This window comes from Magnolia sinica, chromosome 6, assembly GCF_029962835.1.
Source record: "Magnolia sinica isolate HGM2019 chromosome 6, MsV1, whole genome shotgun sequence".
NCBI lineage: Eukaryota > Viridiplantae > Streptophyta > Magnoliopsida > Magnoliales > Magnoliaceae > Magnolia > Magnolia sinica.
The window spans coordinates 77,649,152-77,721,240 of NC_080578.1; the positions used below are offsets into that span (position 1 = coordinate 77,649,152).

General features: G+C 40.9%; 2 protein-coding genes across 3 annotated transcripts; one reads left to right on the plus strand and one right to left on the minus strand.

The window, feature by feature from the left end:
• The first annotated feature begins 6,942 nt into the window (after window positions 1–6,942).
• Window positions 6,943–21,996, plus strand: LOC131248897 (stem-specific protein TSJT1-like). Its single transcript, XM_058249403.1, has 4 exons — window positions 6,943–7,219; window positions 15,085–15,325; window positions 21,041–21,161; window positions 21,541–21,996. Exons 1-4 carry the CDS (start codon window positions 7,023–7,025, stop codon window positions 21,726–21,728), a joined length of 747 nt encoding a protein of 248 aa, XP_058105386.1. The 5' UTR covers window positions 6,943–7,022; the 3' UTR covers window positions 21,729–21,996.
• Window positions 21,997–24,854: 2,858 nt separating this feature from the next.
• LOC131248898 (meiotic recombination protein DMC1 homolog) lies at window positions 24,855–30,531 on the minus strand. 2 transcript variants are annotated; one of them, XM_058249404.1, is made up of 14 exons: window positions 30,439–30,529; window positions 30,264–30,346; window positions 29,890–29,981; window positions 29,736–29,807; window positions 29,590–29,628; window positions 29,312–29,369; window positions 29,182–29,227; window positions 28,638–28,683; window positions 28,232–28,293; window positions 26,838–26,904; window positions 26,059–26,151; window positions 25,903–25,971; window positions 25,681–25,759; window positions 24,857–25,526 (listed from the first exon to the last, which is right to left on the minus strand). In XM_058249404.1, the coding sequence occupies exons 1-14, from the start codon at window positions 30,450–30,452 to the stop codon at window positions 25,345–25,347; spliced, it is 1,002 nt and encodes a 333-aa protein (XP_058105387.1). In that variant the 5' UTR covers window positions 30,453–30,529; the 3' UTR covers window positions 24,857–25,344. The 2 variants fall into 2 exon arrangements, with proteins under 2 accessions (XP_058105388.1, XP_058105387.1); XM_058249405.1 differs by lacking the exons at window positions 26,838–26,904; window positions 28,232–28,293 and having other exon boundaries at window positions 24,855–25,526; window positions 30,439–30,531.
• Between the last annotated feature and the right edge of the window lie 41,558 nt (window positions 30,532–72,089).

Consider the following 72,089-nt stretch of genomic DNA (forward strand, 5'->3'; position numbering starts at 1 on the left):
TTTGAAATCTAGGTGATGATGGTGTTGTCAGTGGATTGTCTTGAGATCCATGAGATTGCTATATCCTTGGATTGCTACATCCGGTCTGTTTGGCAGGCTCGGCCAACCCTAGGATTAAACCTTCCCATCCCTTCCAATCCCTCGGACCAAACACATCTCGGGCAAATTTGAACGGATTAGGATGGATTAGATGGGATTTAAAGGTAATGATGGTGTTGTCAGTGGATTGTCTTAAGACCCATGGGATTGGGATCAGATAACCAACTCTGTTTGGTCTGGGATCAGATAACCAACTCTGTTTGGCACGCCCGGCCAATACTTGGATTTAACTTCCAATCCCTTCCAATCCGACCGGCCAAACGAACCTTGAGAATAACACATGTATTATATCTAAATCGTTCATTTGTTTTGTAACCTTACTTTATGGCATGAGCTTAAAAATGAGATCGATCCAAAACTTATGTGGCCTCGAAGAAGTTTCAACGGTAAGTATTCAATCCCCGTTGCTATCTATGGTGGGGTCCACTTGAGCATTAGATTTACTTGATTTTTTGGCCCATGCTTTAAAATAATCTCAATGAATGGGTGGACGGAGTGGATATAGCTCACACATCATGGTGGACCTACAACAACGTGCTAATATTGAGTGAAATTGGCAAAGGGGCCAATGCAATTCTCAGCTTTTCTATTCTTTCCAAACATGGAGTGGGACAAGATGAATCCCATCCTACCAAATCCCTTCTAATCCCACCGCCCAAACATACCATGGTGACCGCCTCTCATTCAATCAATTTCTATCTTTTCACTCTTCCGCCGTATTCTATCTATAGAAATGTTACAGTAACATGTTATTTCAAGAATCACTCAGTTTAAATATTCTCAAATATGTGCGTTGTATATCACTCTAATACCGACATGTGACCTATTTTTAATTTGCGCTATCAAGAGCAGTAAAAATATAGGTACCGCAACATCTACAGTTGAATCATGTAAATAACGGCTAACATAGCTACATTAACGAGATTCATGGTTTGGATTCCACATTAACATAAAATTGGGCCCCCTAAAACTCGAGCGCACCATACCTTAATGGGCATCCGAGGCGCATGTGAACAAAACTGGAAATTTCCACCGTCACCGTCACATGCCCGTCACCGTCTTGTATGGATAAGTACTAACTTTTCCAGTCAACTTTGCCCAATTCTTAAACCTGAAATTACTAAACTAGCCCGGCATTTATTCAGTTAAAATGTGATCATTGATCTCATGCATACAGTTGCATCACAGCTTGTGATGTCGTATTACCTTTTCCACAAACATACCACTTTCGTAGAACATCAGTACAGTTAAAAAGGTACGGGACACGTTTAAGATCAAACTTCTCGAAAATAATTCTAATTCGACCATTAGTAGGCTATATCTCTATGTTAAGCAGACCGTTGGTTGTTCATCGTGTGGTCCACTCGGTATGTATAACAACCTAATTTTTGTACCGTATGATATTTGTGTTGTTTAAAATCGTTTTGATGGTATTGATATCCTAAAAATGGTATATTAGTTGGAAAAATGGTGCAGTAGCATACGATGTTCACTGCTCTTAATACGGATAGAAAGAAACATTCGCTTTAGTTGAGCTTTTTCCGACTGTATTTCTCACTTTTAAGTCACTCACTTTTTTTATCAAATCCAAATTTATTTTACTAAACTAAGCCTCTACTACACATGCGCACTTTTCAGGACAAAAAAATCTTTACTTGAGGTGGCACCGGCCAAGATATGGCTACGGATTATAACCGTAGCGATTGGAAAACATCAATGCATAACCTTAAGTTACATGGTTCCACTTCAACTAGATCATTCTATTTACCTAATCTGTATCATTAAAATGACCAATAAAAAAAAAGAATAATAAAAGTAAGATATGAAATAAAATAAAATTTATAGAGAGTAAAATGGAGGTGATTATATATATGGGAAATGGTACTATGAGGTCTACCCCATGGGAACTTCCCATGAGGTCGAGCTGTGTGGACCCCACCGTTATGTGTGTCAAATATCAACACCATGAATTTGATGGGTCCCTTTTAGGTTATGGGATATCCTAAAAATCAGCACTATAAGAAACTTAGGTGGGCCATACCATCTAAAACCATATAAAGGCATTCCTAAAACATATATAAATGAAGGAAATTCACAGCGAAGTGAAAGAAATTGACCGTGAAGTGAAGGAAATTGACTGCGAAGTAGATAAATTGAATGGAATTCACTACGAAATGAGTGAAATTCATCGCGAAGTAAAAGAAATTCACCGCGAAGTAGATGAAATTGACCGCGAAGTGAATGATATTCACCGTGAAGTGAAGGAAATTGATCGCGAAGTAAAGGAAGTTCACCGCAAAATGAGAAAATTGTCGAGAATAACGATCTCTCGGTCATGAGGGTGGATGACCATAAGGTACCAATGATTATTTGCGTGCTTCACTGGTACGAATGCCTGTCCATATTTGACAAGATAAGATATCATTAGAGAAATGATAGAAATGGGTACACGTCCATGAACAGGGTGTGCCCATTTCTATAATTTCTCTAATAATATTTTATCTTATCAAACATCGACAGGCATACGTACCAATCAACCATGCCAGCAGTCATTGGTACCTCATGGTCATCCACCCTTATGCCCGAGAAATTGTTATTCTCGACAATTTATATTCGAGGGTAGTTAATCGATACAGGGAACATATCGAACTGATGAAGGAGGGCTTGCTTATAATATTCCATGTCATAGGAGATATGTCTACGTTAGACGGGAAGGCTTGGACGGTCAGAGAAGATACTTCTATACCAAAGCAAACGAACGGATATGATTGCGATATATTTGTCATGAAATATATTGACATTTTGTACAGTGATCGAATTTTGTGAGGGACAGACTTGTAGAAATTCACTCCTATCTTTAGGAACTCAATAGCCTATGATTGCCTGAGTATCCACAAAAGATGATATATTTGTCTTAGGCATGAGAGGAATGGAAAAATTTTGTGAAATGTTATAATTTGTTGTAAATGATGTCTTGTAAAACATTCAGGGTGAAATGATGTAATTTGTTATAAATGATGTCTTGTATATTACGTTGTAAATTTATAGAAAATGATATCTTGTTGATAGTATTATGAATGGTGATTTGTTCGTGTATTAATTAATTTCATCTACTTCGCAGTGAATTTCCATCACTTCGCAGTCAATGTCCTTCACTTCGCGGTGAATTTCGCTCATTTTTCAGTGAATTTCATTCACTTCGTGGTCAATTTCCTTCACTTCATGGTGAATTCCCTTTACTTCACGATCAATTCCATTCACTTCATGGTCAATCTCATTCACTTCACGATCAATTTCCTTCACTTCGCAGTGAATTCCATTTATTTCACGGTCAATTCCATCCACTTCATTCACTCCGCAGTCAATTCCATTCACTTCATGGTGAATTTCCTTCACTTCGCGGTGAATTCCATTCACTTCATTCACTTTGCGGTCAATTTCCTTCACTTCGTGGTTAATTCCATTCACTTCGTGGTCAATTTCCTTCACTTCGCGGTCAATTCCATTCACTTTATTCACTTTGTGGTCAATTTCCTTCATTCGTAGTGAATTCCATTCACTTCGCGATGAATTCCCTTCACTTTGCGGTGAATTTCATTCACTTTATGGTGAATTTTCTTCACTTCGCAGTGAATTCCATTCATTTCACGGTCAATTCCATCCAATTCAATCACTTTGCGGTGAATTCTCTTCACTTTACGGTCAATTCCATTCACTTTATTCACTTCGCGGTCAACCTTCACATCGTGGTTAATTTCCTTCACTTCAAGGTGAATTCCATTCATTTCGCAATCAATTTCATCCACTTCATTTACTTCACGATGAATTCTATTCACTTCATGGTGAATCCCTACACTTCGCGGTGAATTCCCTTCACTTCGCGGTCAATTTTCTTAACTTCGTGGTGAATTCCATTCATTTTGCAATCAATTTCCTTCACTTCGCAGTGAATTCCATTCATTTCGCAGTCAATTTCATCCACTTCATTCACTTCACGGTGAATTTCATTCACTTCGCAGTCAATTCCCTTCACTTCACGCTCAATTCTATTCACTTCGCGGTGAATTCCCTTCACTTCGCGGTCAATTCCATTCACTTCATGGTCAATTCCATGCACTTCATTCACTTCGCGATCAATTTCCTTCACTTCGCGATGAATTCCATTCACTTCACTATTAGTTCCATTAACTTCATTCACTTCGCGGTCAATTCATTCGCTGTGAATTTCCTTCGCTTCACGGTGAATCAGGAGACCATTAAAGAAATCTATTAACAACTTTTTTCATAATGGTAAGTAACTCTCAACAACTTTATCTAATCCTAGGAGAGAGAGAGAGAGGCTTTGTTTTAATATGTGTGGGGCCCACCAAAACTTTCAATCAGTGTGAGGCCCAACAAACAATTCAATAGGTGTGGGGCCCACCAAAATTATTCCAATAGGTGCAGGGCCCACCCAGGCGGCACCGCCGCCAATCCGACGGTAGTGCCGTCAGACCGCGGTAGTGCCGCCACCCCTTTTTTTTAAAATTTTTGGTGGGTCCCATTATTCATTAAATTTACCACGAAACATTGTCAAATTGACCATGAACTTCTTAAAGTTGACGGTAAAATGTGTGAAATTGACTGAGTAGTGCATGAAATTGACCCATAATTTTAATAAATTGACCGGGAACTTCGTGAAATTTACCGCGAAACTTCGTCAAATTGACCGCGAACTTCTTAAAGTTCACGGATAACCGTGTGAAATTGACTTAGAAGTCCATGAAATTGACTGCGTGAAATTGACCGTGAACATCTAAGTAAATTCTTCATATTTTAAACATCCTTACCTCCCACAGCCATCGTATCAGTGAAATCTATATTCGAGGAGAAAAATAAGAGTGTGTTGATGTGAAACACGATCTTTAGAGAAAAGCTTTCAAGATTTTATGTTTATCAATGGATCCACGTCCTCTCAGAAAAAGAATGAAGATAGCCTTGAGTAGAATGGAAGATGGAAGATGTAATGTAATAGTAGGATGGAGATTCTATGGAGATTTAATGGAAAAAAAAAAGGTGAAAAGAAGGAATAGGAATGATAGAGATGAGTTAAGACGTGTGTTTAAGTGTTAGGGAGAAAATGGAGTGAAATTAATAAAGCAGGAGCATTTTGGACTCGTGAAAAGTCATCTGTACATAAGCAAATTATTCTTGGAAGGTAAGTATTGGAAAGGCTTCGTAAGGTGCATGGCTCAAAAGTGAAGAGTGCAGCAGGAAAAAACTCGTTTTAGTTGCACCGTGACGGAAACGGATTGGCTACCCCCCCTGCCACCAACCCCGTGGCTGATGGTCGGTGCTCCATGGGCTCCACCATGGTGTATATGTTTCATCCATTCCGTTCATCCATTTTTACATATCAGTTTAGGGCTTTAGCCTAAAAATGAGAGGGATATAAATCTCAGGTTGACCACACCACAGGAAAACAATATTGATTAGATATCCACCATTAAAATCCTCCTAAGGCCCACTATACTGTTTATTTGACATATAATCTGTTTATTAGGTCATACAGGCCTAGATGATGGGGAAAAACAAAAATCAACTTGATCCAAAACTTTTATTGCCCCCAAAAGGTTTTTAATGGTTGACGCTCATTCAACACTTTTTCCTTTAATGTGGTCCACTTGAGATTGGAATATACCTCATTTTTCGTCTCATATCATAAAATGATCCGGAAAATTAGATGGACGGCATGGATGAAACACATACGTCATATTGGGCCCACAGATTACAGACCATCAGCCATTGGCTGGTGGCGGGGCGAGTAGCCAATCCGTTTCCCACCGTGACATCTGCAGTATGTTCGGTCAATCCGGACTGTCCATTGGGTTCAGCACACCTGTTGAATACCAATAGAAAATTGCACCGACGTTGTTATCTGATTCCTCTGTAAGATATCCTTATTTAATATAGTCATCCATTTTCTAATCCATAGAATCTGAGCTGTCCATAAAAAGCGTCAACAAGTAGACGATTCAGATCTTGGGTTTGCCTATTGTCAAGTGATCTTTATCCTCTATTTTTTTTATGCATTTGATTAGAATACTCAGAATTGTCTGATTGGTGTGATTTAAAATGGTAGCCCATGAAGTGTATGCTGCATCAAATGAACGGTTCAGATTGATCAATCCAACTGCCCAAATGTACGGATTCAGTAAGAGCATCGTAACTTGCAGTGCTCCGAGACTCCACATGTTAACGGCTGTAATGTGGAGTCCAATAAAATTTCTGTGGGGCCCACTGTGATGTGTGTATGGCATCTACGCCGTCCATCGTTTATGCCATTCTGAGGATGCAGAACGGAAAAAAAAATATAACGATGTGAAACTCAAGTGGGCCACACTACAACGAAAAGTGAGGACGAACGCCTACCGTAGAAACCTCTTGGGCCCACCATAGTTTTGGAAAACACAAATATCAGCTTGATCCAAAACTTCTGTGGCCCCGACAAGTTTTTAAAGGTGGATTTCAATCTCCAACGTCTGCAAGTCACGGTCCCAAGATCAGATTGGTTGAACAGTCCTATCATCTGATTTGAGTATCCTTGTCTGTGTATTAGAACCGTTCAATAAAATGTCCACGAATATGACACTCATATAATCAAATAAGCTTGATTTTTCTGTTATATGCACTGAGTAATATAATTTGGACGGTTTGATTGTAGTAATTGCCTGCCAGATATGCAATTTCTAAGTGCGTTGTATCATCAATCATAATCTGCCAGAGTACGAAAGTTTTTATCCATTGCCCTTTCTCTCACTGCATTCCTTCATTACATAGATATATATTACATACACAAGTTACGGCAAATCCGTTGCTGAAAGAAAGTCTCAGGAAAAAAAACAAAAGCAGTTTTGGATTGAGAAAATCAGTAAGAGAGAAAAATGCTAGCATTGTTTGAGAAATCAGTGGCAAAGAGCCCAGAAGGGCTGAAGAGCCCACATGAAAATGGTGGAAAAGAAGGAAAGGGGGATCTGTTGGAGCATTTCTCATCTGTGAATTCTGCTGTCGTCTCTATAAACCTTGGCCCTCTTGCATCTATGGCTTACACCACTCAGAAACAGAATCCTCTCCTCCCAAGGTTGGTACACATTCATTCATACATACATTTCAAAAAAAAATAAAAAATTACCAAGATCTCTTCAGTTTGTTATATATATATATATATATATATATATATATATATATATATATATATATATATTTGTATTGGTGAATACGAGTTTTTTCTATAATTGAAAATAAAAATAAAATAATCCTTTATCTCTCATTTGTGTGTCTGTGTGTGTTTGCATTTGTTTCAGCTTGGAAACAGAATCCTCTCCTACCAAGGTTGTTAAACATAAATACACATTCTTTTCAACAAAAAAGAAAAACCCAGATCCAAAATCTCCTTAGTTTTGTATTTTTTATTTTATATTGGTGAATATGGGTATCGATGATTTTTGGGTTTTTTTTGTTAAATCATTCAAAATAAAATTAGAACAACCTTTCTTTTCTTTTTTCTTTTTTCTTTATTCTTTTTCTTCTTTTTTGTTTTTGTTTTCCCTTAATTAATTAATTCGTGGTATTTTTGTATTGATCTGCATCCACCCATTTTTCATTTTGGGTATTTAAATTTGTACTATCTTGATCCCCAAAATATAAAATTGGTGTTTGGAGATCAACCAGGGTGGGTGTACATGTCATTTTTCCGATTTGGTTTTTTCAAGTTATATTTATTGAATTTATTTTTTAGATGCCAATTCCAAATTAGGAATTCATTGTCCACAATCTCATTGTTTTGTATCTGTTTTTGAGAAAGCACATCTTAATTTTGTTTTTAATTTGGGAATGATCAAAGCAGTCATTTGAGGAATGATCCAGTACTCTGCAGGATCACCCGATACTGTAGTCCTTCCTTCTACTTAACATGTGGCCCACCTTGGAGATCGGATCGCTGCTGGTGATTCCTGTCATGGATGTCCCATGGTTCGAAAGATTTACCAGACAGATGATTGTTTTTAAGGACTTACCTAACAGATGTCCCACAGTGCAGATTGTGATGATTGATACACAGGCACTTAGACAGTGCTGTGTGGTGTACACTAACCCAAATGAAAATGTTCAAATTGTGGGACCCAGTGTAGGCATGCCGCAATCCGAAAATCAGATCGGTTGAACAATCCCAACCACTTATTCATGGACACTTGTTTGCTGAATTAGGACCATTTGTCTATTTTCATTTCAACCATCGAATAAATGTCTGCCAATTGGCTACTAGGTAAATCAATCAGGGTGAGTGATGTTGAATTGGGACTTGCCTAAATCAGGGCTCCCGATGTGGACGTCTAATTGAGTTATTTTGAGAGGAATGTATCCAATACAATATGTTTCTATCAAGTCGACACCAGAGTAATCGATGATACAAACTGATACAGACAATTCATTCTGATACACTGCCATATCATGATATGAAAGATTTTATCTTATCATTCAATGTATTTACTATGACAAATTCCTGATGTGATACAATACACTCGGATGTTTTGTTCCTTCCTCTACACTCTATAGCGTTAAAGCTTCTGATTTCAGAGCTTGGGTCTGTATGGCAATGGCTTGTGAAAACTGATGGTCCTGCTGATACTATCATTCTTTTTTGCCTTCAGTTTTACTTGTTTCCTTTGAATTCCTTCAGAGATAACAACTGTAATAGAAATTTCCTTTTCTTTTAGGGGGCGTTTGGATCGTTACTTAAGATAAGCTACTTATGCCTCAAGTAGCTTATCTCAGTTTCTACTTATTAAGCTGAAGTGATTAAGTAATTTTAAGTAAAAAGGTTACTTATAATTCATCTTAAACCAAACTTACTTATTTCAAATAAGTTACTTATCTACTGCTGTAAGTAGAAAAGGTAACTTATTTGGTGGTATCCAAACGGGCCCTTAATATCTTGAATTCTGCTGTAGAGGGCCCTGTTGTGGATTGAGTAAAGCCTGAAAATACATTGATCGTATAATCTTAACACTTACCGTTACATTTGGATTGCTAAGTATTATCTATTTATACTTCCAATGATGGTCGCCAATTGGGTTGTTAGGATTGTCTGGTCAATGTGGTTTTCAGGCCTCATTGCATCTACATGGGGCCCATGGTTTGGACGATCCGGATTAGCATGCATGTATGTATGACACATGTAAGCTAGAAGATGGGTTGCATGCAACTGAGTGAGGTTCAATTTACCCTTTATTAATATCTTATTACTACTACTACTGATGGTGGTTTTGTGGCCATGAAGGCATGTTACCTTGTGCCATGGTTGTAAGTTATAGAGGAGGTGTGATGCGGACACAGGTGCATTCAAGGTATACCAACGAAGAAAGCGCCAACCACAAGTGTCGTCCTTGTGGATAGGCGAATATTGAGGAGCTGAAGACCTTTCACATGTGATTGGACATATAGAAGACCCCACTTAGGGAAAACACATGTGAAGGAAGATTGGAGAAAGAAGACCGAGCGCCCAAACTTTTCCATACTTATGTTATTTGCGCGTTTTTTGACTTAGTTAGGGGTCTTTTAGTAATCTTATATCTTTATTTGCTTATCCGAGGGGTATTTTAGTAATTTTATGTCTTTATTTGCTTATTTAAGTGGGGTAAAGCCCTAAACACGAATTTCAACTATTGATTAATGAAAAACAAACCCTTTGGTGGCTTCCTTCCTCTCTTTTCTCTAATGGTGCTTCTTCTCTCCCCTTGATCTTCTTCTTCTAATTTCTTCTTGTGTCCCTCCAACTTCTTCAAGGTAATAATTTTCTTCCTTTTATTTTCCAATCTTGGCTAATCCTTCTTTGATCAAAATCTTGAGAACCGATCTAAACCCTAAATCACCAAATTCTCAAATCCCTAATCCGAGAAACTTCTTGGTTCTTCGGACTAGTCATCTTCATTGATCGATTGGGTGTGACCATGCAAGATCGGGAGGTCTCATCCCTCGCCGGATCCAACCTAAGTAGTAATTGAATTCCATAACCCATGGTTGTAGTGATGGCCCGATCCATTGCATGTTTCCTTTATGATTTTCTCAGTTATGATGATTACTGTTAGAATTTTAGATCATTTATTCCTTTTATTTCCACTATTTAATTATCTCCATGAGCATGCATCATAATTAGGGCTATCCTGCGTCAAGGTGACACTGGGAAACATATGAAATTTAAACATGCTTGAATCAGATTGCAAATAGCGACCACCAGTGACTCGAAAAAGAAAAAAGAAAAAAACGACTAGCAGTCTCACGATGCTAATCAGCTTCTCCAGGCTTCAAATCTGTCGAAGAAACAAGTGCAATCATCATCATTATTCTTTCTTCCCTGTCCACCTTCATCCAATGCAAAACACAAATGTAGAACTTTTGACTTCATATTGTTTCTGTTAGTTTATACCCCAATATATTGTGGGTTCTTTGATAATTTAGTGTTTGGAATGCTCAAGGTGCTTTCAACACAAATCAAACCTATAACTTATATTTTCATAAAAAAAAAAAAAAATCAAATTGCTAATGAACTTGTAATATCCCGCATCTAGCTTAGACTCATCTAGTCCAACCCAACAAGCCCCCAAATGCACATTTGTGAACCATGATTCAGTGCTTTTTGTCCTTCAACCTCCCCTAATGCTATCCTAATATTTTTCACCTTTTATGAGAATTCTCCCATTCATGTTTCTTCGGGTATTACATTTCATTTGTGGAAGTTTTGTGCACCCATTGCTGCTCCCAAGCTGGATAATGGAGGGTTGCATTAGTTTGGCAGCCGGCGTGAAACTTTGGCCATAACCTTCACCATGAATCCTGGGCAAAAAAGGATTCATGTGGCCAACCCTAGTTAGTTGGAATAAGGCTTTGACAATGATGAATTAAATGATATTTGGACCAAGATATGTTAGGCTTGAGTTATTACGGCGAGGGACCAGCGTTTGGTGTTGGGGAGTTGCTTATCTCATGGGCCACACCATCAATGGACTGCATCTTGAAAATCTACTTAATTGGAAGGTTGTAACAATTCAACGTTAGAATTTATGTTGAATGTGGTGGATGCAGCAACTTGAGAAGGGAATCAAACTAGAAGCAATGATTAAAGTATGTACCCACGTCCACAATTGGTTCCAACACCAGCTGCCAAAATAGATCTCTAATCAACTCTGAAATTAGTAGTAGTTGCTAAAAACAACAAATAAATGGATAAATATGCAAAATTACTCCATGCAAACCCAATGGCATCACACCATAGAGGTTTCTAGCTAGGGAAGGACACCACTAGTCACTAGAAATTGAATTCCATCGTAGGAAACAAAAGTACTAAAGCAAAGCTCCTTTCAATCGATAAGCAAAGTCCCAAAGCTTCAGATGGCTTTGCTCATGAGAGGTAGAGAACGTTCGAGAGTTGAAAGATCGAAGGGAAGATTCTTTCCCCCATCGCAGTAGATTGTGGATTCGCTTTAACGATCAAGACAATGGAGAACCCTCCTCCTTCAGTGATCATGAGGAAGTGCGCTATCAACAGTCTCTTAGTAAAACAGATTCGAAATTTGGGAGAAGGCAATTCGATGGCCCTTCCAACGGTAGCAAGGGAGGAAGGAGTCATTTGAAAGGCAAAGGGATCATCCATGTTAAATCGGAGGTGTTGTTGGAGCCCCCCCAGAATCCTAATGGTGGGCTTTGGATCCCTGCTGGGAAAGGTAGGAAGAGAGATAATAGGAAGCAACAGAAGAGACCCCTTGTCAACCTCACGGAGCTCCCCACACTTTATGTGGATCGCTTCCCAGAAGAATGGATGGAGGTCAATTTTGCCCATTTGTTTCATCGTTTTGGTCCAGGGAGGGAGGTTGTCATCCGAGGATCAAAGGTTCAACGATTATTAGGGTGTTTGCTTTCGTCGGGATGGAGAGTGAGGATGACCTTGCTAAAGCTATCGAAGATCTCAATGGTGTGAAGTTTAATAGGAAGGGCCTCGGAGTTCAGAACACTCATTATAGGCCGTCGGCAATGAACCAAGAGGTGAATGAAGGTGGGGAAAGAAGATCATAAGGAGGGCATAATGGAGGTGCCACTTCCAAACCCTCTCCTTCTATGCCGAAGGGGGCTACGAGAGAGGATCCTCAATGGGAATTTGGTATCTTTCAAAGAAGCCCTTTTTAAGTGACCATCTCCCTGTTGTTGTTCCAATTGAGGCCCATGCTCCTTCTCTAACAAGTCCCTCCTTGGAAGATGTTTTTGGCCCTGTGTTTGGTTCTAAATCGATGGTGGTCCTGGGGTCCAAGGTCAGGGTTCCTTTGTCAACAATTAGGTAGCTTGCTAAGTTCATAGTTGCGGTCTAGGTGAGGGGGACTTCCTTTTCCGTTCTTTACCGGATTATGAAGTATGGATCTCTCTTCGTCCCTCTGTGGACATAGATAAAGTGGTCTTCACCAATTAGATATATCAAGACAGCCCGATGTCCTCCCTCTCTAAGGGGGGTGATTTCTTGCTATTGGGTTGGGAGGAAGTTTGGTTACTCCAAGAGCTTTTCTTGGAATTTTGGTTCGAGGAGGCTCTAGTGGTGATTTGATCCTACTTTTGAAGGGTCACTGCTATTGACCAGGCCACGGTGAGGTTGGTAGATCTGCAGTTGGCCAGGATCTACATTCATCTGAAGAAATCAACAGAAGTCCTTCAGGTCATCCAGATCGTCGTCGAGGAAGAATCCCGCTCTTTTAAGGGGGTTTGTTGGTGTGTTCAAGGTCCTAGTGGTTTTCTTGCTTCTTGTCTTGTTAGTTTCCATGGCATAGGGCATTTAAATGGCAAACATGTTATTATAATGTATAGCAATCTATACTAAAAATAACGCGAGCAATGTTTAGCTAACATTACCCCCACAATTAGTTCGAATTGGGTGGAGAACCTTGAATATTTGGAGGACACGGAAAAGTCGGGGTGTTTTGGAAATTGAAAAATATAGTTAGTGTCCAACGTATGGTTTTTGGGATTTCAGCCACAAAAGGGATCCCAATCCTTTGAAAATTTTTGAAGTGTTCTACTAGCACGATAAGGGATCCCAATCCTTTTGTTGATCAAGTGCCACCTAGATTTGAACCGGGTAGAAAGAGGATATGCAGTCTTCTCGTCTTAAGACTCAACCATGCCTGATGAAAGGGTTAGGATTATACCATTCTATAGATGTTGGCCATGGTCCACCATAGGGGACCCATCATAATGCAGGGGCATTTTCACACCGGGCTCGAGTGGAGTTGCCTATGGGATGCAGGGGCACATTCGAGGTGGGCGGCCCGTGTGAGGTGGTACCCATGTGATTTGGGGCCCACGAGGGGGGTTCGACCAAGGTCCTAACCTACGCGATGTGGGGCTTGGGCTATGAGATAAATGGATTAATTTGCTATGCTCTAACAGTTCGAGCTTTTAGAGCAAGTGGTTAATTGTCTTGTATCAAATTGGCATCAAAGCAGGAGGTCTCGTGTTCAAGACTCCTCACCAGGGGTGATTAATGCAGGGGCATTTATCAAACTGTTTGGGCCTCTATGTAAGAAGTTGAGACCTAAGGATACTACACACGCAAACATACGCAGTTAGGCAAAAGATCATGTAATTCCTCAACATGTAACCCAAGACAGTATTTTTATGCATGCCTTTAACCTTATGCCCACATTTCCTTCTGCTTTTAATATTGTTCAAAAAGGAGTGGGATATCTAAAACACAATCTCAAATCCTAGCTTTCATGTTCCTTGTTTCATTCCTTTTAATCCTAATATGGACTTGCTTTTCTTTTCTTTTTTCTTCCTTTGCTTTTTTGAAGTCATTAAAGTTCTTCTCAAACAAATCCCAAATTCATAAACATACTTATTTTTCTTTTTTGGCTAGATTTCTCCCCAAATGTCTTTTGATCCCTTTCTTTCTTTTGTGCATCGAGAACCTGAATCCTTCTTCTTTTTTCTTTTTTCAGTTTTCTCTTAGTTACATGACCATCATCTAAGCCTTATCCCAATTAATTAAGGTTGGCTTTTTCTCATTAGTTACATTCAGTGTTCGAAATATCAGTATCGCGTTACGTATTGCATTCTTAGGATACGGATACGTATCGGTTATCGCATGGGATATATTGGTTGTATTGTGTAATGTATCGCTGTTGTTGGAAACATGGGGAAACATTGGGAAATTGGTTGAATTTTTCAATGAAACTTCGGTGATTGTTAAAAAAGACATCAATACACACTTATAAATAAGAACATTACAAAAAACAAGTATGCATAGTAGGTTTTCTTTGTATGAGGTCCTGATCTAAGCGTTGTCTAACTGAATTGATGCAAGTATATTAAATGTCTATTTATATAATTGATAAATGTAAGAAGACAAGTGGAAACACAAGGAATACATTGAAAAGCAAAAGAAGAATCACTAGATTATGTTACACGCATGTTTGATTTGATGTTAGACAAAGATTGCAAACGATTTGCTAGAAATTGAGAAATTTTGATTTATTTTTTTTCAATTTTCTGCAACTCAGCCCATTTCCTCCGAATCTCGAAATCGAAGCTCCCAATCTATGATTTTTTTATGCAAAACATGAAAAATCATGAATTTGTAACAATTTGACACTAATTTAACATGATTTATAGAAAATATAATGATCGAAATTCGAAAATGCTCACCAGATCGAACATGTGGGATATATCGCACTACTTGTGTGTTTTGTATCGCACTGGTGGGGATACAAGATATCGTGGGATATATCAGTCGATATTTAAAACACTGTTTACATTTCGAAAATAAACTTACATGGAAATATAGAAAAGATTCCATATATAGATTTTTTTTCTCCTCTTTAGTTACATGTCAAAAATAATCTAGATGGAGTCTTTTCTCTTGGACACAGTTGTGGTTTCAATCATGCCTTTCTCTGTTTCTTTTTGCAGGCTATTTGCCGTCGTGGACGATATATTTTGCTTGTTCCAGGGACACATTGAGAACATTGCCATTCTAAAACAACAGTATGGACTGAACAAGACGGCAAACGAAGTTATCATTGTAATCGAAGCTTACAGGACTCTAAGAGATAGAGGTCCTTATCCTGCAGACCAGGTTGTGAGGGATCTAAATGGGAAATTCGCATTCATTCTGTTTGATAGCTCTGCAAAAGCCACATTCATAGCTGCTGTGAGTAAATCCCTAATACTTCTTTGGTCTATGAATTTGATGTTTTCCTGATATGGGCTGTGCTTATAATCATGATGTATCAAGGTTTACTCATATCTTAGCTTCATTACGTATTTAAATTGATGGGTTACTCTTCTTATGTGGATGGTAATGACAGTTATAATAATTAAAAAAATAATAATAATAAATACAACAAAATAAGTAGGGGTGTCAATGGTCCGGGCTCTGGCCTGATGATCAGAATTTTGAATTGGCCCGACCTGACGGCCTGGCCCAAAACAGTTCAAATTCCGGGCTGAGACCTACCCCAGGCCCAGCCCATTGACAGCCCTAAAAACAAGTAGTACAGATCCGTTGATGAGGGACCATCAAGATCAAAACAACAACGAGTCCATTCAATTGCTTGAAAAAACATGAGATGACTCAGCGCATTCAATTACTTGTATTTTGTCTTTTTTAAGAAAAGCAAAACTCTACTAGGAAAATTGACCTCTTGATTCTTATCCGTTTACTTCTTTTTCTGATGCGAAGGGACCCCTCATATTTTTTGGGGATTTTCTAGTACATAATTCCTCCAGAATTGTGATTTTACCAGACGACGTGTTGACTAATTGAAATGCTCAAAAAAAGTATGTTTGGGAGGTGGAATGATTGAAATGGCCTCATCTTTTCTTCTTCTTCTTCTTCCTCTTCCTTTTTCCTTGAAGTTGAGCATTTGTACGACCCATGTGGCTTGTATATTACATCCAACCCTTCCAATAGATACACCTTATCATGATGATCAGTTAAACCAAAATTCAGGCCAATCTAATCGTCATGTGGACCACGGGTGAATTTGGAGGTCTTTAGGTAGTGTACATTTTTTTATGGCACGACCCATCTGATGATTGGATTGGACTGATTTTGAGATCATCTTGATGGGGTTCATCTATTCGATGAGTTGGATGTCATATACACACCAATGGGCCCCACAATGCTCACCTTCACTGCTTTTTAGAAAGCAAAAATAAAAAGGTGTTTTCCCCCAAATAGTTGGGATAAAGCTTAGATGATGACAACAATGATGATTAGGGTATTTAAGTCATTTTACCTCCCAAACAGCATTTTTTGGGCGTTCCAACAAGTTGAGGCATTGTTTTGGTAAAACCATATTTCTTGAAGGATTTTGCAGTGTAAAAAAAAAAAAAAAAAAAAAAAAAAAAAAAAACTATTTGTTTAGAAGTTTTTCTAGCCCCACCACCTACACCTTTAAACGCAACACGAGTACCAACTTGGCATGTGTGTGGGATATCCAAACCATGAATAAGTTGGACCCCACTATGCAAATGACATGCCATAAGAATCAGGCACTCTTTACACAGAACAATATTGTTTAATCATAGATTAAAAAGAGAAGAATTGATGCAGGCCCACAGCCCATCTAGGCCCACTATATGGCTCAACAAGATGAAGCCCCATAGCCCATTGTAGGCCTAACATGTGCTGATTTTTTTGCTAATTATTTACAGATTTTGGGGCCTAAAATCAAGGATTATAATTTACTATTTTTGAGAGATATGGGGGGCTGATTGAAAGATGTAATGAAGGTGTAATTGATATGATTGAAGATATAATGCAAGGGCATTTTCACATCGGGCTCGAGTGGGGTTGCCTGTGGGATGCAAGGGCACATTCGGGGTAGGCGGCCCGTGTGAGGGGGTGGTTCGGCCGAGGTCCTAACCCATGAGATGTGGGGCCTGGGCTATGAGATAAAGGGATTGATTCGCCATGCTCTATTAGTTCGAGCTTTTAGAGCAAGTGGTTAATTGTCCCGCATCAAAGTGATATCAGAGCGAGAGATCTTATGTTCAAGACTCCTATACAAGGGCATTTTCACACCGAGCTCGAGTGGGGTTGCCTATGGGATGCAGGGCACACTCGGGGTGGGCGGCCCGTGTGAGGCGGGTGGCTCATGTGAGAAAAGGTTGATATCAATAAAAGTTCTCTACCTATCTACTCCATTGTTCTTGTGAGTATTCTTCTTTTTTTTTCCTTTGCAATTTAGGTATCGAGATCTCATTGACTCAATGACCGGGTTGCACCAAGAATAGAAGAAAAGAAAAGAGGAGAAGAGAAAGTTGGGAGAAAAGAAGAAAAAGAGTAGCTAGACATCTCCACCCTTCCTCTTTATATTAATAATAAAAATAAAAAAGTTCAAAAATATCGTCACTAATAATGTTCATAGTATAAACAAGTCCTAATCAAATATAAATACTAAATAAAAAATGTGCAGCCCACATCCACAACCATTAAGTGGGACGTACATAATATGGCCCACATCCTCATGCGTTAACACTCCCTCTTAAGCTAGAGCATAAATGTTGTCGATGCCAAGCTTGGAGCGTATGCGTGTAGAGTGATTACGACTAAACCTCACGTATAAAATGACATCCAACTTCATATGTTTAGTTCTCTCATGGTAGACCGAATTGTTTGCAACGTGGGATGTTGCCTTATTATTACAAAAAGAAAGAAAAAAATTGCATAGGTAGATTCATCGCAAATCCCATTTCCTGCAACAGTTTCTTGATCCACATTAACTCATAAGCAGTATGAGCCATTGCTTTATATTCTGCTTAAGCACTTGATCGAGCCTCAACACTTTGCTTCTTACTCTTCCACGTGACTAGATTGACTCCCACAATCGTGTAATACCCAGTAGTAAGCCACTTATCTGTTAAAGAACTTGCCCAATATGCATTAGAGTGTCCTATATGATCATGATTGTTCTGTCTGTATATAATTCCTTGTTCTAGCTCTCCTTTAGGATACTGCAAAATTCGAACAATTGCATCCATGCAAGTTACCCTTGGAGAACTCATAAACTGGCTCATCACACTCACTTCGTAAAATATGTATAGCAGAGTGTAGTTAAATAAATAAATTTACCAACCAATCTTTTATACCTCCCTGGGTCTTCAAATATATCTCCTTGATCATCAATAAGTTTATGATTTAGGTCAATCGATGTATCAAATGGCTTAGTATCAAGAAGACTTGTACCGGAACGTATTCCCATTGAGATGGATTAATTCCTTCTTTGGATCTGACAACTTATATACCAACGAAGTATTGAAGATGGCCAAGATCTTTTGTGAGAAAATGCCTTTGAAGATACTTCTTAACCTCCTCAATGCCCCTATTGTCACTTCCCGTAACAACAATGTTGTCAACATATATCACTAACACAATAAGATCCAAGGTGTCTTTCTGTAAAAAGACAAAATTGTCAGCATGACTTTGAACAAAAGCCATAGTTCAAGACAACTTTGCTGAATTTTGTCAAACCATGCACATGGTGACTGTTTCAACCCATAAATTACCTTGTGCAGTTTACATGTCTGACTCCCACTGACCAATAAATCTAGGCAGTTCAATGAGATCACCGTGAAGAAATGATGTATTTTTTTTAATTTAATTTTATTTTTATTTTTTATGTCAAGTTAGAATAGGGACCAGCCATGATTAACGGCCATGAAGTGGATAACACGAATGGAGTTCAACTTGGCAATAGGAGAGGTCTCAATATAATCAATGCTGAGGGTCTAGGTATGTTCCTTAGCAACCAAGTATTTAAACGTTCAACTGTACCATCAAAATAAAACTTAATGATGTACACCCATTAATAACCAACAGAATGTTGATACACATTCTACTCAAACTTTTTGTAAGTTTTGAATAACATTCACCCAATGATATATCTAGTTGTTGAAGCTCAATTATTTCTTTAAATAACTAATACGTCCGAGGGATGTTTCAATTGGATGAACACGTCTCTCGTAATCCATCCCATACTTCTCTTGTAGTATCTAAAAACATTATATTTGCACTAATTGAAGGTTCTATACTATTTCAGAACCACGTCATGATCTATTCATTCTCCTGGATCCATTAATCAAATGTACCAGCACTCCAATCAAGTTTTTCCGTGGTCAAGTATTTTAATTTTTCCTTCATAGTTAAAAACACTAGAATGGATTTGGACCGGTGAAAGTAGTTCCATTTAATTTAATAGAGATTATTTAGGCCTTCAAAAAATTAGCTGGATTTATGAATCTAATTTTTCGAATTACTTCTCTCTTCCATCTGGGACAATGTACTAGAATATATATTGTAAGCTTAAACGAACACAGGCTGACCTTTTGCGATTAACAAACACCCAACTTGTATGCTTCACACAGTATGCACACCATACTTGAAGAGGATAACTAACCAACCAATCACAAGGGTCAATGATCACGAACACGGCATCGGACAATGGCAATCAGCCTACAGATCCACACGTCCCACGCATGAAATGTGATGATCACAAACACTTCATTTCCCTTCTCACGCATGGACCATTACAAAGGCCTTACACAACAAAAAGAAAAGAAACCTTGAGTTTCTTAAAAGATTTTCAGCACATGAGGGATTAGAGACTAAGAAATAAAAGAAGGAAAAGAACTATAGGATAGAAGGGAGAAGATCGATTAGATTGGCAACAAGGATGATGCTGTAGAATCATAGATTAAAGACAAAAGAATATAAGAGAAGAAAAGAGGGAGCAGAGTTGGCAGAAGAGAGGAAAAAGAGTTCTTTCCCTTCATATTAGTAATAAAAAACAAAACATACAAAAATACCTTCACTAATAATGTTCATATTCCAAACAAGTTTTAATCCAATATAAACACTAAAATATAAAATAGAAAGAATCTTAAGTGGACCTTACAGTGGGATGGCTCGCATCCACATCCATTAGGTGAGCCGTACAACCCCCATCCATTAGCTGGGTTGTACAGCCATACGGCCCACATCCTCATGCGTTAACAAATGTATTGTTAGAAACTTGCCGACAACATGCCATGTTTTAGTGTACACCCTCCTTAGTAGTGGACTGTTGTAAGTTTGTTACCGGATCGTCTTCACGCTGAGGTCAACATTATGTGCACTAAGATGCCCCACACGTGTACTAGTCTGTCACATGTTTGCATGTAAAGTTGGTGTAGGGTTATCAAACCTCTGTTTTTTAATAGGGATGTCTTCTTCCTAATCTTTCTGCGCTGATTTTTGAGAAATTTGATTTATGTGGATTGTGAAACTAACCTCTCAAATTCTTCATCACATTTCGGCATTTGCAAGCTTTAACCATGGTTTAAAATAGTGTCTAATACAGTGTTGTTGGATGCATATTTTTTTGACACGGTGATACAAATCATTCTTGTGTGGGTCACTTAAGAGCACAAAAACTGTAATGAGGATGTTGAGATGGATGAGTGGCAAGACAAGGATAGAACTAGAAATGAATGCAATTGAGAGAATTTAGGAGTACCATCAATAGGTAATAAGATGAGGGAAAGTAAACTTGGATGGTTTGACCATGTGCAACATAGACCAAGATCTGCACTAGTTAGGAGTGTGTTGGTACAAGTTGAAGGCTCTAAAACGGCAGGGGGAACACCCAAGAGGGCGTGGGTGGAGCTAGTAAGAAAAGATATGATAACCTATGGCCTAACTGAAGTTATGGCCCTTGATAGAGTGGAATGGTGCAGTTTAGATGGGAGAAGGCTTAGCCGATGATGTTGGTGAATTGCTTTGATCACTTGTATAATGATGTGAGGAGTTTATGTAGTTTGGATTATTCATAATCAATTGATCTCTGAATCTTTAAATGTTGTATTTGTCTCTTTAACTCAGGATGCTGATGGGAGTGTTCCCTTCTTTTGGGGCACCGATTCTGAAGGCCATCTTGTTCTCGCAGACGATGTGGAGATCATTAAAAAGGGTTGTGGGAAATCTTTTGCACCATTTCCAAAAGGTAATATGCAATACAAACAGATATTAAGTGCATCCTTTTTCCTTCTGTTTTACAACAAACCCATCTTGATCTCTGCAAAACCTACACACCTGAACAAGTCAGTTAATGCACACGCTACCACATATGCCGATGTGGCAGACAAGTGAAATATCCAAACCATCTAGTAGGTAGACCTCTTCATGTGGATGTGCCAAGACCTTATTCGTGGGATATGGCATCTGTATAGTGGGACCTTCTGATGGATAGTTTGGAAATTGCACCTGTCCGCCACACTAGCATATGTGATGGCATGTGCATTAACTGACTTGTAGATACATGTAGGCTTAATAAAGCTCACCCAACTTTATTTACTGCCTAAACTCTTGTGCTCCTTTGGCAGGCTGCTTCTTCACAACCTCTAAAGGGTTGCAGAGTTTTGAACATCCACTCAATGAGTTGAAGCCATTGGTGAGGGTTGATAGTCAAGGACAGGTGTGCGGTTCGAATTATAAGGTTGATGCGGAATCGAAGAAGGATACCGGCATGCCTAGAGTCGGGAGCGCTGCAAATTGGTCTGCGCACTACTGATCTAATAATCACCGCCCAGATAGGCTTTGTTATAAAGGGGCCTCTGGCTGGGATTTATCATCCTATTCATAACATGGACATCATTTCTAGTTCTTATATGATTGACTTTGCTGCTTTTATATAAGAGGATGCTATTACTCCCGGGCATGTTTAAATTAATAGATTTTCTTTATATGAAGTTTTTATCCCTTGATTTGGGTCTTCTGAAATGCTAGATGTTGCTTAAGGTTATCTAATGTTCAAGTTGGAAATGAACTGGCTTTTCTTATTCTTCTTGCTGTATGATGCAGAATTTTATAGAGTTAAATTCCCAATGTGTATTGCGAGGTTTCTTGCGCTATGTTGGGAAATTCATTGTGTGGCTGCCTGGCTGGCATAAACAGAGTGTTAAACGGCTCTGGGTTGAAATAACACCATATGAATTGCAAAATCCACAGGTACATCGAACAGCTTCACCGTACAGGATCTCATCTTACCTTTCATCATCTACAGGTGAATTGAATTACAAATTACTTATCTTTAGTGAGGTTGTAGCCCATAAAAAAGCTGAAAGTACCGTGGATGCAATTTAGGAAATGAGTTATTGCATGCAAGCACACCCACACTGTGGGATGGTAGATAAGGACATTGGAAATCAAGCATTTCAATTCACCAAGAAAATGCCTATTTCCAACCTGAATGTTCCTAATATATCCATTAAAGTGGGACACTCTTAAGGCCTGTTTGGACAGCGGTATTAAATGGTATGGAATTGCATTTGATGAAATTAACATCATTATTATGTCTGGAAATACCATGTTTGGGATCAAATTCAGTAACAAAATTGATGCTTTTCATTCATGATGCATGGGTTGCCTGATCAAGGGTTAGAATGGTGTATTTGTATGATTTAAGACAGGCATGTATGAAGTTGGATGAAGCCTGATCGGGCTAGGAGAACTTGAGCTCAAGTGCAGTCCAAAGCCAAGTCAACCTCATTTGAGGATTGAAACCATGAAGTAGTGAATGAGCTTTGGAATTGAAACCATGGAGTATTAAAGAGGCTATTGATGAAATTTTTGATTGGTCTATTAATTTGAAGGCATTTTCACACCGGGCGAGTGGAGTGGCCCATGGGATGCATGGCACACTCGGGATAGGTTGCTTGTGGAACCCATGGATTTGGGGCTGTGTGAGGCAGGTGGCTCATGTGTGGCAAAATTCAAGTATTTAGAGCCCACGAGAATGGTTTAGTTAGACCTAACCCATGGATTTGAGGCTTAGACTATGAGATAAAGGAATTAATTTGGTATACTTTATCAATTCGAGCTTTTAGAGCAAGTGGTTAATTGTCTTCCATCAAATATACAGTTATTAACATTTGCTTCCTAAACAAGTAAGCATTTCTCCTTATGTCGTCGAGTCAACTTTGCCTCGTACTATGAAAACCATAACTTGGCTCAAACTCATTCAGTCAAGTTGACTCAGATAAATTTCAAGTTGAGTCACCAGATTTTAGGACTGCACCCTAAATAGCTCACATGTGAAATAAACGAATGGCTACTCTCCAATTCTGCAACCTCTTCTGAGTTCCGATTGAGTCGGATTGAGTGGCCGAACTGCATCGATCGTATATACAAGGATAACCATATACCCTACTGGCTTTCTTATTAATATACCACTTGTGTAGGATAAGGATAACCATATACCCTACTGGCTTTCTTATTAATATACGACTTGTGTAGGATATCAATACGTGAAAATGATAGGACCCACCATGAGGATCAGCCATATCGAAAATCAAGCTGATTGGCTAAATAGATGGGCCAGATCTGTATGTTGAATCAGACCATTAGCTGTCATTGATTACAATGGTGCGGCCCACCTGACGCGTGGAAAGGCCTGAGTTTTGGGCCTACCGTTTCATGCTACTGATATCTACATAAGTGCCATGTTGGCAGGAAAGATGGCAGTGGCACCATACAACAAGGTGTGGTGCCTACCGTTTCATGCCAAAAAAAAAAAAAATCAAATCAAATCAAATCATTTTCTCTTTTTCTCTTTGACTATGATGTAGGAACTTTGTTACAATATTGGAAACAGAGTGTGGAAAGTAAGGAAAAAAATCTATCCAGGTTCCATCTACTATTTTCTGATTTTAGGGAAGAGCGAAAAATCAAACTTCAGTCCTTCGCATCTGCAATGCCTCCTGGGGTTATCTGAAAGACGTGCTTTTTTTTGTCAAGGCAAAACAACAAGTACACACCGACCACTGGAAATGCATAGCTGGGTCTTAAAGGGTAAAAGGTCACGCGTGGCACGCTTGGAATCATTAGAGAAGAGAACAGGGCCGTGCAGCCCGACTCGCGAATGACTCATACGTGCCATTCCGAGGGGCACGCGTGCGTGAGATCCAGACCGGTCATCACACGGGCTCACCATGCATGTGCCTTTGACAGAATAGTTACGCTGCTCTGCTCCTTAGATAGGCATAGGCAGCATATATACCGATGTACAGTTCAAACTTGAAAGATGGCCAATTTGCGCCTGATGGAGGGACAAGCCTATTTTTGGACTATAAATTCAAACCTGATTAATGGCTTGGATCATAAGTTAAACATGGGCGCTTTTTGGCATATGCGGCTCCAGTGCATCTGCGAGCCCGGTTTACTGGAATCCTCTGTAACAGTTGCTGTATGCAGAGCGCGCAGCACTTCTAAAATTTAGGGAACGCCGATTGCATTGCATACTGACGGTCCCAGTAGCATGATGGCTACTGGACAGTGCGCTGTGGGCCCCACCATGATGTATGTATTTTATCCATGCCGTCTACTTATTTTTCCAGATCATGTTATGGCATGAGCCCAAAATTGAGACAGACCCAAATCTCAAGTGGACCACGTCACAAGAAAACAGTGGTGATTGAACGCCCACCATTAAAAACTTCCTAGGGCCTTCTGTAATGTTTATTTTCGATCCACCCTGTTTATTAGGTAACACAGACCTGGATGAAGGGAAACCACAAATATCAGCTTCATACAAAACTTTCGCAGCTAGCCCCCAGTAAGTTTTTAACGGTAGGCATTCAACTACCACTGTTCTTTGTGGTGTGGTCCACATGCGATATGGATCTGACTCCTCATGTCCTGAAATTATCTGTTTGAAAAAAGGTAGACGGCATGGATAAAACACATACATCATGGTTAGGCTCACAGAGCACCGCCCAGTAGCTTGTGGCTACTGACAAGGTCAGTAGGAAATCGCGTCCACGTTTTGGGAGCCTTGCTGATAAAGGGTCTAGACCACCGGGCGCACATCTCTATTATAAAATACCTACTTGTGGCTCATATGCCAACGTGGCATATTTGTGCAATATCCATGCAGTCCATAAGATAGACGCGGCTCTTATGTGGCCATGATCCAAAATTCAGGTCAAATAAAGAATTTTGACTCACGGACCACGTTCTGCAGGAGTAACCCAACTCATGAGCAGGATGGCCTATTTTTGTTCCGGCGGGTTATCTGATGGACAGTCCAGATCTCTCACAAAGTTGCCATGTTGGACATCTATCTGTGATTGGGTACGGCAGTAGCCATTGCGAATCTCAAGCGTTTAAAACAACAAAAGATAAGGTAGTTAGAGAGAGGATATAGCCTCGGCCTCGGGCAGATTAGGAGCGTCGATGACCTTGCAGACGCGCTGCTCGCCTTTGCCTTTCCTAAACATCAGCCTAATGGTGGAAGAGTGTGCCAGCACGTGCCCTCCAGCCGGTTTCTTTGGATCCGATATGAAAACCCCTCCACCCGGATCGGCGATTACTGCATTAATCACGTGTATTCTAAGTTTAAATGCACTAAGCCTTTTCAAATGTATGGGCCGCCAACTGAAGATAAGATAGGAGGGTCCCACAGTTTCCACCAATCGGAGCCCATGGAGTAAGTAATTTCGCACACACGCGGGACACCAGCTTACCTTGATTGGTCATGTAAACCGCAACGTTGAACTCCTCCGCGATTTTTGTTATCCGTGAGAGCATCTGCGCCAGCTTTTGCTGCCAATTTGAAATAACCGTGGCAATGAGTACGTGACAAACGACACTGGGACAAGAAGAGCGGATGGGACAGAAAATGGACGGTCTAGATCAAACAATATCACCCCAGGAGACGACAGGAAAACAAGAGGGGTTGGGATTACCTGCCGATCGGCGAGCTCACCTCTTCCCGTGAAATCCACTCGAAAGAGAGCGATTACCGAATCCACGATCTGAAATCCTCACGGTGTTAACAACGCTTTTCCCATTGCTCTTTATTTTAGTTTAAAGACGAAAATCAATGGAGGAAAAATGATTACCAGAAGTCGGAAAGGCTCTTCGGACATTTTGGCAGCGAGGCCAAGAAGCAACTGGAACTGGTGCTCGTAAGTGTAGGCTCGCGCATAGATGATCTTCTCATCAAACAAAACATATCAGTCCAACATATAAGATATAAAACGTGCGCTCGTGGTATGTGCACTGGCCCTCCACTTGGCAAGATGGACACGTGGAACGTGATAATCATGCTCGCAAACGAGCTGGACTGGTCTGGCCCGGCCGGAGTCGAGCCTGCTTTGGAATGGATTCAGCTAAGGCTGTCAATGGGCCTAACTAGCCGACCTAGCCCGCTTCGGCTTGGGCTAGAACAATTTGCTTAAGACAAAGACCCATGACTTTAAGCCGGTTCAGTAACCAAGCCGGGGGCTATGAGACCTCTCAACGGACCCAATGCCAGCCTGTCCCAGCTCGTTTAGGGTTTCAAGGGCATTTCTGTCATATGTCATTCATGATGGGCCCAGGATCTTGCACGACAGTGGGTTGCCAGGGTGGGGGCTCCGGTCCAGGAACTCCGGCCTAGGGTTCATTAGGCAGACTGCGCTTGGGACAGACCTCAGAGTGGCCTGTTGACAGACCTATCAGCGAGTGGACAGCCAGATAGGACGATCTGGATGACCATCCACGTGTCTGGATTGGAAAGCACAGCTACCATAGATACGAGGTGAGGCCCGCTCATCATACAATGACCCCTTTTCCACCCTTGCATTTGATATCATATATATGTTACCACAGTCTAAATGCAAACCAAATTCAGCCTTACATTGTCGAGAACAGCTCCAGCATCCATCCCAAACCGTTCTGCAATCGGGACTATTCGATCTGGTCGGCTGCAAGGGCACAAGGTATAGGAAATGCTACACGGAGTTGATGGCAAATGATCATATACAGACGAGGCATGCGAAGCTTACTACCCAGTTTTATCCAACCACATCCCACGTGTAGGACAACCAAGGCGTGTGGGAAGCGGATTGGCTGGTGTACCACACACCAGCTATATAGCTGGTGTAGGTAATACGAGCGCTAAACGCTCTTCGTGCTCCGAGTTGTACGAACGGTTTAAAAGGAGATCAAAGTTACATGGGCCCATAATGATGTATTCATTATATCCACACCGTTCATCCATTTTTTGAGATCATTTTAAAGTACTATTCAAAAAATGAATCATATCCAAAGCTCAAATCGACCACACCACGAATAGCAGCTGAGATAATGATTTTCACCGTTAAAATTTTCGTAGGCCCACCATAAAGTTTATTTTCCATCCGATCTGTTCATAACGTCACAAAGGCCTAGATGAAAAGGAAAAACAAATTTCATATTGATCCAAAACTTATATGAACCCCAAAAGTGTTTCAATGGCAGACGTTCAATCCCCCACTGCTTTGTTCAGTGTGGTCCATTTCATTGTTACATCCGTTTTATTTTTCGTCTCAAGCTTTACGAGCTCTCAAAATGTATGGGCGGTTTGGATATAACACATACATTATGATGGGACCCACATAAATTGCTGACGTCAATACACCAGCTACACACATCCGCGACCTCCCCGGTGTGTGGACGTCACCAAGTTCTGCGGGCCCCAAAATAAGGTACATGTTGTATTTAAATCGTCCATCCATTTTGTGAGATCGGTTTAAGGGTTAAGTTCAAAAATAAAATAGTTCCAAAGATTAAATGAACTACACTGAAAGCAACGGGAGATTGAACGTTCATCATTGAAACTTTCTTGAAGGTAATAGAAGTTTTGGATCAATCTATATTTGTTTTTTCTCTTCATCCATGTTGTGACAACATGAACAGATTAGATAGAGGAAAAACATGATGGTGGGTTGAATATTTTAACGGTGGGAATCATTGCCCCACTGTTATTTGTGATGTGGTCTACTTGAGCTTTGGATATGACACGTCTTCAAATGATATGGTAAAATGGATGAAGGGTGTAGATTTAATAAATACATTTGATGGGGCTCACATAACTTGAATCTTCTTTCCATTGTTAGTAACAGTTACAGGGCTCCAGGAGTGCCGGACTCTTTGCATGCGTTATGTAAATACACCAGCGAGGTCGCTGGTGTCCGCTACAGCAGCCAATCTGCTTCCAATGTAAGTATCACTGGCCGTGTGAGCTAGGGAGAACCACAGGGAAAAAGATACAAAGTTCCTTCCGTGTCGATGTAGGCAACCTTCCCATTGCCTCCGTGCATGCTGATCGGAAGCTGGACAAAATGCAATATGAAAATCAGCCAACGGCTTATCAACAGCGTGGTGGGCCACCTCCTTACTGAATGTCATCAAACAGCTTAATCTACAAGTTAGCGTGCAAGCAATTGAATTGATCCTTCCAGGGGTATTTTAGTCTCTTTTCGATGTCCAATTCCATCTAACGTGATGTTCTCGAATTTGAACCATCGGTTGTGTTTTTTTCTGGATTAATAATTGCAGGGTCCCAAGGTTTTAGCCATAGATAATCCGCGGACGAAATGATTTGGTACTCCAGACCGCTACGTCACATTAAAGCAACAAAGAAAATAGCAACTTCCTGATAAGAGGTGAACGAAACCTGGGTAGACACGCAGAGCGTATGTGCCAGCTGAGTTTTTCCGGACCTGACACGTGTGCCAACGCCAGTACGAATTAGGACAAGGCACGGATAAAAGAAAATAGCAAGCTCGAGAGAAGTGATATGCATGACGGGCAATTAGAAACTGTACACGTGGCATTCATTAACTTCGGTTAAACGTCTAAATTTTGCAGTTCAGTTCAAAAAATTATAATCCCATGACCAGGTTGGTTGAAAAATCATAACCTTTGATTCCTGTTTCCTCGATATTTTATTTTATTTTTGTGAAAATAAGACCATGGGATGTTTTCATTTTTTAACCGTCCAGTAAATGCCCATCAATTTTTTATTCATAAAAATCTAAACTGGAACCATAATTTGTTAATTTTACTTGATTGTATGCCACCTATGTAATTTCATTGTAATTTCTAGGCGCCTGCATATCATCCATCACACTCCATTAGAGTATCAAAGTTTTCGGCAGAATTAAGCAAGAATAAAAAAGACAGAATGGAAAACCATACGAAGAGCAACGAATTCTTACCGGAATTCCCCGAATGCTTCTGTAATCGATAGTGTCTCGATCCCGCCTTCATAAACTCAAACTCGTTGGAAACGAACTCCATTGAAAAACGAAAAACAAAAAACCAGAGGCCTATTGCGAAAGGAAATACCGCCTAAAAGCTCGTCTAGGGCTTGGCTTCCGGTTGTAATTCGAATCACCGACTTCCTCTGTAGACAAAACGTACATAAATATAGGATGAGCACTATCGTTCAAAACTTCAATTCCTCGGCATTGATCCAGACGCGTTTTGCTAACTCTTGCATCCCTAAACCGGAGGCACTCGATGTGAGCCGTTAGATTCATGGGCCGCTGATCCAACGGCTCAGATCGTCCAGCCCCGTTTAAGTGCCTTTGAATACTGGCGCACGTTAGAAATTTGTAACTTACTCTGAGCAGAACCTCGCTTCCAGTGATATAACCGTAGTTCTGCGAAAAACGAAACTCAACCAAAACGCAGATTTCAGACATCGGGAGAAAACAATCTGATGAAGTCAAGAACTAGTATTTGATTTATGGGAGATCGGATCTCTAACCACAAGCTTTTCAGCTGCTTCACAGATCTTTTCGACCTTCGCCTCTGATAATCCCTTTATCCCCGTCAAGCTCTGGAAAACAAGAGGAGAAATCGCTCAAAACCTCATGAAAACCGCCATGGATCTTCAGATCTGAAGTCGTACATCATCTTACCTTCTTTGTATGCATCATCAGCCCGTTGCATGTGTAGATTCCCGCATCTTGAAGCTTCTTGACATCTCCCGCATTGATTCCCTGAGAAATCACTGCAGAGAAACACACATCGTGAAGAAAAAGAGGAAATCAATGAAAATAGCAGTGAAGTGAGAATTGGTTGAAGCGAAGAGAAATGAGATTCTCGCTCATCTGGTTGAAGATTAACGCTTATATCTCGAAACGAAGTGAAATTCAGTTAAAATTTTCATGCGGCAGTGAAATGAAGCGAGAAGAGAGCATGAGATCTCCATTCCAGTAGAGTGTTCTCCGGATGCAATGGAAATGAAATGAAATGAAATTGAAATTGAAGGAAATGAGATGAGATTTTTCACGTTTCTCGATCGATTCGAAGCAATCTTCCTCGTCTTCCAGATCGTCTCTTTCAACGAGCTGGAGCTGGGCTTGTTCTTCAGATCTGAGATCAAACAGATGCAGAGATTTAAGAGATGTTGATCTCTGAAACACCATTTTCAAATGGAAAGAGAGGGAAAGGAGAGGATCTCTTACTTGAAATCGATCATTTTCGAGATTGAGAGAGAGAGAGAGTTTGAGATACATGCACACTATACAGAGACGGGTATTTATAGGCGCTGAAATCAGTCGAGAGGGCGATTCCCGCCATGTATGTCTCTGTGCCCGGTGCTGTGTGGGGCCCATAGAGATGTAAGTCCTAAATCCACTCCGTCCATCTGTTTTGAAAGACGACAATAGGATAGAATTATAAAAATCAGACATCCAAATCTCAGGTAGACCATACCACATGAAAAAGTGGGGATTGAATGCCTGGCGGTGACATAAGGTCTGTATCAGAATCATATATATTCCTGCAGTTTGTCTTAGTGGTAATAATTCCATGAACGGTTTAGATGGCATATAAACATCATGTTCAGATCTGGGAAGGTTTCAACGGTGGACGTTGCTGCTCCCATTTTGTTGCTGCGGCTCACCTGATTTTTGGACTGCCTGAATCCTGTCCTATTTTGGTCTTTCAAAACAGATAGATGGAGTGGATTTGTCACCGAAATTTCTGTGGATCCCATGCAGCCCCGGGCACGGTGTCACAGGCCACCGGCTCCCAGCGGATTAGGTGAGACCCCGGACAACGGTGCGGGCGGCACTTACCTGGGACCCACCTTGATATATATATTTTTTGTGCCCTTACTTGGGACCACCTTTATGTATATCCACACCGCCCAATTTTTTTCCAGATCATTTTAATTAAATAAAAATGGAGTATATCCAACTATCAGGTCGACCATACCATAGGAAACAGTGGTGATTGACCATTAATGAACCACAAAAGTTTTGGATTTACCTTCATCCAAGCTTATGCGAACTCATCAGTAGATTGGATAGCAAATGAACACCACGGGATCATGAAGTTGCTCTCTAATAAGTTTTGAATGGTAAGGAGTTAAATCATCACTATTTACTTATGGTATGGTCCACCTAATAATTAAATCTGATTTATTTTTTTTGTATAATGACTTAAAATTATCTATAAAAATGGATGAACAGCATAAATACATAATACATACATCAAGGTGAGGCCCTGAATAAGGGTTGCACCATTGTTGGTAGGGGTGCACATCGAACCGGTAGAACCGTGGAACTGGACCGGAACCGATCAAATGGTCCGGTTTGGTCCAGTTCTAGACTACACCGGTTCCAGTTTCGGTTCCAAAAATCTAAGAACTGTTGGATACAGTTCAGTTCCGGCTTAGGGGCATGTAGAACCGAACTGAACCGTGAACCGAACCCCGGATCCAAAATCATGGGTTGTACTGATCATTTTACAAAATGTTCTCACCATATTGATCTAGACCATCGATCATATTTTTCTTTTCTTTTTGGCTGCGGCCCTCACACTGAATAGAAATATCCAAATCAAGATTTCAACTCCTGTTATATCAAGTTATACCAGTCAAATCCTAAAACCATTAGGAACGGTTTAATTCCCGTTTCACCCCAAAACCAGACAACCGACCCGTGTGCACCCCTAATTGTTGGGTGAGTCCTGGTCTCACCTAATCCATTCCCACCTTGATGTGTGTGTGTGTGTGTTTTATGCGCGCTATCCATTCATTTTGGCAAATTATTTTATGTGATGAACTCTCAAAAGCAGATAGCTCGAATGCTCAAGTGGACCACACCATAAGAAATAGAAAGGATTGTTAAAAACATCTTAAGGTCACAAAAGTCTTTGATTAAGTTAATATTTATGTTTTCCCTTCATCTAGGTCTATGTAACCTTATGAACAAGTTTGATAGAAAATAAATATTATGGTAGGCCATAGGAAGGTTTCAATAGTGGTGTCATTGTCACTATTACTTCCTTTGGTGTCGTCTACTTAAGCCTTCAATCGGTTGCTTTTTGGGCTTATGCCCTAAAATGATCTTTCAAAATTAATGGACAGCTTGGATAAAACATATATATCACAGTGGCCTTACAAAGCCCTTGGTAGGATTGTTTGTCTCTAGCTAGGTATAGGTGGGAGTTATATCCTATCCATGCTCGAAATGGACGTCGATTGCCTGCCAAGTTCCTGCGAGAGGAAGCTAGCTGGGTCTACCATGATGTTTGTGAGAAATTCACCCAGTTAATCCATCATGTTACAACATGGGCTCAAAAGGGAGCTGATTAGGTGTGGCTCGGCCTCAAACACTATTTGTCTAATGACCCTGATGGGGTTTTCCTCCTCAGGTCAGAGGAGATGTGGTGCGATTCAGATGCCACAAACAGTGGAATCACCGGACTGCTCGACTAGTCGAGAGCACTGCTCGACCAGTCAAGTGAACAATGCTCGACCAGTCAAGGGTCACTCGACTCAAAGTCCAGCGAGCTCAGTAAGCAGTGCTCAACCAGTCGAGGGCCGGCTCGACCAGTCATGTGATCAGTATTTGACCAGTCGAGGGCCGGCTCGACCAGTCGAGTGAACAGTGCTTGACCAGTCGAGGACTCTGCTCGACTAGTCGAGCTTATGCAGATTTGAGTCTGGATCTTGTGCGGACTGCGAAAATTGGAGGCGGTTTCGCAAGAGGTGTAAAAGGGGGTTTCCAAATCTATAAATATGGGTGCCTAGGGCCTTTCTAGGTAATGCGAAAGGGTTTCCTAAAGCTTTACAAGGGTTTGTTAAAGGGTTTAGGGCTATCAAAGTTGTGTGTATGTGTGAGAGAGAGAGAGAGAGGGGAAGCTTGTGGAAGAGAGGTTATGCTCGTAGAGGTGATCTACTATGTCTTAATGCTTCCACGTCCTCGTGATGGTGAGATCTTTCCGTTTTTCTTTTATTTTCTTATTGTTTATTCACTCCTGCGTGAGTGAAGAAGGTTGTAACGTTCTACTTCATAGTGGATTGTTGATCTGGACTAGGTCCCATGGTTTTTTACCTCTTTGAGGGTTTTCCACGTAAAAATCTCGTGTGGTGTGGTTTATGCTTTGATTTATTTCATTGCTTTATTATTCCATAATTCTGGTTTGCTTTAGGAGGCTAGATCCTAAGGTTTTGTGCAAGGCTCCCAACAGAGCCAACACCGGCCAGCTAGTTGGTGTCAAAGCTATGTGAGACCCAACATGATGTATTTGTTTTATCCATGTCGTCCATCCATTTCCATCTTATTTTAGGGCATGTGCCCGAAAATTAGGCAAATCCAAATCACAGGTGGATACACTCCAGAGGGACTGCTATTTATAAGCAATGAAATCATTGTACCGGGTGATTCCCTCTGTCTACAGTGACGTATCCAGTGAAATGGAATGCGGACTACGTGCTACCCCCACATGTCCCATGCTCGGCACAGGTCAAAGCTTTAAGGGACCATCGTGATGTATGGGTTTTACCCACACTGTCCATCCATTTTGCCATATCATTTTAGGATCAAGGTAACTTTTATTTGCTTCCGAATTTTAGGACGTGATAATCAATTCAAACCTAAATTTAACTCATCCCATGAATACCTAAATTTGAATTGACTTCTTCATGGGCCAAAACTTGGATCCATGCATTTATTGCGCAACTTGGGTTAACATATGATCATCTTGATTCTTTTGCATTTGTGCATGCTGTGAAACCAAATCAATTGATGACAGTCCAATTGGTTCATGGGTAGCTTTAAGACTTGTCTTGAATGATTCTATCCATCTAAAAGGTGTTTATCTTTATTATAGCCTCACATTTTCATGTCATGGATGGGATTCTTATGATCATTTGATGAAAGAAAATCTTTAAATACATATAATTTAAGGTGGTCCTACTTAATAGATGAATACAACAAATTACCTTCCACGGGTTGAGTGGTAATCAGGCTGTAGACACCCCACCTCAGGTTGATAAGCTTGATTAAACAAAAACTCCAATTCATACCCCTAACCCTAAGCTAAAACCCAATTGATACCCTTAAACCTAAGCCAAACCATAATTCATAACCTTAAACCTAAGCCAAATCCTAATCTATACATTTAAACCTAAGGCAAATCCTAATATATACCCTTAACACAATCCAAACCCTAAAACTCAATTAACTCAGTTGCAGTAACCTAACTAAACCCTAAAATTGGTCCCAAACCCCAACCTCAGGAAAAACCTAACCTATAGAGTCAACCCTTAAATCAACCCACCTAGTCAACCCACATTGCTTACCCAGTCAACTCACCGTGTTTTTGCCAACTGCCCACTCGTGTGTTGGTGTTCTCCCTACTTATTTCATGCATATGCAAAATCTGAAAGTTACTCCGATACCCCACCCTTGAGCCAAAATTATACTTGCTTATGTCATTCAAACCAACACATGAGATTTTGTCACATGGAAATATCAAATCTCAGCCATCCAAACCCCTTTTTGGAGCAATAGAAAGTAAGGTGATTCCATATTCAAATCCCTCATCCTAAGCCTCTATTCCATTGAGTTATAAGCCATCTCCTTTGAGATTACAACTCTAATGAGGATTCTAACATCAACATTAAGATGTTCTTGAACTCCTCCATTTCCTAGAGATTAGACTTAAGCATTCTTGGTAAATCATTGTCCAACTCTTCTAAGAGACCCATCTAGTTGAATCCCCTAGGATAAACAAGTACACATTAGTTGTAAAAGGTTTAACCCGCTCCTGTTACCTTTGTCATCTCAAGAGGATCATCACAAGCAAGATGATTGATCGTGAAGCTGAAGCCTTGACAAAGCAGCAACAACATGATCAGGGAGCATCGAGAAGTTGATTGAAGCACGGGAGAGCGTAAATCAAGCAACCCAAGAGGAGAGACAAAAGATACTCAATCCGATAACTGTCATGTGTAGGAGTCCATGTTTACAATCTTTCCTTGTGTAGGTTGGAGTGTAAGAGTTTGTGTTCAAACTCACCTAAGTTCTTTTGTAGGACATTGGCTCTTCTGTATGGCCTAAATTATGTGGTTCTTGTGAAAGACTTAAGTTGTTGGTTAGCCGAAGGAAAAACCAACTCATGTCCTTGTGTAGGCCTCCGATGAGAGAATACGTGTTGGGTTTGGGAGTAAGACCCTTTCTCTTATGTATGGCATAAATTTAAGGTTTGGGAATAGGACTTAGCTCTTGTGTAGGGCTTAAATTTTTAGGTTCGGAGTAGAACCTTTACTCTTGTGTAGAACATAAATCTTAAAGTCCTTATATAAGGTTGTAAAGGTTAGAGGTGAACCTAATTTAAAACCTATGATAGTGAAATCTGGTACACTCATGGGTTGAGTGCGTCTGCCGAGAGTGGAGTAGGCAAGTAGCCGAACCACTATACATGCTTGTGTATGGGATTGTCATTTGCACATCTTATTTAATTATGCTAACGTGATGAATGCTTAATTATGAATGCATGATTAGATGAATGCTTAAGTTGGTAGGTAGCACATCCTACACACACATATTCACTATCATTTAATAGACTAGTAGCTTATTTGCATATTTTTTTAGTCTATACGTAGGCACCCCATCTATGCTAGCAGCTTGATAAGGCATGGATGATCCTTAGGAATAGAACCAGAACCCCACAACCTATCCCAAACCTCAACTAAACCAAACTTAGGTTACCTAAAAGCCCAAAAAAACTCAAAAAAGCCCAAAAAGCCCAAAAAAGCCCAAAAGTCCATATCCAGAGTCCAAACCCAAGCCCACTAGAAAAAATCTAGAGTTAATTATGATCGGGCAGTAATCAAACTGCCGTCGGCAGTAATCCAATTGCTGCCCTCTCTCGACAAATATGCCCTCTGAGCACACAGTTGTTCCTCCCTCCCAAAGTCAACTCTCCCATGAAAATACCCCCAAAATTCGCCTTATTTACCATCCTACCAAAGCCTAAAGACCAATAAGAGAGTGTCATGTGGCATTGCCCTCCCCTCAACTAATCATAAGCCGTCATATCATCATTTACCCTCCAAAGTCCATGGAATTGCCAAAATGTCATCCCAAAAAGCTATAAATAGCCCTCACTTCTCTTCATTTCAAAAAAAAAGATCGAGGAGGAGAGAAGGAGATCAATCAACAATCAAAGAAAACCAACTAACTACCAAGAGAAGGAGAGGAAGAAAGAAAGAGAGTGAGCAAGTGAGAGTGAGGAAGGCTCGAGTTTTCAAGCCTCTATCCTTCTAGCCTCCTCAACCATCCCATAGCTTACTCACCTCCATCTAAGATAAATCTCCTAGCCATAGCACACCAAAACATTCAAGCCTATCCAAACCAAAAGTCACACAATCATCATACTTCTTAACGCATCATTACTTCCTTCCTCAACCCCCCTGCTCCTCTAGACTATCATTGAACGTATGCTTTGTGACTTGTCAGAACTCTAGATCCTGTCGCATCATAAACTCATGGTATCCTAGTCCATATTCCGTCATCATCATTATCTGTTTAAAAGCCGTTCTAGACACTCTCTGGACGTATGCTCTGTGGCTTGTCGAATTTTCAGACCTCGCCACATCAGAAATCCAAGTCTGCCTAGTCTTATCTGATTTATCATTCCATCCCTTAAGAATATTTTACCATATGAAGTAGAGACCGTATATCCGTACGGGCAGAGAGGGTGCTTCATACATTCTCTCTTTGTAACTGAGGTCCCATAATCAGAATCTCCAAACTGCAGATCAGGAGTCAATTTAAAGCAAGAGAGTCTTCGGATTCTCTAGCTTTATGTATTTTACTGGTTTTAGCCAACTGCGAGATTTCGAGTTAAGTGGCTAGTGGCGACTCCCAAGTCAATTTTGCATCAACAATCCAAATCAGTTTGATAACCCCCATCATTAGGAAACCAACGACAAAATCTGCGTGGATGCCAATTTCCCAGCATTCACAGAATGGTGACTCTACTGAGGACGTGCTATATCGCACTAGCTAAGACCTGACTCTAAAAAATGTGGTAATCCAATCTTAAGGGATACTCTTCAAACATTCGCATCCATAAATTAAAAATAAAAATAAAAAATCAATCTTTGGCTTGCATTTGCTTAAACATCAACTCCTGCTATGACTACCTGATCTCGCACAGCGATGGCTAGCCAAGAATAAGAACCAGCAACCTTGCCACCTCCCGAAGCACTGGCACCGATACCAATACCAGTACCTCCAGTGAATCCCACTGACTCGCCAGTGACTGCAGCCATGAATGAGATGGTTCAAAATCTCAAGATAATGCAAGAATTACTACGTCACCTGGTACCAGGAATCATACCAAGCATGTAGGCACCACAGCCTAGTGCTTAGAATAGTTCAATCACACAACTTCCTCTGGCTTTCTCTCTTCCTCTAGCAGCAAATCCAATTTTATCTTTCCCTACTGAATCAACACAAGATCATCAACATCCTCCCACAAACGAGAACAACCTTTCCACACATATTCCAGCACATCTTCCAATACATTTTTCTGCACATCTTCCCTGCAACGGAAATCTCAATCAGATCACAATACAGGCTCCCCCTAATGGGAGTCACAATCAGGATCTGGTAGATACCCCAGGCGGGAGCCATTTTCGAACATCACACCCTCCTTCAAAAGGGAGCGGAGTTCAATTCTAACTACCTCCTGCAACTGGGAGCTCATCCTCTTTTCAACAACCTCCCATCCATGGAAATCATAGGGTCGATGAAATGGACCCTTATGATGAAGAAGCAGCCCAAGCTATGCAGCAAGGGGCAAGATACCCTTAAACAAACCGGTCAGAAATTGAGGAGCTACGTGAACAACTTCAATTGATGTAAAATCAGCTACAAAAGCAGCAAGGATACGATGGTAGTGGGTGCCCAACAATACCCACTTTAAGGTTAGGTAACCTCAAAACTTTGAGGTACCAAAGTTCAAAAGATACGATGGTAGTGGGTGCCCAACAGCACATTTAAAAGCTTTTTGTAGGGAATTCAATGCGATTGCAGGAAATGATGGAGCACTGATATGGCTCTTTCAGAAATCCCTTAAGGGAGACGCTTTGGATTGGTATACGTCACTCGATAACCATCAAATTTGGACTTAGGAACGACTTTCCCAGGCCTTCATCGATTGATTTTCTTACAATTTGAACATGACTCCAAGAAGAGCAGACTTGGCTGTCTTGAGGCAAAAAACCGACGAATCATTGTCTGCATATGTGGGACGTTAGCGAGCCATGGCTGCCAGGATGAGAAACCTCATTGATGATGAGGAACAAATTTCCATGATCGTCCATTCAACAAATCCTAATATCTCCGGATACCTGATCTCGTACCCCTACGTAAACTTCTCCCAGCTCATCCGGGTTGGAGAACAGGTAGAGGCCGAGATAAGAGCTGGAACCATCTCCCCATGGCCACATCAGGCTTCTTCAATTAAAAGAAACAAAATTGAAGGGAAACCCATTGATATGGGAATGGAAACGGCAGTGATTCCATACAATGCACAACAGAAGTGAACAATATTGTCGCAACCACTCAAGGCAATCAATATGCTCCTTAACAAAAGCAACATCAAAACTAGCAATACCATCCACAGCAAACCTAGCAGGGATATTAGTCACAACCATCTCAACAGCAGCAACATCTAAGGGGGAATACACAGTACTCATACCAGAACAGGTAAGCAATGTTGGCCAGAAAGTTCACTCCATTAGCACAAACATATAGCCAGATCATGACAATGTTAGTGCAAAAATAACTTCTCACACCACTCCAACCTCGGCCTCCACCAAACCCCTTACCACCCATCTACAATGAAAATGAGTACTATGCATATCACTAATCTTGAGGCCATCTTACGGACCGCTGCTTCACTTTGAAACACGCGGTCCAAGACTTGATCGAAAGCCGGAAGATCGGGATCACCCTTTAGGCCAATGTCACGACTTAGGCCAATATTCTCCAAAATCCCTTATTATCACGTCAAGCAAGGCCCAGCTATCAGGCACCTCTACCATCAACAACATCGAGGAAGGACGTCCTTCGCACTCCTTTCCTCATCAATCCATACATGCGATCATGTTTGACTCAACAAGTTGATCATGGGGGTATCGACAGGCACCCCCACTCAAACCACAGGTATTTCTGAAAGCAACACCAGCAGCAGATCCTCTCATCCTCCAAGGGGCACCCCCAGCATCAAATTCCACATCTCAAAGCTCAAACAGGTCAAACTCTGAACCTCTTATCTTGTAAGGAGGACCCCCAAATCTTGCTTCATTGGTCTTACAAGGGGCACTTCTTACCCAAGAGTAATCTCCTGGTTTTCTTCTCTTACCCCATCAATTGGCATATGCCAGAAGGACCCCTCCCCTAGAAAACATGCCCTAAAGAGAAGAGGAGGGTCCTGTCATTGAACAACCAAAACCCTAAGAAAATTTGGTTATATTCCAAGGAAAGACACCATGTCCACCACAAAACATACCAAAATTAGCAACACTACCCCTGTCTCAAGATCAAGTATCTCTGAAAGAAAGATCAGTTCCTCCCTACGACACGAAAGCAATCCCATGGCATTACTCTGAGTGTGCCAAGGTCGGTAATATGAATCCCAATGGGAGATGCTTGCGGAGAGACAATCAGAATTGGAATGAAGCCCATGGAACTCTATTAGGAATGTCCAATAAGATTAAAGCCGCCCACGATATAGCGGCTCAGCTTAAAACCATTTCTACACAAATCTCCATTTGAGAACTGTTGTGTACATCAAGGTCACACCAAGAAATATTTGTAAAGACCTTAAACAATGCATACATCTCTCTAAATGTACCACCCGAGATGATTGTGCACATGATAGGGCAGCTCCTTGCACCATAGGCGATCACATTTACTAGCGACGAGCTGCCACCAAAAGGCCACAAACATGGGCGCTCGCTCAACATAGCCATCTGTCATAGGGATCTCAAGGTCCCCCTAGTCCTTATTAATACCGGATCAAGCTGGAATGTCTGCCCCATGAGGATTGTTAACCATCTTGGGATTGAACCATCCTCCTTCAGGCCCAGTAACATGAGCGTCAAAGCCTTTGATATTTCCCAAAGGCAAGTAAAGGCAAAAATAGATGTAGAGGTACAAATTGGACCAGATGTATCCACTGTCACTTTCCATGTTCTTGATATCTCTGCCTCGTTTAACCTCTTGTTAGGACAACCCTGGCTTCATGCCGTCGAGGCCATCCCATCAACTCTCCACCAAATGGTTAAATTTTCTTCCGGGAGTAGAATCATCTCTGTACTGGCCGAAACCCAAGATCATCCTACCAGCAGCAATCGCTGCCCCAGAACCTGATATCCCAATAATCAATATTCAGCACACAAAGGGTGACATACAAAATCATAGTTTCAAATTTAAAATTGTGAATTCCATCACCAACCCCTACCCACTCACTCCAGAATATGTCATCCCTCCTGTTGAACGTCAAATCCTTAACTATTGTACCAAATTCCATGGAAAAGGAACGATAGTAAGACAAGTCGTGGCAAATGAACGAAGACAGGGACTGGGTTATTGACCCTCGCCGGAGGAGCAAGCTGCAAAGCCCAAGAAGAGACAATCATTCAAATGCACACCCATCCGGTTTGTTTAATCCGGGATGGTTTGTGAGGATAAGGTGTCTACCCTTAAAAAACAATTTCGGGGGGCTGAATCTATCCAAAAATCATAGCCAGGAATCTATCTGGCCACCAATACGATGGGAGAAGATCGTCGGGAAACATCCAATGCAAGGGGCAAAACCACCCAACCCATCAGAAAAAGCTAAGGACATGAAAGCGGGATCATTCGCAAAAGACCACAACTGAGGGCAAGAGGTACCTCTACAGGACCAACAGACAAGGACGGGGAGTCACCTATCCCCATCATCAACCAAGGAGAGAACCTCCCATCAGCCACTCAGAGCAGCAAGGGGCAAAAGCAACCCATCCATTGGACCGAAAAAGGGAAGTGGTCTTCCCTTGACTGGACAGACATCAAGATCTCAGAGGAGTCGGAAGAACTCCAACTTCTGAGCGAAGAAAATGGGTCAGACATGGATTCTGAACCCAGTCCAGCAGATATCATGACATTGGATCGGATGACATGTCAATACAGCTGGATTAAGCTAGCAAGATCAAGAGGGGGAAGGAACAAAATTTGTCAGCCATTCCCCTGATATTCGAATCGGCCGGTAAGCCATCCAAGGGTATTGATCTTTAAAAAATGCCAATGTAAATAGCAAGTGGCATCCTGAACAGGTCAGGATCAGTCATGATTGCAACACCTTCCTGTTCGGCATCCTCGGCCAACACGACGTTTTAGGAAGGAAGGAACAAGCGATCTATTATTTAAGCTGGGGATTCACTGCTTACGAATCCAAGTATTCCAGCTTAGAGAAAACATGTCTCGCTCTGGTCTGGGCAATAAACGGCTTCGTCAATACATGATCACCTACCCAATCCTTGTGCTCGCTTGCATGGATCTATTAAAATACATGTTTGAAAAACCAACGCTAACAGGCAGAATCGCAAAATGGCAACTGCTACTCTCTGAGTTCGACATCACCTATGTCACTCAGAAAGCAATTAAGGGGCAAGCACTGGCCGACCACCTAGTAGCACACTCCTTGCCTAATTATTAACCATTGAAGACCTTGTTCCCTGATGAGGACATCCTCCTTATTGAGGGAGAAGAAGAAAGGAAGGCAGAAGAGTGGACACTCTTCTTCGACGAAACCGCCAATTTAAGAGGAAGGGGAGTACGAGCAATACTATATTCCCCCGATGACGTCCCGATACCTATCTCCAGGCATTTGGCATTTAATTGTACAAACAATGTGGCTGAATATGAAGCATGTATCGCCGGTCTGAAAGAAGTCATCATCCTCAATGTGAAAAGATTGTGAGTCTTCGAAGATTCGTAACTCATCATCAACCAGATAAACGGTGAATGGAGGATCAAGAATGAAAAGTTGATCCCCTATCACGTCTATCTGGAGAATTAAAGCGAGGAGTTCGATGAGGTCACATTCTCATACATGCCACAAGCCAAGAATCAATTCGATGCCCTTGCCACCCTTTCATCAATGCTAGAGATTCCTAAGAAAATTTCTGAATGGGAACTTAGCGTGGAGCTTCAAGAAGAACCCACTTTCTGTCTGCAGATTAATGAAGCAGAGGTCTCCCCTAGCAACTATCCATGGTACGCGAACATTAAAGAATATCTTGAGCACCAAAAATACCCTGAAGGAGATACATCAACCGATTGTGCACTATCCAATGGTTAGCATCTCAGTTTATAATCAGCGGAGTTATCCTCTATAAGCGATCCTTCAATCAAGTCCTCCTTCACTGCATGGACGAAACAGAAGTAGCCGAAGTCATGTTAAAAATCCATGAAGTAGTATACGGCCCACACATGAATTGCGATATGATCGCGAAAAAGATTCAACGGATCGGCTATTATTGGCTAATAATGGAGACAGACTGCTGCAAACATGTCAAGAAGTGCTTAAAAAGTCAAGAACACGCAAATCAAATCCATGTGTCTGCTTCCAAACTATACAATTCGACAACACCATGGCCTTTCTCTATATGGGGCCTTGACATCAATTGGAAGGTTAACCCAAAAGCTTCAAACGGGCACAAATACATCCTAATGGCGACAGACTATTTCATGAAATGGATAGAGGCGACATCTTACACCACCATTGCAGCATCTCATGTGGTAAAATTCATAAAGAACAACATCATTAGCCACTACAGAATCCGTCATGCCATCATTACAAGCAACAAGTCACCTTTCGTCAATAAAAGGATGGACGAGTTCCTCGAAAAATTCAAAATCCAGCGTCATCGATCAAGTCCCTACCGCCCTCAGATGAATGGTGGGGTCAAAGCCAAAAACAAATTTATCATTCGAATACTGGAGAAAATGGTCAAAACATATCATAACTAGTCAGAAATGCTCTCATGCGCACTTTGGGCTTATCGAATGTTTGTACGGTCTGTTACAAGCACAACTCCTTTCAAACTTAGATACGGAATGGAGGCAGTGCTACCAGTCGAAGTCGAAATACCATCTCTCTGAGTATTACTGGAAAATGAGATCGAGGAAGGCGAGTGGTAACAAGCAAGATACGATCAACTGCACCTGGCAGATGAAAAATGCATGCGCGTACTAAGCCACTCTCAATGCTACTAAAGGAGGATCGCACGGGCCTACAACAAGAGGGTCTGAAAGAGAAGCTTCAAGGTCGGCGACATGGTTATGAAGCGCATCTTACTGTCGCACTTACCAGACCCTAGAGGCAAGTTTAAACCTTCGAGGGATGGACCGTTGATCATCCGTGAGGTACTTCCAGGCGATGCCCTTTGGCTCACCAACATGAGAGGAGAAGATCTTCCAGAGCCCATCAACGCCGACAACGTGAAAATCTATCACGGGTGACCATACCTAATTTCGTCAATAATTACAATCATAAAGTTGAGGTTAAAAATAAAAATAAAAAAATGCAACCACCCTGAAATACGCCCGTCATTTCTTCCCCATACAAGTCCAAAAAAATAGAGAGAGAGACAAAAAAATGGAAAAGTATACAGTTCAAAAAAAAAGGAGAAAAAGCAAAAAAAAAATCTTACAAAGTCATCTCGCTTCCCCTAAACGGGATAGTCTGACCCAAATAAACAGCTTATGATTGTAATTAGAGACAAAGTCAAGAAGGCAGCCAATCGGCCGGCAATGAAGGAAATCTCCCAATCTCTCTCGTTACTCAAAAAAATGAGAGAAAAATAACGTGCCTAAGCAAGAAGAGAGAGTTGAAAACCCAAAAGGGCGGCTCGAGTAAAAGCAGCGGGCATGTAGCGGACTTGGTGAAAACTTGAAAGAGCGCCAAGGGTAAAAAGAGCTCAGCTGCCCAGGGGCAGGCAAGAGCAAAAATTCAGGATGTAGTGAAAATTCGAAAGGTCGCTACCGGCAAAAATGACAGAAGGCCGGTCATAGTGAAAACTTAAAAGGGCGCTACGAGCAAAAATGACCAGAAACAAAAATAAAATAAAATAAAAAATAAAAAATAAAAGTGAAAGTACAGAAGAGGCCAAGGTAATGGTCAAAATAAAGAAATACAAGGAAAAGATAAATTATAGATCGGAACTCTATCAGACTCTACCCAAATCCAAGGGGCATGATCTTAGTATGCGCTATTCTCAAGGACCCGGGATCCCTGATAAACAACTCAGAATATTAGATTCGATGTGCGCTGAGTCCAATGTTTTGATCTCATCATCTAAAGCACAAATCTAAACACAAACACATACTGACAAGGTATGGCACAAACAAAAATATTTCTTTCCCTTTCAAAGCTTTTTTTATCCATCTGTAAAAATTTATTATTTTTCCCCAAAGACTACTCAAAACAAAAAAAAATATACAACCTCCTTGAATAAAAGACAACAACAAGCAGAATCAAAGACTACTCTGTAAGTCTTCCTCATACATCGACAGTCGCTGCCTGAGTCTATCAATCTCATGCGCAGGTAGAAGACCTCATCTCTCTCTAATTTGCAGGACGCTATCATACTCTCATCATATCGACGCCCATCGCCAGACGACGGACCATATCCTCGTAAGCATGCCAAAGCATAGAAGCTTAGACAAGAGGTGGTCGTGCGTAGCTGACAAAAAGGAAGGGTCAGTGAAGGGCCTCTCTTTGAATGCTTCAAAGGAGTCATCAACCCCCGAAGAGGACGAAGTAGAATCCCCGACAATGTCTCTATCATCCTCAATTCCTCACCATCTATCAGGTGCCAACCAAGAACCTGATGGTAAAGCGACTGCTCCGCCACCCACCGCTGATATGGCACTGTCACAAAAGCGGGAGCCCAAGACTCAAAATCCAAGGTAGTTGCATCCAGGCAATCCTTTCATGAAGTCTGAATCCACTGGCGAAGAGCCAACATACACGGAGGAAGAGCAGCATGCCCAAATCCTGAGAAGGAAAAAGTAAGGATGTCCTGCCAGTAACCAAACTGACAAAGGAAACGGATCGTGTGATAAGAACAATAGCCTCGGAAGCCTAGCAGGAGCAGAGGAGTATGAGTGGCACTGCAAATCAAAGGCACCCGACAGAGTTACAAAGCCTCCCAGCTAAACTCCCTTCTACAAAGACGAGAAAACATCCTGCGATAAAGGGACTTGGTAGCCTCAGCACCGAGAGGGAGCCCATCTAGAAGCAAAGACAGGACATTGGTACGATGGGAAACGGGCCAAGAGAGGCGAGGTGTCATGAATAAGTGTTCCCATAACCACACCTAAAAAGAAAAGATCATACATAAAGAATAGGAAAGCAGAAAAGCAAAAGAGAAAAAGAGGTGGAATGTGAAGTACCTAGAGAAAAGTGTAGCACCCTTTGAGGATGCGAGTCTGCCCAAGCAAACACTCGGACAAGCTTAGGAAAAGCTCCGCCAACACCACTGGAACAATACTCTGGCGAGAGAGGACGTGGCGAAGGAGTTAAAAAGAACTGTCAAAGATGATCTCTGCCATCCCGAGGAGAGAAGCTCTGCCAGAACACAAAATATCGGTGCATTTAAGCATTGAAGCTGACGAGCAGATCCATCGCCTTCTCGAGCAGACGAATATCGATCATACAAGAGCTCAAGGGAGAACTCGCCAATGCCACCATCAACTGTGGGGAGAGCTGCTGAAAATCCGAACCAGGGCTCGAAATCTGAAGATCGCACTTAATGGGATGGGGGAAGATACGGCTCATAGGAGAAAGGGAGGCCAGTCAAATGAGACAACTCCTCCAGAGAAGGTCCTAACTCCAGGTCATTAAAGGAGAATAAGTTCAACGCCGTAACCCAGTCATAGGACGTAGCACTTAACAATCGCCAATCCAAGCGAAATCGATAAAGATGCAGGACCTCTCTAAACCCCAGAAGATGAGGCTCGCGACTCTCAGAAGCAGTCAAACTCCCTATCCAAATGCACAGTCTCTTTAAGCATGAGCCACGTGGCTGCAAGCGATAAGTACGGATGGGCACACCCTCAACAATCTGAAGACCTGGAGCAGCTGGTGAATCGTCAAAAATAGGTATCCCCTCGTCCAAAAAGTCAATCTCATGGTGGCGAAAGAAGCTTAACGTTCCCATAGCCTCGCGAAGCGTGTCCTAAAAAGCAGCAACAGGCAGACCTAAGTCACCTACGATCATCACATCTGAAGCTAACAGGAAAGTACCTGCCCCAGGAGTTGCAATACCATGACCGCTCCAATACAAAGAACCATCAGGCCCACTGCCCAAATCTCCACCATCACCCAGATCAACGGCTACACCACCACCACCCATCACAATCCCATAATCTGAGCCGAAAATCATACCTAAACCGTCAATATGAGGGACACCACCCATCAGGGCCCCATGATTCACCATCCACCAAATTCCCATGATCCATCCCATCCAACCCATCCATCATATCCAAACCATCAAGATCGGACACACCATCTAACAAACCATCCCCATGGTCCATCCCATCCATCACAACCAAACCACCATCCCTACCATCAAAACCCATGGATCAATCATGGTCAAATCTGGACCATCCATCACCATCATGGTCTCATCTACACATCTAATGGCATGTCCACACCCAAACTCCCAAAAACTAACCCACTAAATTCCCCATCCTCACTACCCAATGGCCCACCAAATGTAAGCCCACCGAAACCATCAAATAACCACCCATCTCCCAAACCTCCTCCCATCACCTCACCAAAACCAATTTCACCATTAATGGTGGTTGGAGCCACACCATAAATAGCATTCACTTCTTCAAGAGGCCCCGCCAAACCACCATTAAGAGCCTCATCAATAACAAGATTCTCTTCAATCATCACCTCTTCATAAAAGTGGTCAAGAGAATGATCATTTACCTCAATGATTGGACCCATGCTCCCACTATTGTCGGACCTACCAAAGCATCCTCCATTTCCAGCCATTGAAAAAAAGGGTATGAGGTAGAAGACAAGATAGGGAAGAAGACAAAAGAGGGGACAAAAGAAAAGGAAATAGAGACAAAATGGAAGATTCGGAGTGGACAAACAGAAGGAATATCAGGGACAACAACCTCGGACAAGTGGAGAAGGAGTTGCTACTGCTGGAAGAAAAGCCGAACAAAGGCGGTAATTAGATTACCGTTCCCCCTCGACATATGTGCCCCTACTGTAGCACCCGCAAATCTCGGCAGAAAGGTAGAAGTCAACAGGCGGTACTCGGATTACTGCCCACGATAATCCAACTACCGCCCGGACATGGATTTCACATCAGTCATGCATGGGATCCACCATGGATGCTAGGGGAAGCCAAAAAGTCAACATGTTGTGCAATCAGATCAATAGGAGGGCTTGAAAAGCAATGCGAAAGGCGACACTGGATAAGCAAATTCTGATATATACGGAAGGATGTACACAGAAGATACATGGACAGAAAATATAAAAAGACACTATTCATCAGGTACATAATCATTCGTGTCCTTCGAAGGAACTTTAGGACCCAAAAGACCCCCTCCAACAAAACGCGTGCCACCACCAGGAGCATAAGCGCTCCTCAGAATGGGACCAATGTCATACTACTCACACCAGGAGCTATACTCTCTCGCCGGATCAATGAAAGCGCTAACATCATAGCCCTCCAGAGCAGCTACTAATTCACGCTCGGGGACCACCCTCCAGTTCATCGGTTCGGTAGGTGGGCTGAACGGTACAAGGGGATTACCAGTCAACTGCCAAAAGAATCTCCCCCTCAAATACTACTTCGTTACCCATGGATCCTCCAAGATACATTGACGACGCGAGGCCTGGAAAGCTTCCTTGGCCTTAGGAGTATGAGTGGCGGCCGATCGAAAGTAATGCGTGGTGTGAAACTGGTAAGAACAATCAAGGGTTAAGACAAGAGTGTAGACAAAAATAAGTATGCATGAAAAAAGTATTCGCTCAATTCATTAGGAACCAATGCATCCACATTAGATCTCCGGGCGAGATCTAAAAACTGGCGGGTGCGGCTGTGGTTATCCTTATACCACAGCATCATGCAAGGGAAAGGAGGAATGCAATTTATCAGGGTAGGCCCCAAATGTGGAAAGTGGTCGAAAAAGTAAACCTACACAAGGATCGGTCATCAAAGTGAGCATTCAGGAGGAAAAGACGAGCGAAAGAGGTCAATACATACCTTGATAACTGGATAAAAGCCAGTCATCGACTTGCTGCTACAACAACTGGCCTTGTCCAGCCCTTTGTACAAGTGGGCTAGGAACGCAGCATTCCAGTTATACAGTGTGGGAAAAGCGATATCTACCACGAGCAACAGCAGACGAGAGCTTACTAACTCATTTCCATGACAAAAGATCATGGCTCCCAAAGTGTACAAAATCAAGGCGCGAGCTTTCACAATAACTTCGCCTCAATCTGCGGAACCCGCCGGGAAAAATTCGCTGATAGCCAAAGCAACTTAAACCGGGGTCCCGAGAAGTCTGAAGAATGAGGAACCATCCCTAGAAGACTTATCCAGTCATCCTCACTGGGAATAGGGAGATCCTCCTCGAAGGGAATGGACCCCCCCTCATATCGAAAACCAAGCTGAATGAAAATGTCATAGGGGGTGATTCCCCATTCTCCAAAGGGGAGATGAAATGTATGGGTCTTAGCACGCCACCGCTCGGTTAACATTGATAAAAGTGCCATATTCGTCTTTCTCAGAAGAACTCTAAACAAGCCATAGAGTGGAGTACGCTCCAACACCTAAAAAAACAATGGCTGATGATCCATGAACCAATCTAGCTGATGGCTGCGGACCCCATGACCCCTTAAGATAGTAGGAGCCCCTCCTTCTCGAGCCACATCAGAAAGATGTCAACCTTCCCGAGGTACATAACAAGGATTGACAAACTGGATGGAAGGCCCGACCTCACTCCGACCACGACAGGGCATGCTGCAAGGCCAACATTTATAGGTAAGTATCTGCCCCTACCTTCACAAATGGCTCAAACATTCCAAAAGAGGAAGACATATCATGAATGGGCTCCTGAATGCTCATGATTCCAAAGCCCATTGGCCAAGGCCCATTCCTAGGCCCTTTGTCCAAAGCCCATTGGCCAATGTGCATTGGCAAGGCCCATTGTCCAAAACTCATTTTTCAAAGCCCATTGACCAAGGCCCATTCCAAGGCCTGTTGTCACGCCCCGAACTCGGAAATCGGGCTCACAAAATTCCCGATCGCCGAATCCGGCGCTGACAGCCTCCGTAGAACTCCATTTTTGGATCCCGGCACCCATTCACCAGGTTCCGATCCTGGGATACTACAAGGAGGATTTCAAATCATCAGTCTGATTCATAATGAGCATAACTAAAGCATAACCCACAAATAATAACCACAAGAACACCACCACAAAATCCACTATGATCAAAAACTTTTGAGTACAATGCGACTGAAAGGGAAAATACAATGTAATAAAAGAAACAAAACTCCAGAAGCTCGGCTGCATGCTCCAACTACAGCGAGACTATGGCTGCGACTGCGTCCTGGCGTCACCTGCACGCATCAATCGTGCATAAGCTTATAAAAAGCTTAGAGGGTGGTGTAAGTATGTGCGCAATATAAGCGTGCTCAAAATGCAAGGTCAGAGTAATGCGGAATCATGGTGATGAGTACATGAATACAATCAGCCGTACCAAGGCTATGCGGTGCAATATATGAATGTCATCGGCCATAACACGGCCATGCGATGCGAGATGCAACTCAAGCATGCCAATCCTCAACATGTATCGGTACAGTTCTCATTCTGGATAATCACCGGGGTTCAATACACTCCAAATGGCATTGTCGCTCTCCTAGCCGCACAATCCAAGTGAGCGTAAGAAACCTCACAATCCGCCTGGCCAATAGTCTGCCAATACCTATCCGGCACGTCGATAGCGGACCCATTCGCGAGCTGATCAAACTCAGCCTAGTATTGCCCCTACCCTCGAGCGAGTAAGGCCACACCCCTTTCCAACCCACCACGACACAGTGGGAGACGTGGCCTCCTGGTATTCGGCCCTCATGCGCTCATATATCCACTCGGTCTCAACGTTGGAGTCATCCTCTGGTACCATCGGGTTTAGGGACTTTCACCCAGGGACATCTATAGCGCCCGTATGCTAGAACCAAACATTTCTGGTATCCAATCCAGCCATCCACGATGTGTCTGTGGAGGCTATGACCCTGATGTCGCTAGGGCATATAGTAATTACAATCACACAAATGCAAGTGCATGAGTCACATTATCAGTCATACAACAGTCCTGTATGTACCATGCACTTATATGGGGCAACTCCGCCTATCAGGGAGCCCATAAACAGTCTGCCCAAAGGCATATGCTATGATCGGTCACTCCTCACATCAGGCATACATATGATGCGAATGATCATGAATCATGGATCTATACTAAACATGTTATGTGGTAATGGGCTCTGATCAAAATGAAGATGGGCCTGGACGGCCTATATACTACAGGTATGGGCCTATTAATGGACCTTAGGGAGAATCGTAATGCGGACATTTAACCAACATTATCCTCACAATGTGGACATCAAACCAACATTGCTCCCAAGGGATGGCCTTCCACGAATCACACATTTCAATGGGCCTTTTGTACATCTTATTGGGCCTCGACCCATGGGCCTCTAATACATCAAATGGCCTCATACATGGGTCTTACATATATCAAGGTGGGCTCTCAATGACGGGCCACAAATGCATCAACATGGGCTTAGTCACATAGGCTTGCATACATCACAATGGGCCTCATAATATGGGCCTTAAATTATCTCCAAAATGGTTGGACAGTTGGATGAAACACATGCATCATGATGGAGCCCACTCTAATGGAGGGTATGGTTTACAACACATACATAAGTGGGTCCCATGAGGGGCCTACCATAATGTTTATTTCCCATCCAACCCATTGTTAAGGTCATTCAGACCGGGGCCCACAGTAGTGTTTATTTTCCAAGCAACCTAGGGCCCAACATGATGTTTATTTTCCAACCAATTGTTCATATGGTCATGTGGACCAGGGTAGGGCCCACTATAATATTTATTTATCACCCAATCTATTCATAAGGTCACGTGGGCCTGGATAGGGCCCACTGTGCTATTCATTTGACATCCAAACTATTCATAAGGTGATATGGGCCTGGATAGGGCCCACTGTAATATTTATTTTTTGTCCAAATGGGCCGAGGTCACGTGGGCCTGGATAGCGCCCATTGTAATACTTATTTTCCGTCCAAATGGGCCCGCTGTAATGTTTATTTTACATCCAACTGACCATAAGGTCACAATCAAGGGCCCACCGCGATGTGGTCCATAGATCCAGCCCACTCATTGGGTGCATCCCACTTGGCTGACCGTTCAGACCAAGTTTCAGCTTCATCCAAATTTCAGGTGGGCCCCACCAAGTGTTTTTATATGTTTAGGTATATCTTCACATGATTTTAGATGGTATGGCCCGCCTGAGTTCCGTTTATGGCTGATTTTTGGGGTGGACGGCTAGTCCATGGGGACCCATCAAATGCACGGTGTAGATTATCGAAACGCATCAAAGTGGGGCCCACAGCTGGGGCCGTGACCCCCAGCCCGCCCGTCCGTCTGTCAGCGGCAGCGCAGCCGCAGGCGCTGCCTGCATTTTCTGACAGCAGCAGCAGCGCTGCTGCTTCTGCTTCTTTTTTTTTAAATCAGGTTTTTCTGTGGTTTTCCACAGGTGGGGTCCACGTTAAGGAAATCTGCTCCGTCCATTGCATTCCCCCGCTCGATACAGTCAAACAGAGTCCAATATACGGTCTGTTTCTGGTGAATAAAAAGATCCAGTGGTTTTCAACGGTAAACACTACCGTTTCCTATGGTATGGCCCACCAAGAAAAGGGATCGGTTTCATTTTTCGGCTCAACGCCTAAAATGACCAGGGGAACGAAATGGACGGCTTGGATTATGCATGTACATCAAAGTGGGGCCTGCATGAGAGGTCCACCATTTCTTTCTCTCTCTCTCTTTTTTTTTAAAAAAAACACACAGCCATGCCAGTTAACACTTTACGTTGCCAACGTCCAGCGTCCAGGGACGCTGGACGACTTGCATAATCACATCATTGTGGTGGGTCCCACATGGACATGGCCCACCAATATGTATACATATACATATAATATATTATATTATAGGTATATGTATACATATTATATATAAAAATACATATCACATTATATATATTATATATATATTATATAAAATATTACATATATATATATAAAGATGCATTGGGCCCATCCAAACAGTGGATGGTGTGGATCATCACCTGTAATAGAGTGGGCCACACTGTCTGATGTAGATGGACGGGGTAGATATAACACATATATATTGGTGGGATCCACACCATCACAACGAAAGAGAGAGAAAAAAATATACGGTGAGATAGAGAGGAGGGACCCCGCCACTATGGGCCCTCCATTGATACAACACATACATCAAAATGGGTCCCACAACAAGTGGGCCCTAAAGATCAAGATTCAACGGTGGATCACCCACCTTTAAGCCTCCTCCTTGCTCCCTTGACCTTAAATGCTCCTTAGCTTCAACTTTGATGGAGGTTGATGGGGTTTAGATGGTTGAGATGGAAGATGAGAAGGTGGACCACACTTGGAAGGGAGAGGGGAGCTTGGACGTGTGAGGCTTGGGGTTGCTTGGAGATTTGAGAAATGAGAGAGAGAGAGAGAGAGGTGATATGGATGGGTGAGGTGTGATGGGTGATGGGTTGGGTTGAAATTTTTGAAAAGAGGTATGGTTGTTGTTGAAAATGGGAAAAAGAAGAGTGGTGAGGTGGAAAGAGGGTAGACTTTTGAAAAAGGAGGGAATGGGTTGAAGTACTTGAGGTATGGTTACATTAATGGTTGATTGATGGGACTAATTGTGTAGAGATTCCCTCGAAATCCGCAACGCGCGGTGTTTCTTCGGAATAAACGCAGATCGGCATCTTCTTGCCTGGGTATCGGTTCGGTGCGCAAGTCACGACGTTGGAATCGCGGCGACGACGCGGTCGCTATGATACAACTTTCGGATCAAGCTGACGTCGGTGCACGGGACCTGGCTTAGGATCGTGTGCAAACTCTGGATACGGTGCGAAGGTTGCAGGAATTTGACCGGAAGGACCGCGGAAGCCAACGGAACAGTACGGACTAGGACACGGGTCTTACACCTGTGACCCAAGCCCACATTTCCAGGCCCATGATTCAAGCCCACATTCCAAGGCCCATCTACAAGGCCCATTCTAAGGCTCATTTTCCAAGATCATTACAAGGCCCATTGTCCAAAGCCTATGATCCCAAACCTTTTTTTTAGGCCCATGATCCAAACTCACTTAGAAAATCCAAATCCACACATAGGACCAAAATCTGATTCATCAAAAGAGCACATGCTAGTGGCTACTATTTCATGATGTGCACGGTGAGGACCTTCTCCCAAAAAAAAAAAAAAAAAACAACAACAATAATAATAATAAAATAAATAAATAAATAATAAACAATAAAAAAAATCCATGCACAAAAGGGGCACTTTTCTTATCACACCCCAGTCCAAATTTTTACATACATGGGGGCCAAGTAGGCCCAAGACTTGAAGAAGAAGGAGAAATCTCAACCCCCTTGACAAAAATAATAATAAAAAATCCAGCAAGATTGGAATGTTGGAATTTTAGGCAACCATTCCAAAATCCCACATCTCTGGTCTCTCCTGTCAAAAAGAATGGTCCATGGCCATAGGTAAGTAGAAACTCGAAACTCCTTGGACATAGATACTAAAATCCGTCAAAACAGAAAGATCATTGCACAAAGGAGAGGTAGCCACCTGAGAAGAAAGATTAGGATCAAGGAAAGAGAAAGCAATGAAGAAGCACTTGAAAGAACAAAAGAGAAGTTGCAAGAGACAGCAATGGTGTCTCTCGAAGAAAGACTAAGGAGAAGAAATAGATGGGAAAAGCCAGTCCCTGACCAGCGCCCCATCTCAAGCCAATGGACAAACGGGTGTCGGACGGTAATCGGACTACCACCCACTGTCCAATGCACGGCCTTGCACGCTTTCTCCTTTTAATGTGATGTGAGAGCCCGGAAAATGCTTTAGTCCAACGGACAGAGAGAGAAAATGAAGGAGAAAAAGAAAATTTCTCATGAAATGAAAGGGAAAATGAATATCTCGTGATAAATTGCAAAATCTCATGAGAAATTGAGATGCTTAAGATGAGAAAATGGAGCAATTTTAGGAAAAATACAAAAATGATGACAAAAACAAAATAAAAGCAAAATTTGTTGATTAGCCCCATAAAATTTACTGATGGAGGCAATAATACTATCTAGACTTATTTTAAAACAAATACAATAAAAACCAAATGATGACGTCCAGCCGCGAGATCGGACGTATGTATTCAAAAAATTTCAAAAAAAAAAAACATTTGCAATAAAATCCCCAAGGAGTATAGCTCCTCAGAGGATAGTTTTCAAAATATCAAAATTTTCAAAAATTAGCATTTGGCATACAAAATACAAAGAAATCTCCTATATTTCCCAGTAGCGACCGATGCAAATAGTAAAATAAGATTTAACCCCTTCTAGCTTCTCCAGGAGATAATCAAATCTGTATGCGATACGAGTACGATTAGCCCGATTCTCAATTCAGGACAGTCATACAAGAAATAGAATGTGAATGATGATTTAATCCATCTCTAGTCAGAAATAACCAATTCAAAGTGGAGAAAATTCGTTGTAACCAGAATGTTAAAATCAGAAGACTACATGGAAAAAGGTCACTCGCACATACCTAGTCCAAGACACTTGGAAAGTCTAATCGAGTCCAAGTCGGTATAGTGAGTTCCTTATAAGGCCGCAGAACGTGCAGGGCAGCTAACCACTTTAACAATCAAACGGAGCAAGTATTCTTAGGGTGATTATGTACCAAAGGAACAACAAGATCCAAACAGTATGAAAATCCCCATAAAGCCGCAAAACGCGGTGAAGTCCTACTTTTCAGACTTATCCTCCGATGCTATTATCGATCCGATGTGAAAAAGTTATGATTCATGGCCTGTAATGCCGTAGAAAGTGCAGGGATAATCACAACTTTTTCCTCAAACCCTCATGATATGTGCAAGTTATCTCTCTTCCAAACAGTAAGCTGACTATGATACTATGACAGGTAATAGATCTAAACCACAAAACTTTTCTAACCAGAAGGGTGGGGTGTCCACTCGCTTTGATATTCGGTTGCACCCAACCTCTGCCAAAAAGGGGTATCTGTAGACACCCCACCCAAGCTAGCAGCTTGATAAGGCATGGATGATTCTTAGAAATAAAACCAGAACCCCACATCCTATCCAAACCTCAGCCAAACCAAACTTAGGTTACCCAAAAGCCCAAAAAGATCAAAAAGCCCAAAAAACTCAAAAAAACCAAATGCCCATATCCAAAGTCCAAACCCAAGCCCACGAGAAGAAAGTCGAAGTCAAAGATGACCGGTCGATAATCGGACTACTGCCCTCTCTCAATAAATGTGCCCTCTGAGAACACAGCACACAGTTGTTCCTTCCTCCCAAAGTCAACTCTCTCATGAAAATACCCCCAGAATTCACCTTATTTACCATCATATTAAAGCCTAAAGACCAATAAGAGAGTGTCATGTGGCATTGCCCTCCCCTCAACCAATCATAAGCCGTCATATCATCATTGACCCTCCAAAGTCCTTAGAATTACCAAAATGTCATTCCAAAAAGCTATAAATAGCCCTCACTTCTCTTCATTTCAAAAAAAAAAAGAGAAGAGAGAAGGAGATCAATCAATAATCAAAGAAAACCAACTAACTACCAAGAGAATGAGAGGAAGAAAGAAAGAGAGTGAGCAAGTGAGAGTGAAGAAGGCTTGAGTTTTTAAGCCTCTATCCTTCTAGCCTCTTCAGCCATCCCTTAGCTTACTCACCTTCATCTGAGATAAATCTCCTAGCCATAGCACACCAAAACATTCAAGCATGTGCAAGCCAAAAGTCACATAATCATCATACTTCTTATCGCATCATTACTTCCTTCCTCAACCCCCCTGCTCCTCTAGACTACCGTTGAACGTATGATCAGTGACTTGCCAAAACTCTGGAGCCTGTCGCATCAGAAACTCATGGTAGCCTAGTCCATATTCCATCATCATCATTATCTATTTAAAAGCCCTTCTAGACACTCTCTGGACGTATGCTCTATGGCTTGCCGAATTTTCGGACCTTGCCACATCAGAAATCCAAGTCTGCCTAGTCCTATCTGATTAATCTTTCCATCCCTTAAGAATATTTTACTACACAAAGTAGAGACCGTACATCAGTACGGGCAGAGAGGGTGCCTAACACCTTCCCTCTTTGTAACTGACGTCCCTTACTCAGAATCTCCAAACCAAAGATCACGAGTCAATTTAAAGCAAGAGAGTCTTCATATTCTCTAGCTTTACATATTCTACAGGTTCTAGCCAACTGCGAGATTTCGAGTTAAGTGGCTAGTGGCGACTCCAAGTCTATTATGCATCAACAATCCAAATCAGTTCGATAACCCCCATCATTAGGAAACCAACAACAAAATCTGTGTGGGCGCTGATTTCCCAATGTTCACCTATGTGATTGGACCCTCTATTGAATTGTAAGCCATAGAGTTATATTGCCTTACTTAGTTTAATTGATAATTAGTTTAAGTTAAGCATTGTTGTTTTTAAATAGGTATATTTTTTAATCAGTCCTAATCACCCCCCTTCTAGGACTTAACCTTCTGTAACACCCTGGTCTTCATAACCCAAGGATGATCGCTCGAGTACGAGAACCCGAGGGTTACTTTATGAAATGAATTAACATACATTTACTTAGTAACAATTCTCATAACATTAAGAAAAGTAACTACTATATAAACTAATAAAAGTGAAATCAAAAGAGCTCAACATACGTAAAGGAAGGATAAGACATAAAAGTTGAATCCCTCAGCAGGGGATTTTAATTACAATCCTCAAAATGTAAGCAAGATATGAAGTCTGAAATGCGAAAGCAACTAAATCCTAAGGTATCAATTGAGCTCTAATGGCTCAACTACATCGGCATAAAGGTCCTCCTTACTGAACTCTTCTTCAGCCATACCTAGGGTCCTGTCATAGGGGTCTCCATCTACCATCAAGCCTCCATCTATTTGGTGCAGCCGCATGATTGGGTGAGTGAAAACTTAGTGGGAATTTCCCTCAAGGGTTCATGCAAATCAAGCCATTCCAACATAGATTAAAACAACATATCCATTCCATAAGACAGTATATCATATATACATGTGAATGGATGTATGAATGTATACTCAAGTCACAGATCTGGGGATGCACATCCAGCTGTCAAAAGAAGAGGTCGCCCGTAGTAGACTGACTACCTGGAAAAGACCATGTAGGTGAGTGCGCCCAAGGATATCTAATCTCCTAGAAAAAATACTCAGGATACACCCGAGGAGATTTTAAACCTGGAAAAGCCTCATGTATAGGGTGAGCGGCCCATAGTGGTACAAGTGCACATATCCTGATGGTCAAACTTAGGTAATAGAACCTTTAACAAACCCAACAAGATGTGACTTACATTGAACACTCGGTAAAGCTCACATGTCATGCATGGATGTTATGCACCATGACATCTATGTACATTTCTTTGGTTGGATAAGAATGCTTTTTAAATTGTAGATGTGATCAGGTCATAAGATTCTTAACAAAAGATTAAGCATCCATCCATGAATTCAATATGGACTTCTATAATCTCTTTAAACTCAAAGGAGGGCTCCCCAAGTGTCATGTAAATTCCCAAGTGGGATCATATCTTTTAAATTATTTAAAAGCCCCTCCAATATTCCTAAAAAAAGACATCCCATGTGAAAAGGCCGAGGTAAGAGTCCTAGAGGGGGGGAGGGGGTGAATAGGACTATGCCAAATTAAAAAAATTAAATGCGGAAATAAACAAAAGTAAATAAAGATAGCGCTTAAACAATGCACAACGCAGAAATGAATAACAACCTCAAATGTACAAGTATTGAGAGGTTGATACAAATGTTGTTCTAAGGACAACCTTATACCAAAAACTAATGGCTTATGGTAGGACAACCTGATTCCTAGAATGTTCTGTGTATCAAAATCTTAAAATGATATAGAGGAATAAAGAATAAAATAGCAAAGAAAATAACTAAGCTATTACAGCATTCCCACACTTGCATAAAAGAGATTACAACATTCTCCACAAATGCTTAAAAAGAAATTCCAACATTCACACAATACCACAATCAATCATCCACCACAAGACCAGAAATTATAGTGGTTCGCTTGTGTGTACATCAACTGTTTAAAAAAATAGCCACACAACTACTCCACTCCCAATATCCTCACACAGTGGATATTGGCCTTCACTATGCAATAGGTTTTTCAAGGTTCACCTAAAACCCTCACAATTGTGTCTTTCAAGTGGGCTTACACAATTCAAAAACCCCACGCTCTGAGTTTTCTGGATCACCTCAGACAAACCAAAATAAAGAGAGATTTTTCCTGGCACAATCTCAACAAAACCAAAAATAGATTTACAGAAATATAAAATACTTATCTGAATTGTTCTAAGGACAACCTTATACCAAAAACTAATGGCTTATAGTAAGACAACATGATTCCTAGAATGTTCTATATATCAAAATCTTAAAATGATATAGAGGAATAAAGAATAAAATAGCAAAGAAAATAATTAAGCTATTACAGCATTCCCACAAAGAAAATAACTCAAAATCAAATGCAAAAAGCTAAATTAAAGAGAATATTAAATGAGCACTAAATAGCTTAAGAATATCACAAACTTATCTCTCAGAGTGTTGTCTTGATTTTGCTTGAATTTCAATGAAAAACTCTGAAAATCGTGCTCTATTTATAAGTGTAGAAACTGCTCACTCGACTGGCCCAGAGGTCAACTCGACTGGTCGAAGGACCAATAAACTTTTGAAATTTCTGGCGCGATAAGATAAGATCATTCCACGACTGGTCGAGAGGCTGGTATGACCGGTTAAGTGGCCTGCACGACCGGTCGAGCCCTGCTCTCGACTAGTCATGTGGGACCCAATTTGGTTGCTGGACTTTGAGTCGAGCATTGTTCACTCGACTAGTCGAGCAGTCTCCAGGACTAGTCAAGGGTCCAACAAAAAATTCTGAAAATTAGTAATAAACCTTGGACTGGTCGAGGAAATTCTTAGAGTAGTCGAGCCAGTACTAGGACTAGTCGAACATAGGCTAAAACTAGTCGAGAAACAGCCTATACACTTATATAGTGACTCAATTAAAGTATGCAATCAATATTACCTAACATATGGTCAATCTAGGGTCATTCAAACCTTATAAGTGATATTTGAACATTGATTCATCATTTGCTTCGGTTGATAGTTGATCTTGAAGTACATGAAGCTTGATATCTTGACGTACTTTAAATTTTGAACTTGAAGTACTTTGAAGCTTGAACTTGATGTACTTGTGAGTTATAACTCACCTTGAGCTTTGAAAGCTTAAACTATTAGTTGATGTTGTTCTTGAACTTGTATATCTCTTATGATGCTTGAATCTTGAATTGGAACGTTTTGAACTTGTACTTGAATTGCATGATCTTGACTAAAAAGATGAACTAAACAAGATACAGATTCCAAGAGGTTTTGGCACTACAAAATTTGACAATCATAGGAGCTAGAAAACATAGCACTTATAATCTCCCCATTTGTTAAATTTGTGACAAAACACACTTCATTAAAATAAGATAAGCATAATACGCACAATAAAGAATCATGCACCAGTTATAACCTGGTTAAAGAATCATGCACCAGTTACAACCTGGTCAAATCAATACGCACCAATACTCTCATCAATACTCAACAATACTCCCCCTTAATACCATACTGCAAAAAAAAAAAAAATTTGCTACCTATCCACATTCTTCATAGTGTCACATTTATCATAAGGAAATAGGCATGATAAAATTCTCCCCCTTCTTGTCATAATATGACAAAGGAAAGAACCGATAAATGATAATGGAAGTAGATAAATAAGGAAGTAAATAGAAGAGTAATGAGGAATAAGAGAATATATAAACAAGATAACCAGTTAACCAAGTCCATAATCATAAGCAAGCATGTCTAAGCACATAAAACAAGAGAAATTCAAGTATGTTAAAAGTTATTACATATCAAATACTTAAAAACTAATCTGAACCCGAAGGAGTAGGTATAGAAGGATCAATTTGATGAAGTCCCTTGTTGATGCACTTCAGATATTTACGCATATATTTAAATTACATTTCATAGGACACATTCATACTTTCAACCTTCTCCCAAGTGAGCGCAAACGCACATCAAAGTCAGATGGCTGATAATCAGGATCAGCAGCAGAATCGGATTCAATTTCATCAAAGAGATCATCCATATTGACATCATCTGGAGGCAAATCACCCTCCTCTTCATTTCCCTCAGCAGCTCCACTAGCACCCACATCAACTTAGCCTGGGGCCAACTTCAAATTCATCTTATTAATGTTAGAGTTGTTAAAGGGTAAATGGTGAATGAGAGCTTCTCCAACAGGCATAGCCACTAAACTATGGGTGGCTAACACAATCATAAGATAAGCAAATGGTATGTCACTATGACCTAAGTGGACATGGAACTGAATCTTGCTATCACAAATCAGAGAAGGAAGACATACAGAGACTCCAGAAATGATAGAATGAAGAATACGAACCATGAATGTAGTAAGTTCAGTTTTGTTACCAGATCGAGGATAGACATTTGAAATGAAAATCCTATGAAGAATTTTGTATGTGGGTAACATAAACTTGGAGGCGAGCGCTTCCCAATACTCTATTTTGCATCCATATTACATAAATCCCTAGTGAGCATTCGCTTCTCAGTTTCAAAAGGTTTTACCACTAGAGAACTAATGGGAATACCTTCGTCATTAACTAGAAGGTCCATTAATCCAGAAATAAGATGACGGTCCACATCAATTGTGTAAGTACTATAGTTTTTAACCCTGTTTGTTGTCAAATTTGTGGTGCCAAAATCACTGTTATGTTATATATAACTTGCATAAGTGAAGCTCTCTCAAGGATCAACATTCATGAACAAGCTAAGCTCACAACAAGCTCACAAGACCCTTTGACTCAAGCTGCAAGACTTCAAGAATAGTACAAAGCGTTTGGTAAAGATCTCAAGACCCTTTCAAGATTAAGCTACATCAAGGTTGATCTACATCAAGACTTCAAGACTGATACTTCAAGGTCACTTGTTCCTAATGTTTCAATGTCCATACTTTATGATTGAGGTTTGATTGACCATAGGTTGACCTTAGAAGTAAGTCATTTGGATACATAAACCGAATGTTTATTTTACATGTGATTGGTCTGTTCTTTGACTAGTCCTAGGTCTTTTTCGACTAGTCCTAGACTTGCTTCGATCAGTCTAAGAAATTCCTCGATCTGTCGTGAGTTTGTTACAAATTCCGGATGAAATCTATTAGGCTTCGACTAGTCCAGGAATCTGTTCTACCAGTCGTAGGAACAGTGTCGACTGCATCTTCGACCAGTCGAACATCTTCGACTCGAATTCCAGCGAAGTTTTACAGGACCTACGACCAGTCGAAGGAGACCTACGACCAGTCGTAGGTGACCTACGACCAGTCGTAGGAAAGCTTCGACCAGTCGTAGAACGGTCAGAGCATATCCCGCCAGATTTTTCAAATATCTGTTGTTACTTCGACTAGTCGAAGAGCTCTCTAGACCAGTCGAAGACACGATCTGCTCACCTATAAATAGTGCACGAATCTCAGAAGAAATCATCGAATTAATTAATCTATTCAAGCCAATCTTCGTCGAACTTCTGAGAGATAATTCTATGCTCCGTCTAAGCTAAGTGTGCTTATTTAATATTCTCTTTCCTTAGCTTTATTTAATTGATTTTGTTTCTGCTATTCCAATCTGATTTGATAAGAGGAATCATTATTCCCTTTCTTTGGAATCAAAATCAATTAAGGCAAGCCCTATTCGGTTTAATTTAAAATCTATTAGAATTAGAACCATTGTAATTGAGTACTGGACATTGAACTTGGACATTCAATCATCTACTCTGATTTGGTTCTACCGGGCTGCTACATCGAAGGAGATAATCAGGTATTTTGCATTTAATTGTAAATTCCTTTTTGTTTTGGTTTCTTTCAAGATTTGCCAGAAAAATCTTGTTATATTGGTTATTTGAGGAGAGCCAGGAAAACTCAGAAGTGGGGTTTTTTTAATTGTGTAGGCCCACATACAAAGACACAATTGTAAAGGTTTTGGGTGAACCTGGGAAAACCAATTTTTAGTGAACGCTAATATCCCCTGTGTGAGGATATTAGGAGTGGAGTAGCATTTTGTGTGGCTGTTGTTTAATAGTTGGTGAACACACAGGCGAACCACTATAAACCCTTGTGTTGTGGTTGATTGATTTATTCTTCTAATCTTTAATTATTCTTTTGTGGGATGTATGTATGGTGGTGAATGTTGTAATCATTTAATTCAAGCTTTATGAGAATGTTGTAATAGTTTAGAATTTATTTTCTGCTATTCCTTTATCAGCTTGATATTTTAATTTCTTTTGAAAGTTGTTCCAGCAAGGTTGCCCTGCCATTTTTATGATGTATGGCTGTCCCTAGAACAATACATTTGTGATTGCAATTTATTTCAATTCCGTTTATATTTATTTTTGTATTCCTCTTCTGTTTGAGACTTGATACAAAGATCTTTCTAGAAATAAGGTTGTCCTACCATAAACTCTGGTTTTTGGTGTAAGGTTGTCCTTAGAACAATATTTGTATCAACCTCTCAAGATCTGAATTTTGAGGTTATTTTACTTTCCTGCATTGTGATTTACTTTGGCTATCATTTTCTTTTAATTCTAGCATTGTCCTATTCACCCCCCCCCCCCCCCCTCTAGGACATATAGCTTGGCCTTTTCAAATTGGACCTTCTTTGGCCGTAATAGTAAATGTCAGATTTTCAGTAGAAAAATCAGTAATGCAAGCATACATAGCTTGCGCAATGGAGCAGTATGCAGGTCCACCCCAATGAAGTATGTTATCCCATCCTACAGACTGAAGGAGAGGAAGGATATCAAAAGGAGTCAAATGATCAATGTTAATCGGCGTTCTACTACCACATTGCGCAAACGAATATCCTGCACATAATCGAGATCATCCTCAGCAAACCGAAGGTGGCGCACCGTGGTAGGAGCCAAACGAGATGAAAAGGGATCCCGAGATCCGTTCTTCTTGGTTCTACCCTCCATTTACAATAAATAAATCAAGGAAGAAAGAGATTGCAAAAGAGGTAAGAAGGGTTTCTACTAGATCAGATTTTTTGATAGAAAACCCCCAAAACAATCATAAAACATGAAATAAACCCACAAATAAAGAAAAAGAAGTGCAAAGGACTTGAATCTACAAGAAAATCGACAATAATGCACTAACCATGGAGGAATCGAAGATGGGTTCGACTGGTCGAGGTACGGCTCATTGGAGAAGAAGACCCAAATGAAGAAAAAGTGATTTTTTCCTAAATAAATGGTTAAACCCGAGTTTCACGATGGGTCGAGTACATGTTCGACCGGTCATGCCACGACTGGTCGAGTATGTACTCAACTGGTCGTGCACCTCACAAAATTTATAATTTTTTCATAAAATTTGAATTCTAAAAATTCTAAAATAAAAAATATATACATTATGATACAAATAAACACAAATCATCAGTTCATATTGCATATACCAAGATTAAATTTCAATTTTGCAAACCTGCTTTTGTCAAGCAGTTTTATGAATATGTCTGCAAGTTGAGTCTCGGTTGGAATATAATCCAAAAAAATTGTCTTGCCTTCCACTAATTCACGAATATAGTGATATCTAATGTCAATATACTTGGTTCGTGAATGTTGAATTGAATTTTTAGAAATATTAATTGCGCTTGAATTATCACAATATAAAACCATGGAATCTTGCGCAATTCCATAATCGCCTAGCATTCTTTTCATCCACACAAACTGAGTGCAAGCATTACCTATAGCAATATATTCAGCCTCAGCTATTGAGAGCAATACGGAACTTTGTTTCTTACTTAGCCAAGAAACTAAACAGTTCCCTACATAGAAACAACCACCGCTGGTTGATTTACGATCATCAATGTTGCCAGCCCAATTAGTATCCGTGTAACCAGCTAATTGCACACTAGTATCATGTGGATACCAGAGACCAAGATTTGTTGAACTAGCGACATATTACAAAATGCACTTAACAGCAATTAGATGTGACTCTTTAGGGTCAGATTGATATCTAGCACAAATTCCTACGCTAAATGCAATATCAGGTCGGCTCGCAATTAAATAAAGCAAACTACCTATCATACTGCGATACAACCTAGGATCCACACTTTTACCTATTGAATCCTTAGAGAGTTTTAGAGTAGTACTCATTGGACTATCAAAATTTTTTCCACTCTCAAATCTGAACTTTTTAACTAAGTTCAGAGCATATTTGGTTTGAGAGAAAGAAACCATTAGGTAGCTATTTGACTTGCAATCCTAGGAAATATTTTAGTTCTCTAACTATGCTCATTTCAAATTTAGAATTCATAAGATCTGCAAACACATAGTCATATTAGCGCAGGTAGATCCATAGATAATATCACCAACATAGATTTGCACTATTAGTATGTGATCATTATGTTTCTTTATAAATAATGTCTTATCAACACTTCTCATTATAAAGTTATGACTTAGTAGAAACTTAGTCAACTTTTTGTACCATGCCCTGGGAGCTTGTTTCAAACCGTAGGGTGCCTTTTTTAGGCGGTAGATATATTAGCATGCTTAGGGTCTTCAAAACCCGTTGGTTGTTCAACATAGACTTCTTCATGTAAATTGTCATTCAAGAATGTACTCTTTACATCTATTTGATATATTTTAAATTTTCTAAAGCACGCAATGGATATAAATAGTCTGATTGATTCAAGACGAGCTACTGGGGCAAAGGTCTCATCATAATCGATGCCTTCAATTTGAGTGTACCCTTGTACAACCAGCCTAGCCTTGTTTCTAATAATATTACCAAGTTCATCAGACTTATTTTTGAAAATCCATTTTGTTTCGATAATGTGTTTATCTTTCGGTCTTGGAACTAAATACCAAACATCATTTCTAACAAATTGATTGAGCTCTTCTTGCATTGCAACAATCCAGTTTTCGTCAGTAAAAGCTTCTTTTATGTTAGCCGGTTCTATCTAAGATGTAAAGCATATGTAGTTACACATATCTTCAAGTTGTTTACGAGTGCACACACCAGTGAGAGGGTATTCAAGGATTTGATTAGATGAATGGTCTTTAACAATCCTTAGTTCAGTATTATTTTAACTTGATGAAGAGTCTAGTTTATCAATTAAAAGAAATTCATCATTTTCTGAACTTAAGGCAAGTGCATTCAAGTGATCATCAATAACCACATTAATAGACTCTTGAATTACACTAGTCCTCTTGTTAAGAACTCGATACGCTTAACTATTTAGAGCATACTGTAAAAATATCCCTTCATCACTTTTGGTGTCAAATTTATTCACATTTTCATGGTCACGTAAAATGTAGCACTTGCTGCCAAAAACTTGAAAGTATTTGACAGTAGGCTTCTTATCAAACCACATTTTATAAGCCGTTTTACCATTTGATTTTCTAGTATAAACGTGGTTAATTATATAACAAGCAGTATTTACGGCTTCGGCCCAAAGATTTTTAGGAAGCTTCATACTATTTAGCATTACATTTGCCATTTCTTGAAGCACTCCATTTTTTCTTTCCACTACGCCATTTTGTTGTGGTGTTTTGGGCGCAGAAAATTCATGTGATATTCCCTAATCACTACAAAATTTCTCAAAACCACTATTTTCAAATTCCGAGTCATGATCATTACGGATCTTAGATATTTGTGATTTTTTTTCCGTTTGGATACGTTTAAGTACCCTTTTTACTTCATCGAGAGTTTTTGATTTCTCTCTCAAGAAGACTACCCAAGTGTACCTAGTAAAGTCATCAACAATTACTAGAATGTACTTGTTGCCACCTCGACTCTCCATTCTAGTTGGTCCAATGAGATCCATGTGAAGAAGTTCCAGTGATTTAGATGTGGCATTGGAGTTCACCTTTTTGTGAGTACTCCTGGTTTGTTTACCAATCTGGCATTCACCACATATTTTGTCTACTTTCTATATTTTGGGTAAACCTCTTACCAACTCTCTTTTGCTCAATCTATACAAGTTGCGGTAGTGTACATGTCCGAGGCGTTTATACCATAATTCGTTTTCATCAGTATGGACCATGTAACACGATAAATTAGATGAGCTTGAATCACAAATAATGTAGTAGTTTTCAAAAGTTCTGCGACCAGTTAATATTAAAGAACCTTTTTTACTTAAAATTTCGCACCCTTGGTTGGTGAATTTTATACTATCAATCTATACAAATTGCGGTAGTGTACATGTCCGAGGCGTTTATGCCATAATTCATTTTCATCAGTATGGACCATGTAACAAGATAAATTAGATGAGCTTGAATCACAAATAATGTAGTAGTTTTCAAAAGTTCTACGGCCAATTAATATTAAAGAACCATTTTTACTTAAAATTCCGCACCCTTGGTTGGTGAATTTTACACTATGATTATTATCGCATATTTGAAAGATGCTTAATAAATTATGTTTTAACCCTTCTATATATAAAACATTCTCAAATAGAGGGAGGTTAAAGAGATGAACCATACCTTGTCTAATAATTCTACAGTTGCTACCATCACCAAATGTGACTGAACCATCAATCATGTCTTTAAAATTGGTGAACAGACCTTTATCACCTGTCATATGTCTGGAGCAACCACTATATAGGTACCACTTTGAATGGCTCGAAGCTTTGAAAGCAGTGTGGGCAACCAAACACGTAACCTTAGGGACCCATTTCATTACAGTTTTGGGTTTAGGAGTATAATTGGTCTTCTTATGTTTGTAGTTGTTATAAGGCCGACTCACTGAGTTAGATTTTAAGAGCTTCTTACGTAAATCAACAATTTTCTCAGCTAATGGATTACGATTCTGATTTTTATAGTTGATATAATTGCTTTTAGGTTTTAAGTTTTGAAAAGTCTTAGTATTTTTCAAATAATTTTGATTCAGACTTTTTCCTTTTAAGTTAGAAGACTCCCCTTTCACAAATTTGGGTAGAGTATTCTTATGTTTGGGAGGAATACTTTTGTCGTAGCCCAATCCAAATCGATCGCCACATTTTCTAGATCCGGATAAGAGTTTTTCTAACTTAGGATCACCTTGGGCATACCTCCATGTGTCTTTTAAACTTAAAAGTGAAGAGACTTCAAGTTTTAGCTTTTCATTTTCAGATTTTAAGTTTTCAACTTGGGAGGATTTGAAATCTAAGTCATACTTAGTTTTTTCAAAACAATCTGAAATGTGTGATTTTTCTAAGACTAGATTATCAAAATTTTCTTTTACTTTTGAAAACTTTTCTTTCTGAAGTTTTAGTTTTATAGCAATTTTGCAACTTTCCTTATATAGGACATTATAAGCATCTTGAAGATCTTCCTCATTTTCATGGTCACTATTCAAATTTTCTTCACTGGTTGAATCATCATTATCTAAAAAAGTGAACTTGGCTAGAGTCATTAGGGCTTTAACATTATTACCCGACTCGGTTTCAAAATCTTCTAACTTAGAAGAAGCTTCAGAGCAGGAAGATTCATCCCATGTAGCCAACATACCTTTCTTTTTAAGTTTGTCCTTTTTAGGACATTTATTTGCTAGATGCCCATATTCATGGCAATTGTAACATTGACTGTCTTTTAAAGATTTTCAAGTTTTAGATCTAGATCTTTTGTTTTCATTAGGTTTTTGCAAATCAACCATCTTTTTACTTATGAAAATCTTATAAAACTTTTTAGCTAAAAGGGCCATATCATCTTCAGAATTTTCTAAATCAGAATTGTTATTTTCTTGAGAAATATTTTTAGAAGACTTAAGGGCGATGAATTTACCTTTAGGAGCTTTAAAGTTTAACTCATAGGTCTATAAAGAACCAACCAATTCTTTTACCCTCATATTATCCGTAACACGAAATTCTTAGATCGCGGTCACCTTTGAATTGAACCATTCAGGCAATGAGCGAAGTATCTTTGCACAAACTTTACTTTCTGGGATTCTATCACCAAGACCCCACATAGAGTTAACAATGTCATTCAATCTTGTATAACAGTCCATGAAAGTTTCACTTTCTTCCATATGTATTTCCTCAAATTTGGTTGTGAGGATTTGGACTTTAGATTTCTTGACAATTGTTGTTCCCTTGTGTGTTATTTCCAAAATATGCCAAGCTTACTTTGCAGTATCACGGGATAAAATTCTCTTGAATTCATCCGATGATAGTGCGCAAGTTATAGCATTTAAAGCCTTTGCATTGGCACTACTCTCACTTTTCTAAAGAGTGGTCCAAGAGAAGTAAGGTGTGACTTTTACAGATTTAGATTCATCAGTACCAGTCACTTCAGTGGTAGGAGGGGTCCAATTGGTCACTATGGCTTGCCACACGCTCTCATCCATGGATTTTAAGAAAATCCTCATTCTGGCTTTCCAATAGACATAATTGGAGCCATCAAATGGTGGAGGCCTAGTGACTGAAAGGCTATTAAAATTTAACATCTTAAAAAGCTCAGATCGATTAGCTCATGAAATAAATCCAAAAATAATAATAATAAAGCAGGCTATTAGGCTCTGATACCACTTGAAAAGGCCGAGCTAAGAGTCTTAGAGGGGGGGTGAGTAGGACTATGCCAAATTAAAAAATTAAATGCGAAAATAAACAAATGTAAATAAAGATAGCACTTAAACAATCCACAAAGCATAAATGAATAACAACCTCAAATGTACAAGTATTGAGAAGTTGATACAGATGTTGTTCTAAGGACAACCTTACACCAAAAACCAATGGCTTATGGTAGGACAACCTGATTCCTAGAACATTCTGTGTATCAAAATCTCAAACCGATACAGAGGAATAAAGAATAAAATAGCAAAGAAAATAATTAAGCTATTACAGCATTCCCATACTTGCATAAAAGAGATTACAACATTCTCCACAAATGCTTAAAAAGGAAATTACAATATTCACACAATACCACAATCAATCATCCACCACAATACCAGAAATTATAGTGGTTCACTTGTGTATACACCAAATGTTTAAAAAAATAGCCACACAACTACTCCACTCCCAATGTAAGACTCGCATCCTAGTTCGTACCGTTCCTTATACTCCTACAGTCCTCCCGATCGAATTTCGGCAACCAATGTTTGCCTGCGAGCCTAAGCCGAGTCCTGTATATCTGAGTCGACTCGACCTGAGACTTGTATCATTGCGACCGCGCTGTCGCCACGTATTACACGACGAGGCGATACTCGGGCCAGGAGATGTGGGTCCACGTTCAGTTCAAGGAAAATACCGCGCGTTACAAACACCGAGGGAATCTCTACGACACATCACATCACTCCATCAATCAATGTCAAGTACAACCACCCCTCCCCTAAAGTCAACTCTCTCTTACAATTAAATACATTCACCCATCACCCATCTCTCACCCATCACACCCCATCCCTCTCTCTCTTACAACCTCTCTCTCTCATCTCTCTATCATTCTCCCAAGTAACTCTATGAGAGTCCAACGTCCATGGCTTCCATGGAGAAGCTAGTGTGGCCTACCTTCCTACCATCCAATCCCACCCTCCATGATCAATCTCAACCGTTGAAATTCTTTCCTTGGAGCTCTAACATGCGTTAGCGAAAGAAGGAAGAGGAGATCCAAAGGTGGGTGATTTTGTAATTTAAGGGCCCACTTGTTGTGGACCCACTTGATATATGCAATGTATCAGAGAGGGACCCATAGTGACGGGGTCTCTCTCTCTCTCTCTCTCTCTCTCTCTCTCTCTCTCTCTCTCTCTCGTTGGGATGATGGTGTGTGTGTGGCCCACCATGAAGTATATATTTTATCGATGTCATCCACCCTACGTGGGACCCACCTATCTATTGAAAACGAATGGCCTGAATACCGGCTACCTCACACCAGCGTTATAGCTGGTGTTTGGCACCACCAAACTATGTGGGTCCCTTGGCCATCACGTCAGCAGCAGATGGGGCCCAGCTGCTATGTGGACCCCATCCACACCGTCCATCTCTATGTTGTAGGGCCCCTTTTAATGAAGGTGGGTATTCCATGCCTACCGTCCAGCAGCAGACACTGCTGGACGGCAGAGGGTTAACACCCACCATTAAAACCTGCTGGGCCCACTGTGTTATTTGTGGGAGGCCCAGTGGCCCGCCCATCTTTCTGAGTGGCCCACGTGCCACGCACGGCCCCACCATGATGTGTGTGTGTTGCATCCTCACCGTCCAATTCTTGGACGGTGGGACGGTGGCATACCTCACACCTGTTATATATTATAATATTATATTATATTATATATGTATATATATATGATATATATCTGATGCATTGTAGCCGTGGGACCCATATACATGTGGACTCCACCATGCTGTGTATTTCATCAACACCATCCAAACGGTGGGCCCCGCCTCAGCAATTACGGCTACTGCTTGATGTAGCAAGCTCTGTAGGTCCCTGCTCGAGCTATGTGTTGTATCCATCCATCCACACGTGTGAGGACCACACGCGTGGGGCCTACCATGTAATGTATAAGTTTAATCCACACCGTCCACTCTGTGGGACGGTGTGACCCACTGGGATATTTGTGTCTTATCTCCACTGCCCAGTGATCTGGACGGTGGACCACACCATGATGTATTTATTTCATCCACACTGTCCAGATTGTACTGGATAGTGCTAAACTATGTTTGGACAGTGCTGATTTACATGAACAATGTTTGGGCGGTGCTGATCATCTTTAGGGTGCCATGTGCCCCATAGAATGATGTGTACAGGGATACACATGTTGCACCTGCAACTATTGAAATGATTTTAGATGTAATCCAAGCTCCCATCTGTGAGGTCCACCTTGATGTATTTTATGGCCCATTCGTCAGGCCCACTTTGGTGTATTTTATGGCCCATCCGTTAAGCCCACCTTGATGTATTTTTATGGCCCATTCGTCAGGCCTACCTTGATGTATTTTTATGGCCCATTCGTCAGGCCCACTTTGGTGTATTTTGTGGCCCATCCTTCAGGCCCACTTTGATGTATTTTGTGGCCCATTTAAGAGGCCCACTTTGATATACTTATGGCCCATCTGTGAGGCCCACCTTGATATGTTTGTAGCTCATCTATGAGGCCCATTAGTGCGGCCCATTAATACAGCCCACTTGATGTGTATGAGGCCCATTAGTGCAGCCCATTAATGCAGCCCACTTGATGTGTATGAGGCCCATTAGTGCGGCCCGTTGATGTAGCACACTTAATGTGTATGAGGCCCATGTGCAGAGCCCAGCTATGATGTCCATTAGGCCCATGTGTAGGGCCACCTATTGTGTATTTAAAGCCCATAGGT

Bases quoted from the DNA above. Each gene is read 5' to 3' on its own strand.
- LOC131248897 (XM_058249403.1), top strand. From the start codon at position 7,023: ATGCTAGCATTGTTTGAGAAATCAGTGGCAAAGAGCCCAGAAGGGCTG. The intron at 7,220-15,084 runs GTTGGTACACAT...TTCTTTTTGCAG, and splicing joins CAGAATCCTCTCCTCCCAAG to GCTATTTGCCGTCGTGGACG. The intron at 15,326-21,040 runs GTGAGTAAATCC...TCTTTAACTCAG, and splicing joins AAGCCACATTCATAGCTGCT to GATGCTGATGGGAGTGTTCC.
- LOC131248898 (XM_058249404.1), bottom strand. The intron at 29,370-29,589 runs GTAAGTTACAAA...TTTTGTCTACAG, and splicing joins GAAGCGAGGTTCTGCTCAGA to AGGAAGTCGGTGATTCGAAT. The intron at 28,294-28,637 runs GTTTCGTTCACC...CATTTTGTCCAG, and splicing joins CGCTCTGCGTGTCTACCCAG to CTTCCGATCAGCATGCACGG.